Source organism: Rhodnius prolixus, unplaced genomic scaffold, assembly GCF_049639745.1.
Source record: "Rhodnius prolixus isolate KJV_2025 unplaced genomic scaffold, Rpr scaffold_3, whole genome shotgun sequence".
Lineage (NCBI taxonomy): Eukaryota > Metazoa > Arthropoda > Insecta > Hemiptera > Reduviidae > Rhodnius > Rhodnius prolixus.
The window spans coordinates 28,573,164-28,630,024 of record NW_027411603.1 but is presented as its reverse complement, the minus strand read 5'-3'; the positions used below and the strand labels follow the sequence as shown (position 1 = coordinate 28,630,024).

The following is a 56,861-nucleotide window of genomic DNA, read 5'->3' as shown; positions in this document are numbered from 1 at the left end:
TTATGGAGGGTGCTCATATCAGTACCCTAGCTAAATTCAGGCGAACGTGTTAAATTAGTGGTCAAGAGATAGCCTTCCTCGTCGAGGCAATAAAGAAATAATGATTAGAATAATTTTTTTGTTCTATGATTATTTTTTACCTAGTCATTTGTATATGGCGAAAATTCCATAGTTTGCCTACAAATCTGGTACTCCTGGCATTCATTGCATCACCAGAACATTAATTTTTATGAGAATAATAATGAATGTTACTAACCTGTTCATTTTCGGAGCCAATTTAAGGTAAATAACACAATTGAGTAAAACTACACATAAACATTCTCAACTTTATTTTATATACAGCGCAGAAAATTTTAAATACAATTTTTCCAAACAATTCATTCATTTGAGTCCTCCAATTTTTTGACATTTATGGTTTTACCAAGATTTGAAAAGGTTTAGTGAATCACAAAGGAAGCCCACCAAATAGTTAGTAAGCATTACTTTTTTTAATAAGCAGACCTCTTCGGAACATTTTTGGATGTTTCTGCTTTTTCCAGTCACCGTCCAGAACGTCTAGGTTGTACTTAATCCATTTTTCGTCACAAGTAACGATCCTGCACAGAAAAGGTTCATTTTTATTATAAAATTATTATTATAAATTGAAAAGAAATAGAAAAATAGAAGTAGAAACAGAATAATAAATACATGCTATTTATCTAAAAAGAATATAAAAGAAAATATACATACTCAGAAAAAAGAAAAGTGATATACATAAATAGATAGAATATAAAATAAGAAAACAGAAATGTAGCTTATTAAATGGCATGAACGAACAATTAAAGAATTTAATATACCTAATTGATATATTTGAAAGAAATATTCACAAGCCTTGAAGACAATAAGACTGTGATGGTCAAATCATACGTCGTCGATAATGCCAAGCATATCGTGCTTGATAAGCACGATTTGAAGTTACAATCTTTTTCGGAAGAAGCGTTAAGAAAGGGTATCAGTGCTGATACTGGATGTGAGAAGACCATTTTACCTCCTGATTGATTGTCCTACATTAACGGTGCTTCGATCTCAGTGTTCAGGGAAATCTGGCATTATTGGTTATCACATTGTTGATCTCTCTTCTTCAGACTGTAGGAAAAAGGCCAAGGTACCATACCCGCTGTTCACTAAGAGCAGTACACTCGCACAAAAAATCATATAAAGCCTCCCTCACAAAGAGGGCAGTTAGCATCAGGACGGTCAAGCCAAGGCATGAAATTTAAATGTAAGAGCTCACAGCTGAGCCTAAACAACCATTTCTAATCATTCAGATTATGATTGGCACTCAGCCTCAAGACAAAAACGTTTAACATTATAATTAAGTTCTTTGTACACGAGAAACCTATCAGAATCTCTAACAAGCTAACAATGATGTCGTCTAGCCCCCAGAGGAAACCGTGAATAGTACTAAGGCACATAGACAGTTAACAGCTATCGATGTCGACCACGTTCCTTTTTGGTGGGGCACAGGGGAGAGTTTTTAGATTGTGCTATGGTCGCGGCAACAAAGAGACTCTTGCTTTTGGTATTCACAATACGTTAAGGTTGCAACCTGTATTGTCAAATGTAATTTAGTGTTCGTTATTTCATGCGTTTAGCTTTGTATTTTATACGTTATTTTATACCATAAAACCTAGTTTAATAAATATTTTGTATATTTCAATGTGTGTTCGTTACCCAGTTACCACCCAATGTCTCAACAAGTATTTAGTGAAGTTGTCAACTGCCCTTGCCAGAGAGAAACCTGATCCAGAGAACTATGAAACCCACAGGAGTACTTTGCTCCAGTGCCTGAACCAAAAAGCATTCTGATTAATTACCTCGATTGCCAGAATACTTGGTAAATGATGGGAGGGAAGATTAACCTTTAGACTGTTGGTTTGTAATGAATGTGAGCAACACTGTATTAAGAAGGTGTTGGCGCCTTTTATACTTCTTCTATGTGTGTGCTTCTAATGGCGTCTTATGAAAAATATATGACTCCTGGTTTCCACATTTGTGTTTACTTTCATCAACCCTTTTTGTATTCTAACATAGACAATATCTGCAATGTAAATTTAAAGTAACCGCTTTTAGAAGTTTTCAAGTAAATCGTAGTTAGGTGTTGAAACAACTTCAAAAATAAGACCTTCCTTGGAACACTGTCGGATGCTGCTTTAAAGTCAACAAAAAAGGCATATACCTTATTACCTTTTTTAAGGAATTTACGCTTAATAATGTTTAACAAAGCAAACAGGTTATCGATTGTAGAATACCCTTGCCTGAACCCGGCTTGATATTCACTGAACAACTCATTATTTCCATTGCTAAAATAGAAGACCAGTGAAAATCTTAGAAGCAGAGGCGTCTAAACAGAATATGCCTTGTAATTTCGTACAACATCAACATCCCCTCGTTTAAAAAGCGGAAAAATGATGGTACTTGAAACAATATAAGGCTCAGCATATAAAACTGACAACATATCCCAAGAATGGGTAAGCAAACTATGGAAATAAATTAAAAAATCAGAAATATCAACATTATTACCGCAGAATTGAAGAAGTTGATCCTCAGAAGCTGTGTCCTCTTTGCTCCCAGTGTGTCCAAGAAGACCATTTCACCTCCTGATTGATTGTCCTACATTAACGGAGCTTCGATCTCAGTGTTTAGGGAAATCTGGCATTGCTGGTCATCACATTGTTGATCTTTCTTCTTCAGACTGTAGACCCATCATTACCTTTAAACTAGCCTAGAACTATAAATTAAAGCTTTTATTTAGTATACAATATATAGAGGTTATATTGTTTGTTAGAGAAGAATTGGAATTCTTTTGGTGTAACTTATTTTTTATTTTTACTCGATATCTTTTATTTTTTCATTTTATAATTGTTTATTATTTATTTAATTTCCTACAAAGAAACACCTAGCTTTGCTGAGTTCTCCTCAGAAATTAGGAGATAATAGGAAATTATCAAGTTTCAAATTCTTGAGTTTTAAACTATTAACACTAACTAATACATGGCTTTGTGCAAGGTGCCCCACACATCCACCCATCGTAATCTAGTTTTAATAGCAAAAGGTTCTCCTTCCGAAGAATCACCTCCCACGGTTCTAGCACCTGTGGCACATTTATTCCAATCAAAATATCTATTTCTTCGACTAATTATGGTGTGACTGACTGAGGTTTACGCCTCCCGGCATTGTCCTTAGAGTCAACTGGTGTACCTCTTCAGAATTCTTTCGAGTAATTATGTTATTCATAAATTCGCAGTAGTATTTCTTATATGTCAGATCTCTTTCAAATCTACTTTTCAGATTTGTTATTCTTTTCATTTCATTTCTAGATCTGTTCTCTTCAAGACCTTTGGAAACGGGCAGTTCCTCAACCACATATACCCGTGGTAAAGGCTGAGCACAGCTGTGCTCTGACCAGCTGTTAGCCCCAAGATGGCGGACCTCATGCCAGCTGATGACCTGAAACATACCTCTCACATGTAATAATAATTGTCTTTATTAATTATATTTACATTTATATTCATAAACATCACAAAATAAAAAAAAAAAAAAAAAAGAAAATCACCTACAAAAAAAAAATAACTAAATATACACTGGGCCAAAAAAGTCTGTGAACACTAACCTAAATTTTATTACTTTTATTATTATCTTATTAGAAACTTCTTTTATTTTCAAATGAAATATACTATTCGATAGAGAGAAACCAGAGTTTTTCATTTTATATTCAATCTTTTATTTTTGTTCAGCAGGAATATCACAATTAAATGTTTAACAAAACAACACCCCAAACGAATGCAAAAAAAGTCTGTGAACAGCTGTATAAATATGTAAAAACATTGAGATAACAAACAGAAAAACGATTGAATAAAGTTTCAAAGTTCTCTATTGTATTGTAGAAACCACTACAGTCAGTTTTGTGAATATAATTAAAAAGTACGGAAATGTGATTAGTAGGCCACGCAGTGGACGGCCACCAAAACTTAATTCCTTTCATAAACGGCAAATTCTGAAGTCTGTTCGAGAAGAACCCAGGACAAGCGCTCAAAAAATCAGTCAAGAATTATCAAGTGGTTATGTGTAAGCGTAACACCACATACAATTAGAAATAAATTACATGAATACGATTATTGCGGTCGAGTCCCGAGGAAAAAACCTTTAATCAATAAAATAAATAGTAACCGCCGATTGGATTTCGCGAAAGAATATGTTTCTAAGCCTTCTAGTTTCTGGGAAACCGTAATCTTTTCAGATGAGTCGAAATTCAATGTATGTGGGTCTGATTGACGACAAAAAGTGTGGCAAAAAAGAAATGAAGCTATGAAAATGAAAAATATGAAGCCTACTTTTAAGCATGGGGGAGGCAACATTCTGGTGTGGGGTGCATGAGTGCTAAAGGAGTGGGCAAGTTAGATCTAATTAATGGTATGATGGACCAATATGTGTATGTGGATATATTAAGACGCAATTTAAAAGAAAATTCAAAAAAATTAGGGTTGGAGGGAACGTTTGTCTTCCAACAAGACAATGACCCGAAACATACCGCACCAAAAACTCGGGAATGGCTTTTAAATAATACACTCTGGCGCCTAAACACCCCTCCACAAATGCCAGACCTTAACCCAATAGAACATTTGTGGGATGAAATCAGCCGCGAAATAAATAAACGAGGAATAAGAAACCGTGAACAACTAAAAAACGCTATTTTAGAAGAGTGGGATAAAATTCCAACATTGACGACCACAAAATTATTAGGATCGATGAAAGCTCGTTTGTTGGAAGTGATTAGGAACATAGGAGGTCCTACAAGTTTTTAAAATTTATAATTCACGTACAATGTGTAACAATGATTTATTTCTGCAAAGTGTTCACAGACTTTTTTTGCATTCGTTTGGGGTGTTGTTTTGTTAAACATTTAATTGTGATATTCCTGCTGAACAAAAATAAAAGATTGAATATAAAATGAAAAACTCTGGTTTCTCTCTATCGAATAGTATATTTCATTTGAAAATAAAAGAAGTTTCTAATAAGATAATAATAAAAGTAATAAAATTTAGGTTAGTGTTCACAGACTTTTTTGGCCCAGTGTATACTACAATGCATTTTATATTTTAACTGAAGACACACCTCTTGGTCTTTCTTGGAAGGTGATCAAATTTTTTCACCTCTATGGGAGGAGTGGGGAAGGAAATGCAGTTAAAATTGTACCTGTGTCCCAAATTTTTATGTTTACTTTCACGTTCTGGATGAATAGTTACGAGACGGGAGAGTATGGCATACATGAAACACCGATCATCATTATTTTGTACAATGATTACTGCTTTTTTATTAGCAATGTGAAGAGGTAAAGGGATATAACTGTTACCTCCCACGGGCTGGAAACGGTTCACCATTAGGACTCCATCAAACTCTTTCAAGAACCACCCACTCCCCTTTAATGTGGACTCCTCCATCTCAGTTACTAATTTCTTAAAATCTTCTCTTTTAAGTATTTTATGATAATGTTGGCACTCCGTAATTAATAAAATCACACGTAATATAAAATAATAAGTAATGTAAAATAATAATAATACAAATATATACAGGGTGTTTCAGGGTTAAGTGTCCTAACTTAAAATATGAATTTAGGACCTCAAAACAAGAAAAAAAAATCCTCTGGAGGTATGCCCGTAAACGCTTTATGAGATATTCACGTCTAAAGATTTACATTTTATGAATTATTATTAGGTATGTTATAATAATAAAAAATTAATAGTGTCTTCCAACTACTTTATTAATAGAAAATAATGACAATTAAAAGTAAATAAATAAATAATAAAGAAAATGTGGGAATCGGAATCTTTCTTCCACAGCAGCAATAGCCGAACGGCACTGGATTGCTGTAATTGATTCAATTACTCTTCTTCTTAAAGAATGAAGATCATTGACCGGTATTTTATAGCCTTTTCCTTTAATGGCACCCCAAGCAAAAACAATCCATTGGTGTCAGAACTGGAGAGCAAGCAGGCTGAGCCACCGGTCCTGCACTAATAAACTAATAAAGTAGTTGGAAGACACTATTTTTTTTTTTTTTTTTTTGCGCATCAACAGCTGAGGTTATTTAACGCGGTTATTTAATGAAAATTAAAAATTATTTAAAAAAATGAAAAAATAAAAACTAGAATAAGAATAAATTACTAAATAAATAATTATATATATACAACTAATAAAATTAACTATATAAAATACAATGAAATAATAATAATAAAAAAAGACGAATATATATATTTGTAAAACAAAAACAAACAAAAAAACAATTAATTAAAAAAAGTACTCGCTATATAGAAAAACAGGCAGGATGCTGGAAAAGTTGTAGTCACCAAAAACTCAGAACAATTGTACGAGCGCAACAGAATTCAAAAATTAAATGTAATTTTTTTTTTTTTTTTAAAGGAAAAGTAGTGCCTTGTCCACACTTGGATACAAAGTCGAGCGATTTCTGTATATAGACAATGTCTAGATACAATCGAACGACAAATTCATGTCTAAAGACATGTTTTTGGAACAAAATCGCAGAACATTTGTTTCCCATTTGAAATGGGAGACACGAGACAATTGTTAGACAATGTTCGCAATATTTGGTAGTGTGGACGTTTTGCAAGACACGGTCTCCACTTCTCCAGTTATTCTCTGTAAGCCGTAGAGAACGCTTCTCTTTCCATTTGGTTTTAGTTTTGTTTTTTAGTTTGGTTTTTAGTTATCAAGATGTGACCTACAGATAAAGTATTATTGTTAATAGAAGATTTCCACTCGGCTGCTTGTTTGTGGGAAGTGACTAACCCCGATTATAAAAATCGTAGTAAAAAAAGAAAGGTAACTGAAGAGCTGGCCAGAAAATTTGAAGTATCCGTAGGGGATGTGGAAAAAAAATCCACAATTTGAAAACAGCATTTCAGCGGGAACACAAGAAAATTACTCAGTCGAAGAAAAGCGGTACATCTCCTCTCAAGACTTCTTGGTTCGCATATGAACACTTGCTATTTCTGCTGCAAGGATCTGAATCAAGAGGTAGCAGAAGACTGTGATGAGGAACGAAGCAATGAATTAGGAAGCATAGAAGAGACTGTAAGTACTTTTAAAATATTTTTAATTTAACTTGTTTGCATGGATATAGACCAGAAAACAATGTTATTAAAATGGAGAGGACAAATATTATTTATTAAAAATAACAACTTGTGAACAGAAAATATTATCTTAGTATAAATGTGTCTGTTTTACATTTTGTCAGCTATTTGGGCTACAATTCAGTAAAATCGTATCATATCATATTGCCATGAAACCTCTCCTTCAGGAGAAAGGAAATAATCTCTGAACTCATTCCGAATTTCATGTAAGTTTGTTGTTGACTTTTGGGGTAATTTTTGGAGATCGATTAAAATGGTATTTTCAGTCACTTCCTTCCTCCATGATCCCTCAATCAAGTTTCCATCTGGATCATATGAATCAAAAACACCAGCTGGGGTGTAGTTACTTCTTGATACACTGTTTCTGCGCAAAAAAATTATGCAAATAAATGCAAACTAAAACAATGAGCTCTGTTTTATCTGGAGCCAGAACTATTGGTTTCAGTAATATTCTAAATTTTGATGACATGATGCCAAAAACATTTTCAATTATCCTTCGTGCTCTGTAGTTGAAGATCCTTTCTGATGTCGATGATCCTGGCTTGTGACCTGGGTATGGCTTCATCATGTAAGTAGATAATGCGAAAGCATCATCGGCCACAAAAACATACGGGACTGGACAAGTTCTTCCAGGTAACGTTTCAAAACCTGGCACATTTAGGGAATGTTTTCTAGTTTGTGGTAGAGTAAGTTGTATTTGAATACCCCACCATCCGAAATTCGCAATAAGCTGCATGAAATCATTTGCCTCAACCAGAGATAAATACACAATGTTTGTGAACTTATTGCAAACAAGCTGAGGAACTCCAACCGACCAAAATTGGAGATATCTTTGGCTCAGCACAATATACATAGCGTTATACTTAGTTTGGAAATGGGTATGTATGCTGGCCAAGTTCCTAGCTTGCAGCCTACAGCAACGTCCCCTTCGTCCACAATTACAGATGCTATTCCCACAAGATAAACACCTGCGGAGATAAGCTCCCGACAAATAATATATATACTCCTGTAATCACGAGGAAGGGGACACACCCATAGTACTTCTTAGACGTTACACATTGTGGGGGAGCCCCATAATCAGTAACGTCATCTAGGATCTGTATCGAACCTGAGATCGATATATAACCTAGGAGAGGGTTACACTACAAAAACCGCAGTGCAGAGATATATGTATTCTTTAGTGAGTGTAGTTAAGTACACGCCCTTACTTTTTTTCTTATGATTCAGTTTTGTCTAAATGGTACTGTGCTCATTTTATTGTTGATGTTTACTAGCAAGCCTAGTTATTGTGAAATAAGCGTTGACTGAGTAAGTTTATCGCCTTGTTGATAAATCACCTACATTCTCCCACAACATTATACTGTTTTTACTTTAAGTGTTGTAATTGTTTCGCAGTGTATCTTTATAATAAAGTTTGTTTTTAAAAACTTAATTTCGGCCCTCATATTTATAACTGGCACCCGATTGCAGGGACAGCAAAGACTTTTAAGTTTCGACCAATTGTCCAACTTAAGTTGACTGTAGTATCTACAGCAAAACCCATTCAAGTTTCGACCTATTGTCCAGCTGATGTGGACCGCAGTAGTTACTACAAAATTGCTGTCGGACAGTATGGCCAAAAGCCCCGCTAATCATCAAGAAGAGGGACCAACGTGTGACCAATCGTCCCACGGGAAAGAACACTGGATAACTCCAGACAACATCAGAGTAATCCATATACTTACTGGACAGACTCCACCTCCGAAGAGCTTCACATCAAGCCTTCGAGGGAGCGGTCTTCAAGAAGAACGAAGTCAACAGTAAGGTGGAAAGCTACAGCTACATCAACTACAACTGAACAACAAGCAACCAATCCTACTACATCTAAACTACTCAAAAGTTGCTAAGGAATTTATAAATAACATCGAAAATAATTTATTTGTACAATGTTTTGATGTTTATTTCTTATTTTGGTATACAATATTAGTTTATATTAAGAATTAATGCTCTTCTTAGTCGTACAAAGGTTAATTCATTTTGATAAATTTAATGACAAAAAAAACATTGCTAATTTTGTCCTTTAACACATGGGCTGAAAAGTCCCGGGCCTAACACATAGATGGCGCTAGTTTTATTGCATTCACCTCTTTTTCAGTTATTTTCAAAATAACTAACCTTCAAAAGACAGCTGTTAAAATTTCATGATATTCTATTCATTAGTTTGTGAGTTATTGCGCTAAGAGTGACGCTACTTTTGTTATTTTTAAAACGGATCAAAAACAATTTCGTGTTTTAATTTTACACTGCCTCTTGATGGGAAAAAATACCGTTCAGTATTCAGTATTCTAATGCATTTGAAAGTGAATGAACTTTTTTTTTGCTTCTCAATTCTAATTTTTCATCATGCAAAGAAGACCTCTAAGTGATGAAAGGGCAAATTTAATTGTCCAGTTTCATTTACAGGGCCTTTCTCAGCTTGAAATTGTTAATGCTTTGAACATTGCGCCAAGTGTTGTTTGCCGATCATTGCAAAGATACTGTTGGATCCTCGCAGGGAGGTGCGGCCCCCCTTGTGGGAAATTTAGGTTGAGGCAATGGAGGGTTGGCTGCATTGGAGTTCTAGAAGGAGAGAGGGACTGCGTACGTGACCAAGTACAGGCAGTTGTCCTTGACTTCACAAGGAAGTTAGAAGTGTAGATTTCTCAAGTGCAGTTTTTTCAATATAGCGTCATTGCGCCAATCTTGTCTTTTACAAATTTGTCACTGTGTTTTTGGTCTAGCCAGTGTAGTCTGCCTGGAGTTAACATATTCAATACAAGTGTCTGTGGAAAATAACCCCCCTTCTGGCGTTATTGTCATTTCCGTTTTTTCGGCATGTAATTGCCCCTTCAATCTTAAAGGTCTTATAAATCTGTAAGTGTACCTATTTGTACTCCCATTTGGAGAGATTTCCCTTGACACCAGGCAAGAGAATTGTAAATCTGTTCACATTAACGTTCCCTCCGCCAGGAAGGATAAATTGTGTAATTGTCAATTGTATGCTGTCTAGCCCATTAGTATTGTATTGTCAATAAATAATTGTTATTTTCGTAAGGCATTGACGAAGGTATTTTGGGTGGCTGTGGCGTCCACCACATTTTATTTCCCCTACTTTCAATACAACATAATTAGACTGAATTGCTTTCCCATATTTCGTCCTCGCCTTGGACATTTCATTTAGCCCTCTTCGAATATTGTTCAGATACCACGAGTTTGGAACTGCACAAAGACGCTATGGCGGTGAGAATTTTCGAAGAACCACTGAAAGAGAAGGCCGCCTAGTGAGGATGAATGCCCGCAAAAACCCTTTTTTGACCGCCCGACAGTTTCAAAATCGTCTTTTTGAATCCTCTGGGTCTCAAGTATCTGATCAAACGATTAGAAATCGTGTGAGAGTGGTTGGTTTACATTCGTATCGCCCAGTTAGAAGGCCCACTTTGGATACTCGGCACAGAAGAGCAAGATTGGAATGGGTAAACTCTAGGTTGAGGAAGAACCAAAACTGGGAATTTGTATTGTTTAGTGAAGAGTCAAGATATTGTTTATCGAGTGATAGCAGACGTTTGCGAGTATGGAGAAGGCCAAACACTCGTTTTGAGCCACAATTCATCCAACCGGTAACAGCACACGGCGGTGTCATGGTGTGGGGTCTCAACAATCGTACTGAACTGCACATCATTCAGGGCACTTTAAATGGGATGAGATACAGAGACGACATGGAGTTGCTGCTGAGCAGTCATTGTGTGCACATCGAATCTGTGTCTAGCTACGGGCGCCGGGGGAGATGTTTCAACTGTGCACAAGAGCGGCATTTTGCGCGGGAGTGCCCCCGCTTTTGCCGGTCGCCCCCTCGTGGGTGGAAAAGCTCGGGTACTATGGATAAGGTGAGAGAACCACGGGCGAGAGGTGTGCAATGTTATACCTGCGGGGAATTTGGGCACATCTGTAGGATGTGCCCGAAGAGAGCGATACCTGGATCCGTGAGTCCAGACTATGTTAGGGAATTGAACTATTTGGTGACTGCCCCAAAATCCCTCCTCCCGCAGCCAGCAGGAGTTGCTACCTGTCTTTCAAAGAGTGAACATCTATGTCCAGTTAGTTCAGTTTTACTTATGGTTAATTGTGGAGTTTTTCTTTGAAATTTTGCTGAGTTATTGTGGAACTTGTTAGGAACAATTGTGAAAATTTTTTCGAAAATTGATCGAGCGGTTTCCGTGTAATCAATTAAAGTATTAATTGAATTTTATAATAAAATTATATACATTGTGCAAAGGTTATTGTGGTGGGGAGCTTTGTTATTTTGCTTATTTGTGATTTTAAGAGAGGAGAAAGGGAAGAGAATTCAAGCTAAGGTTTTTTTAAATTTTTCCTTAATAAGTAAATATGTTCCTTTAAACTGTATTAAATATAATTTGATGGGTGTATATAGGCGATAAGCTTGAAACCTCTATTTCATTTCAAATTTGTGTACTTTGTGTAAAGTTTTGTAAATAAATAAATATTATTATTATTATTATTAGGGAAGAGAATTTTGCGATATCAGCTGCTCGGACAGTGCCCCCATTACGGACCTTCTCTGACGGGCTTTGTTATACTTTCTCTTTGTGGCTGAGTATATATTAAAAAAAAAAAAAAAAAAAAAAATCTGAAAAATGTCAGAAAGTTTCAATTTGCAAGATATTTTTGACTCTATAAAGCAATTGCAGTCTGAATTTTGCAATGGAAATGAAGTTTTATCTGACAAAATAAAAAGTTTGGATGTAAGTATAAATAAAGTGCTAGCTCAACTTACAGATCAGTCAAATAAAGTTTCTAATTTAGAGAAAATGCATCGTATTTACGAGAACAATTACAAAAGAAACAATTTAATTTTGTTTAATTTTCCTGAGAACCCGAAAGAAAATATATGGGATCTGGAGAAGGAGATAGAACTCTTTTTAAAAAATGTAATTAAAACTACTGTAAACTTGAATGAGATTGATTTTATAAGGAGAATTGGCGTCAAAAAGGGTAACAGACCAATTCTGATAAGATTTATAGCGTACAGGCGTAAAATTGAAGTGTTAAGACTGGCGAAAAACTTAAAAGGTTCAAACTTGGCTTTATCAGAAGATTTTCCAGAGGAAATAAGAAAAATAAGGAAGGCATTGTATCCCTATTGGAAGGCGGCTAGGGAGGAAAATAAAAGAGCCTATATGAGATATGATAAACTGTTGGTTGACAATAAGTTTTGGAGCTTAGAAGAACTTCAACGTGGGAGTATCACTAATGTAAATTACGCTTCAGAGAGTGAAAAAGATGACTCCTCATTAACTGAAACTGAAAATCTCTCCGATGGTACACTTAGAAGGTGGTTGCAAGAAGGAAAACTCATGAAGAAAAAAAAGATAAACAAAAGAAAAGCCGACGGTTCTCCTGGGAAGGGTTCGCCTTTTCGTCGCCCACGATCAAGACAAATTTCCCCTAAACAGGTTGAAGAAAGTAAATGATAGAAGTAGGCAACAAAATATTTTGGTGAATGGTTCTGGACTGTCTGAAAGGTATTTTAGTTTAGTTATATGGAATATGAGAGGTTTTAGTAATTTGATTGATTTAAATTTCATAAAATTTGATATTATTGGGCTGGTGGAAACGCATTTATTAAATATTAACAATATTTCTGATCCTATTCTTAATGATTATATATTAATTCACTCAAATGCTGTCAAAGTTAAGTGTTTTGGCCGAGCTAGTGGGGGCTTATTACTGTTTATAAGAAAACAATATAAAGTAATATTAATAGATAAATGTGAATATTGGATTTTTGTGAGTGTTTCTTTTGAATATTATTCTTTTATTTTGGGTGTAGTTTATTTTAATACCTCATTAGATTTAGATGTAATGTTAGATTTGTTTCATTCGGCTCTCACTAGTATACAGGAGAATTATAGTTCTCTACCTGTGTTTATTGGAGGGGATTTTAAAGCTCGTGTGGCCGACCTTAATCAGTTAGGTTCTGATTTGTTTCATGACACTTTACTCTATCCTGCAAGACATAATCAGGATTTGGTATGTAATTCTAGAGGTAAACGGCTAGTGTCCTTTATGGAGTTATATTCAATGGTACTTATTAATGGCAGATCAGTGAGTGATTCGAGGGGCGATTGTACCTATGTACAAACACTCGGCTCTAGTACTATTGATCTTTTTTGGGCTGATATATGTCATTTAGACTTAATTGCAGATTTATGTGTAGATAATATTGTCACTGCCTCTGATCACTTCCCATTGAATATTTCTCTAAGGTTACCTGGTTCTGTGCCATCCAATAAAAGTAAATTTCAAAAAGTGAGTAAATTGGTTTTTGATCACAATAAATTGCCCTTATACAACAGTATTATGGGTCACTCTTCAAGAATTTCAGTTGATTTTGAACGATCATCTATTGATTATGTTAACGATAATTTGATTTCTGCTGTTTACGATACTAGTGAAAAGTTGGAACTTTGTAAATCTTTTTTTATAGGAGGATCGAATAAAATGGTCTCAAATAAACATTGGTTTGATCATGATTGTGTCGAACAAAAGCATAAGCTCAAATTATTATTAAAAAATTTAAAGTCTTCGGGTAATAGAAATTCAATTAACACTAATTATTTAAAAGAAAAGAAAAAATATTTACAATTGATCAAAAGTAAGAAAAAACTGTACAATGCTGTTTTAGTACAAAGTTTAAGTGACTGTAAGAACAGTCAAACATTTTGGCAAACCATAAATAAATATCGCAAAAAGGCCAATAACCTTGCGCCAGTTATTAAATGTGAACAGTGGCAATCTTATTATAGTGATTTATATCCAAACAGAATATTAGATAATCAGCTATTCATTGATGTACTGAACCCTTTCTTTGATCTTCCTATAAATACAAGCGAATTGTATTGCGCTTTGAATAATTGTAAATTTAATAAGGCACCTGGAGCTGATGATATTTCTAATGAATTTTACAAGTATCTTCCGCAAAATTGGTTATTATATATTGAAACAATGTTCAATAGAATTTTGTTAAATGAGTGTATCCCGTCTTCTTGGTCCAATATTATAGGTTTTAATTTACACAAGAAAGGTGACAGATCTTCATTAGCAAATTACAGATTAATAGCTTTAGCTAATACTTTGTTGAAAATATTTACTTTGATTTTATCAAATAGAATTGTAACTTGGTCAGAAACGGTTGGTGCAATACCTGAATGCCAGAATGGGTTCCGAGCTGGACGAGGCTGTACTGATAATATTTTTATTTTATCCTCATTAATACAAATTAAGCTTTCCCGGCCTGGTGGTGAATTATACGGTGTTTTTGTAGACTTTAGAAGGGCCTTTGATTCTGTGAATCATACCTTACTTTGGTCAAAATTATTCCAGATTGGGATTAGCGGTAAAATTATAAGATTTCTAAAAGTACTTTATGATAATGCAGTCTTGCAAGTTAGGGTTGGTAATCAATTATCGGAACCAATAGAGGTCACTGAGGGTGTTTTGCAGGGGGAGTCGTTGAGTCCGCTCTTATTCAATTTGTTCATTTCCGATATTGAGACTTATTTTAGAAGTAGGGGACTGTTCGGCGTTCCTGTGGGGCATCGCTCTGACATTCTGATGTTGTTATATGCCGATGACTTGATAATCTTTGGGGATTCGTTCACCGATATTCGATCGAAACTGAAATGCTTGGAATCGTACTGCAAAGAAAATTGTTTAAATGTTAATACCAATAAAACCAAAATTATTAGGTTTTCAAAAAGTTTTACGAAAAAAGTCAGAAATTTATACTTTAACAATGTTTTGATAGAACAGGTTTCTAATTACAATTCCTTGGGGGTTTTATTTTCTAATTCCGGGGTTTTTCTAAAAGCGTCTGAAAATGCGGTATCTAAAACAAATGCGGCTATTGGAACTGTGTTAAATACTTGCGCTGCATCGAAATTAATCTGTTGGGATTCCAGGGTTAAACTGAATGAAGCCATTGCGATGAGCGTATTATTGTATGGTGCCCATATATGGGGGCTCAGGTACAGCAACACGTTGGATGCATGTAGTCTAAATTTTTACAAGCGTTTGCTTGGATTACCGCGTTGTACGCCCAACTTTGCCGTGCGTTTGGAATTTGGTGTGGTACACATTAGTTATCTTCTTCTCAAGTTTGCTGGTAACTGGATTTATAAATTAAAAGCTATGTCGCCCGACAGATACCCGTTGCTGTGTTTTCTAAAGCTGTTGGAATTAAGTCGTAATGCAGTAAATACCAAGTATAATTGGGTTTCACAATTAAATTTCTTGTTTCCTTCTTTAAATCTATCAGATATTTTATTCAATGACAATATTTCCAGTTTGAAGAAGCAGTTGAAACAGTTTTTAGTTAGCTATAAAAAGTCGCTTAAAGAATCTGACCTTTGCAAATTGCACAGCTCCAATTTCAGTTTAATCTATTCTGCGTTAGTTTTTAATGATCAGGAGCCACAGAATTATTTGAATTTTCCTATTTCTTTTAAATTTATACGATTGCTCTCTCAGTTGCGTTTGTCCTCTAAATATGTATTGAAGATTAGTATTGGTAAAATTACATATACATTAAATCCAAATGAAAAGTGCACTTTGTGTAACACCGCCCAATTTGAAGATTTGTCCCATATTTTGTTAAATTGCCCAATATATTTACAATTTCGTTTAAAATATTTAGGTTTTTTACAAGATGTTGATCAATTTAATTTTCCAATATTATTTCATAATATCAGTGCCGAAAATATAAAAAAATTATACTATTATGTGGAAAATGTGTTAAAACTGAGGGCATTTATTCTAAATGAATAATACAGTGTTTAACTAATAATATGAATTATTGATTTATATGAATATTTAATAACTCATTTATCGCAAGAGATTTTGATTTCTATTAATTATTACTTAAATTATAACACTGGTATTGTTTTTTTTTGTTTGCTATGTAAGATGTACAAGTTTTTCTTTTTGTTTTTTGTATATGTACTGTTTTTTGTTTTTTGTAGCAACTCCTTTGTATAGGGCTATGCCCATGTAACAAATAAATAATAATAATAATAATAACATCGAATCTGTGTCTAGCTACGGGCGCCGGGGGAGATGTTTCAACTGTGCACAAGAGCGGCATTTTGCGCGGGAGTGCCCCCGCTTTTGCCGGTCGCCCCCTCGTGGGTGGAAAAGCTCGGGTACTATGGATAAGGTGAGAGAACCACGGGCGAGAGGTGTGCAATGTTATACCTGCGGGGAATTTGGGCACATCTGTAGGATGTGCCCGAAGAGAGCGATACCTGGATCCGTGAGTCCAGACTATGTTAGGGAATCGAACTATTTGGTGACTGCCCCAAAATCCCTCCTCCCGCAGCCAGCCTCACCTGCGGGAGGGATGCCACCACGGGGCCAAGATACCGGATTATAAACGTTGCCACTCCCAGCTCCAGGTTCATCAGGATCCCGGTGAAGCTCTCAGGAGAGACCAGAACCTTGCTCGTGGATACGGGGGCGGGTGTTTCCATCTTGTGGCAACCAGTACCGGGGGTTCCGTTGGTAGAGAGCGGGGTGGTAGCACAGGGTGTGACGGGTAGCCCCGTTGGAATCAAGGGAGTACAGCGACTAGACTTGAAGTGGCGGGGTCAAACCATCGCCCAGGAGTTTTTAATAGCGGAAATAGATGTTGAGGGAGATGGCATTTTAGGGATCGATGGTATGGTCGCTTTGAAGATGAGGTTGGATATGCGGACGCTTGAATTAGAAGGAGATGAGGGGGAAGGAGCCTCGGATGGCCGGGAGAAGGTGTTACTCGTAGAGAAGAGTGAACCTCAATCCAGATTTGAGAGAAATGAATTCCTCGAGAACGAGGCAGAGAGAGATGAGTCGGGAGCCACATACCTGGTCGCGGCAGAAAAGATAACGATCCCACCCCGTTGCGAAGTGCTGGTACGCGGTAGAGCCTCTGGGTGGCGCTCAGGCGCCACCGTGCTGGTGGAACCCTACCCAGCCAAGACCAATCGGAACTGGTGTGTAGAGAGCGAATACTACAGAAAAATGATAAGAAACTATGCCAAAATAGCGAAACCCATTACAAAATTATTAAGAAATAACTCTAAAATAGACCCTACTGACAGAGAATATCTTCAAGCTATAAACCAACTGAAGGAAATCCTACAGAACAATTCTATCCTCCAATACCCTGACTTTGACAAAACCTTTACAGTAACTACTGACGCCTCAAATTACGCTATAGGCGCCGCACTATCGCAACAAACAAACGGCAAAGACCTACCAATATCATATGCTTCAAGAACACTTACTGCTCAGGAGGAAAACGCTAGCACTATTAAAAAAGAATTACTCGCTATCATTTGGGCATGTAAATACTTTAGACCTTATATCTACGGTAGAAAATTCATAATCCAAACGGACCACAAACCACTGCAATACCTCCACAATATGAAGGAACCTAATGCAAAAATGTTACGATGGAAATGTCAACTCTCCGACTATGATTTTAAAATAAACTATGTCCAAGGAAAGACTAACCAAGTTGCAGATGCTCTATCAAGGAATCCACCACAAGAAGTAACAGCTAGTGAAAATATTAACGGCGAGGATAGTAACACCGACGATATAATTGACCAATTTTTAAGAGAAGACTTAGACACAGAACAGATCATAAGGCAGCCAACCTCACCTTAATCCCGGTGAGGACCCGGAATAATCCCAATCAAAATCCAAAACTCCTTTATTATTAGGGATTACTTCACCTATGTACACTCAATCAATCTAACTACCCTACAAAAAGAATTAAATGAACTCTACCTTTCCATTTCCCAAAACAAACCTAAAAGAGTTTCCCAAAACTACTCGGAATCCTTAAAACTAAATACCAATGAGATAATTAAAGAAACTCAAAAATCACATTTACTACGACCAAAACAAACGACCACATTTACGTCAACACTAACCCCCAAAGATCGAAACGAGGCCTAATTAACGCCCTAGGTACTGCCATCTCATGGATAACAGGAAATATGGACGCAAACGACAAAGAACGCTATGACCGGATCATTCACAAAATCGAGGCTAATGATTACCATTTAGAACATAACATAGAACAACAAATCGCTATTAATAAGAAACTTATAAATGAATTTAATCAAGATATAAAGATAATCTCCCAAAATAATTCCAAGGTTAAGAAATTACTAACACTAGATAGTAACTTTGTAGAACTCAATCAATACTATATGATTCTATATTCAAACATAATGTTATTAATAAATAAGATAAATGATGTCTCTTTATCTTTAGAATTTAATATAAATAACAATAACAAAAGACACTAACAATAATAAAAAACATAACAAAAGAAGAATTGCCAAAGTTAGGACAACATAATCCCATTCAATTAATTTTCAATTCCTCTGAAATTTTATGGAAAACCAGTCAATTACACTGCTCCATAACATCCACACACCTACATTATCTCCTCAAACTACCCCTTGAAACCCCTGCCATAGAAACATTCTTTTTATTATCATATCCTTACGACAAAGATGAGAAAACCCTAACCATACATGCCAATCCTCCTTTCATCATTAAAACATTCGACCTCCTTACCGGAGATTGTGAACTTATTCTAGAATATTATTATTGCAGGAAAACTACCAAAATAAACAACAAATGCATAGAAAACATAATTAACATCAATAATAATGATGAATGTAAACAAATAAATATAAATAAACCAAACCCTTTTATAAAATACATTGTTTGGTTTCCCGAAAGTTGCGGCCCCCTGACTGCAATTTGCTAAAGGCGCCTTGTGTCGGTTGGTGGAATTGTGTGTGTGGACGGAATGGGAGTAAGGACAGTGCCAGGAGTCCCTGGCCATCTCAGTCGAGTTGGGTTAATACGTCATAGGAGCGGTGTAAAAACGTTGTTGTGCTTTTTGTCGCCATATTGGCTTCCTTTGTAAAACCACCTCGTGTTGAACTTTGTGTTAATTGCAAATCTTTATGCAAATTTATGTAATTGTGTGGTATTCTGGTCATGACCTTAGCTATATTGGCTATCAAATGCTTGTAAGTCAGATACTCATATATTGTAATTGTTAATAGACTTTTTTTTCTTTTTTTAATACGCCCGGTATATTGAATTCAATATTGAGCCAAGTACAGTATCCCGCACTAATATATATGATAGACATTTCCCTTGTTTTGTATATGGTTGCCTGTAATTTAGTAATAAGTGTAATTTAGTAATAATAATTATCCTTACGACAAAGATGAGAAAACCCTAACTATACATGCCAATCCTCCTTTCATCATTAAAACATTTGACCTCCTTACCGGAGATTGTGAACTTATTCTAGAATATTATTATTGCAGGAAAACTACCAAAATAAACAACAAATGCACAGAAAACATAATTAACAACAATAATAACGATGAATGTAAACAAATAAATAAAAATAAACCAAACCCTTTTATAAAATACATTAACAATAACCAATATTTAATTTATAAGAATGAAATTATTTCTATCAAGAATAATAGTTTAAGTAAAATTGTTAAAATAAAATAGCCCTCTCTAGTACAATTAACTCCTGTAGAATCCCTAAATAATTTCAAAACCCCATACCATTACACAGAGTCCGAATCCATACCCATCATCGAATCTATAACATCAGAAAAATACTAACTTAATATAACCTTCAAGGACTTACAAAACATGAACATTCAAATGAAACCACTAGAAGAGATATCTTAGCCTCACCACACTCTTATCCTCTATATAACCATACTAATTATTAGTCTCATACTTCTTATCCACATCCTTAACTCATGTAAAACAACCATTCGCAACTTATGTGTGAAACATCTTCCAAGAAAAGAGACTTCCAACTAAGGCGAATCACAAGCAGAAGAAGAACCTTCAATTGAACCCCTTCCAAGACACCAGTATCTTCAGCTGAATCCAGTGTCGACGTGAGGACACGACGAAACTTAAGGAGGGTTATATCGCCAATATTGCTGATAAGACTACTACCTACGCATTTCCTGTTCATAACCTATATAAATCCTGTTTGATTCTCGAAAGGAGATGCGGCCCCCCCTTGGCTGGAATTTTTCTGTGTGCCTTGTTGTCGGTTGGCGGAACTGGGTGTCTGGAAGGAGGGGAGAGAGTGGAGACGGTGTGTGCTGCGTGGCAGTTGTCCTTGACTGTAAAAGGAAGTTAGATGTCTTTTTTTCTGTGTGCATAATAAGCTATAGCGTCGGTCCGCCATTTTTTGTGAAAATTGTTAGAGCGTCCTTTTGGTCTAGCAAAAAGTGTGAGTCTGCCTGGACTTGTGAAATTAATCCAAAGTGTCACTTGGATGATAATCCCCTTAATGTATTATGGTCATTTCCCCTCTGTATGTCATTTAATTACCACCTTAAGATAATCACTTTGCCAGGAAGTGTATGGTATGAAATTGTAAGTATAAAATATTGTATATACTCATTTATATTCTATTTTGAAGAAGCTTGCTTAGTAGTTGCCAGGCAGGTAATTTGTATCTGTATTCAGAATAAATTACTCCTTGGTCAGGAAGTGTATCTTGTACAATTGTAATTTTAATATAGTGTACATAATTAGTTATATTCCATATTGGAGAAGCCTAATTGTTGTAACCGTCAGGCAGGTTGGTGACGATTTGTACAATAATTTATTGGTAATAAACCACTGTTAATTTGCAAGGGATTTGAGAAGGTATTTTGGGTGGCTGTGGCGTCCACCACAATTTATTCCCCCTAATTGTCCGTCTCCCACATTTTACTTTTTGCTCTCCCAAATCTTGCCCCGTCTTGGAAGGTCAACTTAGCTCGTCAAATTATTTACATGGTGCCGAAACCCGGGAACCACTCAAGATACCTCTCGATCATAAAGGAAAAAAAAAATTTGTTTTCTTTGCTTAAATCATATTCACTTGTTATTAAGTCTCATAAGTCTGTCTTACCACCTGTTGATTTAGCCTTGAAGGTATGCTTATTTTTTAAAAATATCTACACTTATTGTCTTTAGTTTACCCATATGTTATGTCTTGTCTGTGCCTTGTGGCTCTGTAAGTCTGTTTTAAAACTTGTCATTTTAAACTATAAAATTGTGTAATTAGCCTATATATCTACGCATGTGTACTGTGTATGTTTAGTCAACCGTAAGTTGTGGAAAATTAAGTTTGCGTTCTGGATTATATTCAGTAATCATTCCCCACACACACATGTGTACATATGTTTTCTACCCTTTATTAATTTTGAGGTTTGGTCTGGTTCATTTTTGTCAAGTTTCTTGGTCAATTTTATTTTAAAATTTATACTTAAAAAAAAAAAAATATTTTAAACTATATTAAGTTTTGCATTAGGTTATATATATTTATATACATTTATGTGTCTTGCCTATATATTGTCGCATTTTAATTTTGTTCCAAAACTTCTTTGGTAACGATATATTCATTTTGTCATTAATGTCACCAGGTTTTTTCATTGTTTGATTTTGTTATAAAGTTTCAACTTTTAGTTTAAATCACATTTTAATTGAATTAATAGTATTAAGCCTTTGCTTGTATTTATATTTTGTTTCTTTTATGTGCCTGGACGCATATTCTGGCCGTTTTTCTGCCAATGCTTGCTTCAAACGCATCAATTGTTGTCTGTAGAACTCGCCCGTTAAAGTTTGGCCTGGTTTCAGCAGCTCATAGTGGATGACACCCTTCTGATCCCACCAAATACACAGCATTACCTTGGCGCCATGAATATTTGGCTTGGCCGTCGATGTTGTTGCATGTCCGGGCTTACCCCATGATTTTTTGCGCTTCGGGTTGTCGTAGTGAATCCATTTTTCATCACCAGTGACGATACGATGCAAAAACGACTTCTTTTTGTGGCGTTCAAGCAGGATTTCCGACATGCAAAATCGCCTTTCGACGTCTCTCGGCTTCAATTCATGTGGCACCCAATTTCCTTGCTTTTGAATCATTCCCAATTCTTTTAAGCGTCTCGAAATTGTTGCTCGATCAACTTCCAATGATTCTGCGAGATCTGCTTGCGTTTGACACGAGTCTTTATCGAGTAATGCCTCTAATTCATCATCGTCGAATTTTTTTGGTTGGCCTGGACGTTCTTTGTCATCCACATCGAAATCCCCACTTTTAAAGCGTCGAAACCAGTACTCACACGTTTGTTGCGATGGAGCATGTTCACCATAAACTTCACACAGCACAGCGGTGACTTTCAGCTGCTTTTTTCTTCCAATTGAAACAGAAAAGTAAAGCTTCCCGCAAATTGCGTTTTGTTGGTACAAAAGTTGACAGGTTATAAGGTTAAAAAAAAATGTTGTTTACACAACAGCGATATGACATATACTGAAAAATAAAGCGCAACAATGACGCTTCATAATGAAGTTAATTAAACTTTAATCTGATGCAATTCAATACTAGTAACGCCATCTCTTAGAAAATCCTTAAAATTAATGCACACACCTATATTTTATTATTATTATTATTATTATTGTAGTCATGCATTGTATATAAAGCAGCCTTCTTTCAGCTCTTCACTTCATTTTCATTGAGGTCTGTCTGTGAGGACTTCAGCCTTGTCAGAGTGAGTACCTAATCACAATATTTTTTTTATGTAGGTTTACACTTCAATCTTGCTGTATGTAATTGCTAATATTATGTAATACATACTTTTTTTTCACAGATGTCTGATCTAAAATCAGCCTTAAATTCTGTGAAATATGATATCGTTAAAACAAAATCTATAAAAGAACTTCAAATAGATAAAAAATATCCAATCGTTACAATACTTCGAGTAGATGCCAAAGTAGGCAATACAATAGTTGTTAAGTTGAAAGATGACGAATTAAGATGTATTAAATGTTTTCTACCAAGATAAAATAACCGATTTAATGATAACTAATTATAAACCGTTAGAACTGTCTTTAATATACCGAGGAATCGGTGTAAATAATTCTTTTAAATTAGAGTTTGAATAAACATCAATTTTCCATTAATTTAAAAAAACACTTGTAAATTTTAAAAACTCACTTATTTGTTAAGCGGTTATGGATTTTAGCGTGTCCGTACTTTAAAAAAAAAGATAGTTCATAATAATAGTTATTCATGCTTCTTAAATTGCTAAATTCATAATTAGAACACTAAAATTCTTTTACATTAGACTACGCATTTGTCTTCTAACAAGGCGGAAGTTCATATTAGAATTATTTTTTAGCCAATACTAAAAAAAAAGTAAAATAAATAAGCTCTTTTCATCAGCTCTCATCATCATGGTTCATGTAAGTTTTACCATTATTATTATTACTCATGCGTTAACATATCAAAGTCAAAAGTAAAAAACAAAGCTTCTTATCTTTTCAGTGCAAAGAGTGCAATATTAATTTTGAAAACTCCTATCAGTTCAAACTTCATAGAGCTTTAACTCACGATGAGCGTGCAAAATATGGCTGCACTTGCGGAAAAGCGTATTTTTACAAAAAAGATCTTCAAATTCATAAGAAGAAGTGTACAGCCAGAGGACGCTACATGTAAGTAAAAAATAAATGAAGTTGTAATTATTTACGTATTATTAATTTGTTTTCTTCTCAGGTGCAGGCATTGTAACTGTATACAAGCTGATATACACAATGGCCGTTTACATGAAGCTGTCTGTGGAAGTAAAAGATCAAGATTGGGAGAACCTTCCAGAAAGGAGTTCTTGCCATTATCCACAGGGCTAAATAATATAACACCGTATGAGACCGCTTTTCAGGAACGTCTTGCATCATATCATAACGCTCACCAAGTTTTATGGATCTTCCAATATTTCTAGAAAGCCTACGTTCAAAAATTCTAGACATCATTCATCAAAGTTTGGTAACGCCATTCATCCATAAAATTTAATCTGTGGGTGGACTGCACTTTTGAAACTATACATGGAGAGAAAATGGAAAAGGCGTTGAAAACAGCTTTCTAGATATAGCCTTCAGCAAATTAAAAGAACTAGAAGAAGCAACCCTTTAAAGCCGTTTTAGCCGACGAGTCTGTGTGTGAGCTGGCCAGAAGACAATTACAGGAATTGATTACTCCAAAGATACCGGCTTTTGAGAGGGGGGCGGTGCTGACCTAAAACTTCTTTGGTAACGATATATTCATTTTGTCATTAACACTTTCGCTGCGGTACAAGACCCCGGGGTCCTGTACTAGTTTTTTACATCAGCGCGGCCATCGTTCTGAATGAATTATCCCTAAAATGCGGAGCTCATATCCTAGTTATTTTTCGCTAAGAATTTTTTTCTCCGGTTTTAATGGGTTCTTTATGTAATAATAAAAGGATTGTTGATGTTAATTAGGTACAGCACCCCGGGGTACAGTGCCGCACCATTTGAATGCTATTTTAACAGGGTGCTGTACTGTGCCCCGGCGTCCTGTACATTCATGTCTTAGCCTGCTTAAACATGTTCCTACAGTTCTTGATAGGGGGGATGAAAGAAATATATTTTATTAGTATTCAGTAATCCATCTGAATAGAAACAGTGAACGTCAAAATGTCATCTCGCTCGAGGCGTTTGGTGGATTTAGCTCGTAGTATGGCTAATGATTTTTTAATTGACAGTGAAAGTGACGATTTTGACAGTGATGATAGCATTCATGATAAAAAATATCTCCCGTCATCATCCCTGTCTTCTTGTTCTGCTTATGATGAAGAAGCAAGGGATGCGAACGCGAACATTCCAATTTCGGAAACCGAAGAAGAGGAAGAAGAAGTTTCCAGGTGTGACAGTGGAAGTAGTTGGGGTAGTATTAAGTCATCAAATCCAGAGTTCCAAGAATTTAATAACGCAGAGTCTACTTTTAATTTAAATACAACAATTAAAGAAGTTTTGGAGGCATATCAGGTATTTGTGAATGATGAATTAATAGATCTTATTGTCAAAGAAACTAATAGATATGCTCAGCAGCTTATTTTAAAAAAACACTCATCCAAATCCAGAATCTCGTTTTGGAAAAATACAGATAAAAAAGGGAAATTAAAAATTTTTTTGCAGTCGTGTTAACAATGGGATTAGTCCAAATTTCAAATATTAATTTATATTGGTGTAAGGACCCAATATATCACAATTCTTTTATTTCATCATTAATGTCCAGGGACAGATTTTTATTGCTTCTAAAGTGCCTGCATTTTTCCAATAATGAGGATGATACAAATAAACAAAACAGATTACGTAAAATCGAACCCTTGATAGGAATATTGACAAAAAATTTTTCTTCTGTTATCAGTCATGGTAAGGAATTAGTGATAGATGAATCCCTAATTCCGTTCAGGGGGAGACTAATATTTAGGCAGTATATCCCTAATAAAGCCCACAAGTATGGAATTAAAATCTATAAATTATGTACCCCTCAGGGCTATACTTCAAACTTTATAATATATGCAGGAAAAGGGAGTACTGATGCAAATTTAGGACATGCAGAAACCGGGTTCGGAAATTGTTGGAAAAAATAGGAGACGGGGAAGGCAGAACCTTGTATGCTGACAACTTCTATTCTAATTTGCCACTGGCACAGCATCTGTATGAAAAAAAATGTTCTATTGCGGAACGCTAAGGAGCAATAGAAGAGGACTACCCAAGCCCCTAGTAACCAAAAAATTAAAGAAGGGAGAAATAATAGGGCAGGAATATAATAAAATTAAAATTATAAAATGGCAAGACAAGAGGCCAGTTTTGATGCTGACTACAGTGGCATCTCATGATGACTCACTGATAAATAGTGGCAGATGTAATAGAAATGGCGAGCCAATTAGAAAACCTAATTGTGTGCTAGATTATAATAAAGCGAAACAAGGAGTGGACTTAAGTGATCAGATGTCATCGTACAGTACAGTGCTAAGAAAGGGTACAAAGTGGTATAGAAAATTAGCATTTGAACTGCTCTTTGGCACATCTTTAGTTAATGCTTGGGTGCTTTATAACACAATCTCAATTAATACAAAGATTGGGATAACGGAATTTAGAAGAATTCTGACTCATTCCCTTGCAGAGAATAAGTTGGAAGATAAATCTCCCTCGAATAAAAGAGCTCATACGTTTATCAAACCTGAAGGACCTGGAAGAAAGAAGAGAAAAGCATGCGTTGGCTGTTACAAATTGCTTTGCGAAACAATGTCAAGCCGTGAAGCGGACAAGCAAGTGCGCCGAATAATCAGTTTTTGCCAGGAATGTGAAGGACAGCCTGGTTACTGTTTGAATTGCTTCAATTTAAATCATAAATAATATAGAAAATATATAAGCAGGCTAAAATAAAATCATTCATTTTATTGGAAAAACTAAAAAGACAGTACATTCGTTTTTATCTTCTGTTAATAATTAATATTGTTTATTAGTTGCATTGAAAATATGTAAATTAATGTGAAAATAAATTTTTTTAAACGCAATCAATTGAGTTTACTTCATTTCCTGCATTTAAAAATTTCTTTTATGCTGGATGCGGTACTGGACGCCGGAGGTAGGTGCTGCGTAAGACTAACTTAGTTTGAATCCTACAGATTGCAATGTATTAGTAACAATCGAAAAATAATTTTATTATAACCCAAAAGATGGCCTTAGAGTGCTTCAGCTGTTACATGCCCCCGGGGACTTGTAACGCACCATCCAGAAGTTAAGTTACATATCGCCGGCGGTAGGTACAGCACCAGCCGAATCTAAGGATTTTAATAAGCCGCAGTGAAAGTGTTAATGTCACCAGGTTTTTTCATTGTTTGATTTTGTTATAAAGTTTCAACTTTTAGTTTAAATCACATTTTAATTGAATTAAGCCTTTGCTTGTATTTATATTTTGTTTCTTTTATTTAATTCTGATCTATATTTTTACTTGTATTATTTTGTCAAGATTCATTGTCTGTGCTTAGTTTAAAACCTCTTGAGTGCTAACTACTCATATATGCGGTTTGACTTGACGTGCTGGTGGTACTAACACCCCATTAATGCGGTGCCGGCCGACTTTCTCCTGGTACTAACTACCCATTTATCCGGTTGGTGCTTTTTCGTTTGTTTACTATTCCCAGTTAAATGTGGATGAATTTTTAATGCTTCCAGCGACATCTATACATTCTATATAATATTTCTAATGTACTACAATGATAATAGATGGCATTTTGTGTGTGTGTGTGTGTTGTTATTTTTTTAATTCTCCCAACGACATCTATTGACATTTTTTTTGTTATATTTCTATTAGTTTTCAATTCTCCAGCGACATCTATACAATCTATGGTATCGACAATATTTTTAATTTACTGGAATGGCAATAGATAGCAACTTTGTGTTTTTAAATTTTATTGTTTCGTACACAGACTGATTTTTCCACTATCTACTAGAACCCTATTTTTCCTTTTTAGATTTAGTTTTTCTACCTGATCCTTTTTTTTATTGTATTGTTTATGTTTTTACGACTTTGAACACATGTTAAGGGTGGATAACACCCTTGCATACATATTTTTATCACTATTGCGTTTGCTTTCGTTCAAGTACCAACTATTTGCAATTTTTTAGTTACACTTTTTGAATTTTTAGTAGTTATTATTTGCGTTTATTTATTAGTTTCTATTGCGTTATTTTTAGTATTATTGTTTTAATTTTTATTTCTAGTTATTCTTAGAAGTTCGGATAGTTTATTATAGTTTTTACTTTGAATTTATTGACTTTAGTGAGTTTGAATTTCCGATTATTTTATTACAGTTCAGATTTTAGTTTATTTCTTCAGTTTAGAAACTATGGCTGGTAAAATACTAAGTGAAGAAGAAATTTTAAAACTTTTGACAGTAAGTGATAGTGAAGAAGAATTTTCTTCTTCAGAAGAAGAATATGAAGAGCCTAAACCATCTACATCCAAGGAACCGGATGCTCCGCGACCATCAACTTTTGATGATCAGCCTAGACCATCTACATCCAAGGAACCGGATGCTCCGCGACCATCAACTTTTGATGATCAGCCTAGACCATCTACATCCAAGGAACCGGATACTCCGCGACCATCAACTTTCCCTCCGTCTCCGCTTGCAATTTCAACTGATTCCGAGTCTTTTGATGAGACTGATGAGGAAACAGCAGGTAGGCAGACAGATTATGAAAATTATTTTTCGTGGAAAGTAACAGACTTGAACCCAACCATACACAAATTTGATGGCACTAATTCTGGTCCAAAAATTAAGGTAGATAGTGAAACTTCAATTTATAATTATTTCACTACTTTTTTTACTTTAGGATTAATAAAAATCATTTGTATTGAAACAAATAATTATGGTAATTTGTGCATAGAAAAAGTGAGTCGGATCTCATCCAGACTAAAAAGATGGGTTGATACCGATACAGATGAAATGTATTGTTTTTTGGCGATATCAATGCTTATGACTAGAATTAAGAAATTAAAATATTCAGAATATTGGACCAAAGATACTCTTCTAGAGACGCCAATATTTACAAAAATAATGGCAAGAGACAGATAATATGAATTCAAGAAAGCACGTAAATTGGGTCAGAAATATAAAGGGAAACGTAAAGTTTTGGGAAAGTGGAACTATGATGTTGAGAGAGATGAAAGAAAAATAAAAGAAAGGTGTAAATGTAAGAGAGGTGACAAAAAAGCAATTCAATGTTTTTCATTAACCGAGCCCGACAGAAAACAAATTTTTGAAGAATTCTGGAAATTAGAATGGGGAGAGAAAAAGTATTTTGTAAGATCTCTAACAGAGGAGGCTTGCACTAAAAGACAGAGACAGAATAGATGAAACATCATCTAGAGGACAATTTAGTTCTGTACTTTTTGAAGAAGGATGGAACAAAGATTAGGGTGTGTAAAACAATGTTCCTTAAAACTCTGAGCATTGGTGAGTGGACTGTTTTAAATTGGCTAAGGGAAAGGGTGCAAGAAAATGTGGAAGATAAAGGTAAATCAACTACCACTAAATCTTTACGGAAACCAGAGGAAACGAAAATTAATATACAAGATTTTTTTGCAAGTTTGCCTAAAATGGAATCTCATTATTGTAGTTCCACTTCAAAAAAATTATATCTGGAGCCTACATGGACGTCTAAAATGCAACTGTACAATTGCTATAAAGATGATTGGTGCAAAAATAGAAATATTGAACCACTGTCCTCCTGCACATTTTCACAAGTTTTTGAAGACCTCTCCTTAAGTTTGTACAGGCCAAAGAAAGATGAATGTGACACTTGTGCTTCATTCAAAGCAGGAAATTTGTCAGAGTTTGAGTACTAAGTTCATCAGAAAAGGAAAGAAGAAGCCAGAAAAGAAAAAGATGCTGATAAAAAGAATGAAGAATGTGTATATACAATGGATTTACAATCGTTACTTCTGTGTCCAAGATCCAATGTTTCGAGCTTATATTACAAATCAAAACTTGCGGTTCACAATTTTACATTTTTTAATCTTAAAACTAGTGACGGGTTTTGTTTCTTGTGGAATGAGACTGAAGGAGGATTGTCCTGCAATGAATTTTCCACAATAATTACAAGTTTCATTTCCTCTCAGTTGCCTTTGCCTCATAATGCAAATAAATTGATCATTTTGTATAGTGATGGCTGTTGTTACCAAAACAGAAACGTAACACTGTCCAATGCTCTCTTACATTTAGCTGTTTCTGAAAATATTGTCATTGAGCAGAAGTTTCTTGAGAAGGGACACACACAAATGGAGGCCGATTCTATGCACTCTACTATAGAACGCAAACTGAAGAACAAAGAGATCAGTGTGCCAGCGCAATATGTAGATGTTTGCAAAGCTGCTCGAAAGAATCCACGGCCGTACGTGGTCAAATATTTAGATCATACATTCTTCAAAAGGTTTGACCAGCATCATTTTTATGGCTCCATTAGACCTGGGAGAAATACAGGCGATCCTTGTGTCAATAATATAAAGGCAATTAGATATTCTCCAGAAGGCAACATACAGTACAATCTGTGCTTCCTTGATGAATGGTCCCAACTTCCCCACAGAAAAAATAAACACATGTCAGCAGTGTCATTGGATCAGTTCCCTCCATTGCATACTAATAGGCTTCCAGTGAAGAAAACAAAATTTGAACATTTGCAATCGCTAAAATCCACAATGAAAGCAGATTATCACACATTTTATGATAACATTCCTTTTTTCAATTAATTTTTTAAACATCGTCTCATTTGGCTTTAGGCTATGTTAATTTTTTCTAGACATTCGTCTCATGACAGAGCAGTAAGGGTTTTGAAATTATCTCTTTGTATTGTATTATCAGTTTGTATTGTAATTACCACTTTGTATATAAATAGTGTGTTTTTATGTTAATCTTATTTAATTTTGTCGATTAAAACTTATAAAATTAAAGAATATACAAATATTATAAAGAATTGGCAAAACATGTAACTCCAATAAACCCAGGACGAAAACCTCGTAACTCCAAAATTAAAAAGAAAAATAACAAAAGTGGCAATATTACTTCATATGACAGTGCAATGTTATAATTAGAGTAATTTCATTCATCATTATTACTAACTACGACGAATTAGAACAAAAAATGTTCCTCTTAGAAAATTTTACAATTTGGAGTTACGAGGATTGCTAATTAGGCCGACGTTATGTACATTCATGTCCCCGGCGTCCTGTACATCCATGTCTAAGCCTGCTTAAACATGTTCCTACAGTTCTTGATAGGGGGGATGAAAGAAATATATTTTATTAGAGTAGATATAAAGTGGGGATCCTGGCGCAGGGGCAAATGAGCCAGGCCCCCCAGCCGCCTCTGGTTTACAATATCCTTACCCCTCTCCCTAAACATTGTGCAGGTAGTCCTCCTCTACCCCCACCCCCGACCCCCAACTCCTTCATCGCAGAGTAGATATAAAGTGGGGATCCTGGCGCAGGGGCAAATGAGCCAGGCCCCCCAGCCGCCTCTGGTTTACGTTATCCTTACCCCTCTCCCTCAACATTGTGTAGGTAGTCCCCCTCTACCCCCCACCCACCCCGACAGGGCAAATGAGTGAGAAATAAAAAATTATTTTTATCTGGTGTATTCGATCCGACGACTCTGTGCACCAAAAGCCGACGCTTTACCATCCTTGACCATAGTGGTAGTCTTGTGTATGGTAATGAAAGATGTGAATCTTATGTTTCGCGGTTGGCGGCGGTTCTCTGTGGGGGATTCCAGTTTTGTGCCCGGGGATCCGGTTTTGTAAATGTCAAGGTTACGTAGGCGACAGTTGCTGTTGGCAGGGTTATTCCAGCAGTTATAATTTATAGTTTTGTTAACTTCAAAGTCTTAATTCCTTTACCGGCGAGTATAATAAACAGGATATATTTTGGTTAAGATGATAATTGAAGGAGAGGGGGTCGTTGAAACTGCTTCGTGGATAGCATAGTAATCTAAAATCTTACCTATATGAGATTCGGTTTTGTAAATGTCAAGGTTACGTAGGCAACAGTGTTATTGCAGGTGTGCGCGCTGCTGGAACATGTTCGTGCACCGGTGGTGTTGAGATCCGGTTTTTAAATGTTAAGGTTACGTAGGCGACAGTGGCTGTTGGAAGGGTTTTTCCCACCAGTTATAATTTATAGTTTTGTTTACTCCAAACTCTTAATTCCTTTACCGGCGAGTATAATAAACAGGATATAATTATTGTATCTTAAAGAAACATATTTATTATAGTATGGTAGAAACTCTTAGCAATAAATTTGAATCTTACGGCCGTCATGTGGCGATTAGAATTTAAATTGGAAATCGTTGTTACACAGTTTTTTTTAAGTGGTTTGCACATCCAACTCTAGAAATGTTGCTCCGGTTGGTTTTTTACTTTTATTCTTAGAGAGGGGGTTCTCCGGTGTGTATAAATAGGCCGGGTTTAGATGGAAGACATTGCACAACACCTGACCACCATACCGGACCATAATGTAAGTAGAAATAATTTTCTTGTTTTTTGTTTTTTTTGGTTTAATTGTTCAGACATGTATAAAGTTCAATAGTATTTTGTTTTGTTTTTTGTGGCTAGGGATCTTTGTCAAGCACTCAATTCTGCGAGCACTAAAGGTGCAGTCTACATAAAACCAGCAGATTTAATAACAGGAAGGAAGTATAGGATCAAAGAGATAGGAGTGCTGGACACCAGGTACGGGAAGTCATTGAGAGTGACTATAGCATACGACCAAGGGATCGCACATCTCTTCCTGCCCAAGAGGATTCTTCAGGCAATCGATGAACAGCTAATTAACAGTTATAAAGGTAATCTTAACCTCATTTATCTGGGCGAAAAAGGAGGGTCCCAATTATACAAATTTGTAACTGTGGCTGATAAAGAAACGCAGTCGGGTTGGGAAGAAGAGGAAGAGGAAGAAGAAGAATAATAATTAAAACGTAATAAGACATGTCTATTGTAGGTGCGTCAAGACACAGAATAGATGTCAAATATAGACGCGTTTAGGAGTGACTCTTTAAGACATGTTTTTATAATATACGCGTTTTAGGTGAAGGGTTTTTTTATTCTTGTAAAAATATATATTTCATTCTAGACGCGATTAGGTGAAGGGTTTTTCTTTTTATTCTTATTTACTCTTGTAAAACAATTATGAATTCAGAGAACTTATTAGAAGTAGATAATTATGTATGTGTTAGGTATAGTGTGTACATAACTAAAAAAGACGGAAACATATGTGAAGATTGCGCAGAATCCTATGATGTTTGTGACCTCTTAGACCTAAAAAGTACTCACATTTTACGTAAACGTTCGAAAAAAAGGGAAAATATAAAATGCTCCTTATGTAAGTCCTTGTTGGCGACAATTCAGTCTGTCCAGTCTTGTGCTTTTTGTGATAAGCAATTAGACAAAATGATTTTTGACCGTGCCTCTAAAGAAGGGTGGGTTATTGTTTGTAAACAATAAAATAAAGTAAAAAAGGTTTTGACCGTCAGTCCGTGGTAAAACATGGAACTTGCAGCAGCAGCAGCTCAATGTGAAGTATGTAAAAAGTCTTTTAGTAGTGGGAAAAATTTAACCCGGCATAGACTAACTTGTTCAAAATCCTATACTTGTAAATATTGTAGGAAAAAATTTCTCAGCCATGCAAATGGTATAAGACATGAAACAACTTGTCCTGAGGAACCTAAGAAGAAGAAGAAGTTCCACCTATGGGAACCGAAAAAAGATGAATTATATTCTGATCAACGGGAAGAGATTGAGTATGAAACGGCGTTTAAACATAGATTGAAATCTTGGTTCTTTAGCTGCGTTACGTGTCAAGATCTGCATGAATTTCTCTCAAACATTAGAGGTAAAACTATAGACAAAATTAAAAAACTACTTGAAAGTTATACTGCAATTAAAGTTAACATCATGGTGGAGTGTGTTTTCGTAAATACTCTCGATGAGGAAACTGATAGATCGTTTAAGACGAAAAACAAGCCAGTGTTTCAAGCTACAGATGTAGCAGAGTTTATCGATGAGGAATTTGCCTCAATCATTGTGGAAAAGGAGGAAGCTCAAATGAAGAAAAGCGGATGGTCATTGAAAAAGGTTAATGGCCTGCGGCTACGAATTAACAAGTATTCACCGCTCTCCTTCAAGGGCAGTTCCTACATAGCATTACCGGAAGTGATTGAGAGGAAAAAGGCTTGCATCAATGTTAAAAATAATGACTTTGAGTGTTTTAGATATGCCATACTGGCAAAACTTGTGACCAAGGATGCTGCACGCATGAGTAAATACAAAAATCTAGTGCATGGCTATAATTTTGATTGCATAACATTTCCAACTCCGCTCTCTAGCATACCGATATTTGAAAAAATGAATAATATCTCCATAAATGTATTCGGTCTTGAAGAGAATAATAGTTTATTCCCTTTAAAGGTTGTGAAAGAGGAACTGGCTGATCATAGGGATTTACTTTTGCTTAGCGACGATGAAGGTAGAACTCATTATGTGTATGTGAAGAATTTTGACAAATTGATACGTTTGCAGAAAACTAGACGGAAATGTGGGATAAAAGTGTGTAAACGGTGTTTCACACATTATCAGACTCTAAATGGAGAGTCGGCTGAGGAAAAACTAAATGAACATTCCAGATTCTGCACTGAACACCAGGTTGCAAGAATCGAGATGCCTGTGAAAAAGCCCTACCTTCAATTTGAACATGTGGAGCGAGTGCTGCGGGTGCCGTACGTCATTTATGCAGATTTTGAGGCAATATTACAACCTGTGATTGGGTGTGATCCTAATCCTCAAGATACGTATACAAACATTTATAGTAAACATATTCCTATGAGTTTTTGTATTTATGTGAAGGAATCTGCGCAAGTGTGTGACGTACCCTCATCATTACCCAAAAAACCATACATCTATAGAGGTGGAAATGCAGCAGCACATTTTGTTGAATGTTTAAAGAGAATAGCTGAAGAGATATTAAGATTGTATTCACTTCCAAATACTGCCATGGATATAAGTGAAGAAGAGGAATTGTCTTTTCAAAGCGCACACACCTGTCACCTATGCAATCAGCAAATAGAGGAAAGGCAAACAAAGGTGAGGGATCATTGTCATATAACTTGTAAATATAGAGGTGCTGCGCATAATTGTAATTTAAGGATTCAAAATCCCACTTTTATACCCGTCCTGCTGCATAATTTAAGCGGTTATGATAGTCACTTTATTGTTAAAGAGTTGGTCTTTGACGAGGAGACTATTGACTTGATACCAAGTAGTAGTGAAAAGTATATTTCCTTCTCTAAAAGTATCAACGGTGGTAGAATAAAACTGCGATTTTTGGACACTTTCCGCTTCATGCCATCCAGTCTAGATTCTCTAGTGAGAAATCTCTCAGAGTTGGAAGAAGTGAATAGATTTTTCCCCACAAAACATGCAGATTTACTGACTAGAAAAGGTATATTTCCCTATGAATACATAACCGATTGGAACAAACTTGAAGAGACCTCACTTCCGCCTAAAGAAAGTTTCTATAGCAGGCCTAATCAAAGTGGCATTAGCCAAGAGGATTATGAACATGCAGTTAATGTGTGGAATACATTCCAGTTTAAAACTTTGGGACAATATGCAGATCATTACCTTCTCCTAGACACTCTTCAATTATGTTCTGTGTTTGAAAATTTTCGCACAATCACAAACTGGATCCATGTCATTACTATACAGCTCCTGGATTAACATTTGATGCAATGCTAAAATTTACAAACGTTCGTCTACAACTGTTGACCGACTACGATATGATACTGCTACTCGAGAGAGGGATCAGAGGTGGTATCTGTCAGGTATCACATAGGTACGCTCGCGCCAACAACCATTACATGACTGATTATGATGCGAATAAGGAGAGTACATTTATATCTTACCAAGACTGTACGAATTTGTATGGATAAGCTATGACAATGTCTCTACCGTACGGAGGATTTCAATGGGCGCCCCCAGAGACTTTTTCCTTAGAGTCTACACAAGATGATGATGATGTTGGATGTATCCTGGACGTTGATCTGGAATATCCAAGCCAACTACACAAGTTACACAACGATCTACCCTTTCTACCAGAAACTATTACAATTAATAAACACAAGAAGCTAGTTCCACATTTAGGTACGCGTAGTAATTATGTTGTTCATTACGTTACTCTACGACAAGCGTTAGAGCATGGTTTGAAATTGGTGAAAATTAATCGTGTACTAAAGTTTAATCAATCTAAATGGTTAAGTCCGTATGTGGAATTTAATGCCGAGCTTAGAAAGGTGGCTAGAAATGATTTTGAAAAAGACTTTTTCAAATTGATGAATAATGCAATTTTTGGTAAAACAATGGAGAACATACGTAAACGGGTGAACATTCAATTGGTGTCTAGTGCGAGGAAAATTGAACGTTTAGTAGCTAGACCGGATTTCATTGATCGTACAATAATAGGTGAGAACTTGGCCGCAATTCACATGGCTAAAAAGTGTATTGTATTCAACAAACCAATTTATGTGGGAATGAGCATTTTAGACCTATCAAAAACTGTAATGTATAATTATCACTATAACATAATGTTACCTAAATACGGTGTAGAGAAATTAAAACTCTGCTATGTCGATACCGACTCTTTCACATACTTCCTAAAAACCCAGGATTTTTATAAAGATATGTCAAATTTATTAGATTATATGGACACATCTGATTATCCCGCCAACCATCCCTGTTATTCCATCAAAAATAGAAAAGTTATGGGGACATTTAAAGATGAAGTGGCGGGTAAGATAATTAGAGGTTTTGTAGGGCTTAGAGCCAAAATGTATTCCATCGATGTAGAGGGGGAAAAAAATATTAAAAAAGTGAAAGGAATTAAAAGTAGTTCTGTGCAAAAACCATATGTTTCCAAGATTATGTAGACTGTTTGTTCTCTAAAAATGAACATAAAACTTTGATGAGTGTAATACAGTCAAAGAAACATGTAGTGCATACTAGTGAAATAAACAAGGTATCTTTATCACCATTTGATGATAAAAGAGAGATCCTTGCAGACAATGTTCAAACATTGGCCATAGGTTATAAGGCATCTATGTAATAATCACCATAATTATTTGTAAAAAATAAAAAATATTTTATAAGGCATCTATGTAATCACCATAATTATTTGTAAAATAAAATATTTTTTTTAAAAAAATGTGTTTTTCTTTCTCCTCCAAAAAAAAGACAAGTTTTCAAATAATCATTTTTTATTTTTTTTTAAAAACATATTTACATATTAAAAAAATATTTACATAAAAAAAAAAAAATATAAACAGGTCTTCTTCCACTCGCAGTCTTGCGAATGGCTGCAGCACAGGCACATCCTCCTTCTCCCCCTCTTGATGTTGACTTCACAGCCACAAAAGAAGCATGTAACTGTTTTCCTATAGTGATAATATCCGTGGATGGCGAGTAGATTTCCATCCAGTTCACCATCATAATTGCTGAAGGTTTTAATTCTTGCATCCATTTGCTCCAAGTTCACCTTGTCCAGATTTGCATTTATCCAAAAAGCCAACTGTTTTGCTTGCTTTAGCGAGCAATACTGCGTTCTATAGGAATGAGTATCCTCGCATATTTCAAACAATGTAGCCCCTGGCAGTTTCTGTAAGGACGGACATCCAAATTCGCCCAAGTCTAGAACATCTCTTCCCAGGATATTCCCCAAGTGTTTACACTTGTCGTAGCCTTTTGCGAATATTGCTCTGAAATCTTGGCTAACTTGTTGGAGTAATGTAGTAAATTCTTCATATCTCACGTCCCCTTTGGCCCATTCTATGGCATGGAGATTGCTCTCCAGCCATTTGTTTGGGTAGCTTCTGCCCTCTTCCAACTTCTCCTCTGGCGGTTTGAGTAGCCAATGCGCAATAACTGTGTAATTAAGGAGATCGATAAGGGTGACCTCCTTAACTATAAACTTTTTCTTGAAAAGAAAAGCTTGGAAATCTATCACAACACCGTTCATTGCTGTAACTGATGAACTGACTGACTGACTCTCTCTGGAAAACAGCCGCATTATATATCCAGCAATACCCCACAAAAAAAACAAAAAAAAAACTGGTTTTAGATACGTCTGACTAGTCCTTGTAGAGGGGAGTATTCCACCAATGTGTCGTGCAAAATTAATGCGTATGCTGTGGTGTTGGCCTTGAAGGCTTCACTACATTCCATCTCAATTCTTATATTAACTGAGGATGAGCGAATAGCTTCAGATTGACGTGAACAATCAATCACAATAATGGGTGCAAGATCCTTAAACATATGTTTGCACAATAGAGGATTGTTTTCTCTTCCATAGTAACTATTTTGGAAATCCTGGTACATGTAATATATGGAACTGTAGTAGTTTTTGTTATAGTTTACATTTAGGTCGTGATAGGGATATGCTTGCGAATTTAAAAATAGTTTCACATTTGTAATGTTGCACTGATCAAAGATTGTAGGATCTGCAGTGAAATTATGTTTCCTGTTTGTTTGAAATCCTACAATAACATAGCGTGGTTTTTCCAAATTTGTGCTAGTTTTCAAAGCCCATGTATGTTTAGTAGATGCAGGTAGGGTTGGATATTCAATAAGGTCCCAAGATCTAAATGCCATGGGAATGGTCTTTCCCCTATTGACAACGTTTAGAAACTTTAATTTCTGTTGATCAGACACTTTCACATACGGTACCCTCCATTGGATAGACTTGATCTCTATATTAGCCTTTGTAGTCGCATGAGCGGCAAGCATTGAGTCATTATCACTTTTACTTCTATGCAGAATAAGTTCATGTCTACCCTGTAGAATTATTCTATTGTAATCTTCAAAGAAGCCCATGACGGTATCCAGTGGAATGCAACAATCGAAATTTCCCTCTTCGTCAGTTAGATTTACATCTATACTTGGAGGTTTCCATCCTGCAATCTCCAATGTTTCCACCTTGTCTCTGGTAAAAGATACATAACCTTTAAGAGTGGTGGTAATTCCAGGGTTACGGACATGGTCAATCAAAAGTCCATTCAACTGATATTTGATTTCATCAAAGAGAAACAAGAAGGCATTTCTCACTAATTTAACATCTTGATCAGCTTCTTTTTTCACCTGCCCTTGAATGTAGAGAAAACTCTTTGAAGGAACGGTGAATATGTCCTGTTGTTGAATGGAGATGATGATCTCTTCAGAATTGTTCATTGAACCATTAATGGGCATATGATTATGCCATTGGTAGTCGGTGATGCGATCGTCGAAAACTACTTCATCATTCACGTTTAATATCTCTTCCATTGCGCCGCTGCCGCCGCCGCTTTACCACCAATCCTATTCTCTGTAGAAATTTGATATTTGCAGGTGTTAACCTCGTCCTGCGGGTAGCAGTACTGTATGGTTTACTCCTAACGCTACCGCTTTTTATACTTTTTCTCCTTTGGTAATCAAAGCCCATTCTGTTTTAAATGTAAACGTATGGTAATCACTTCTTTACGAAAATCCACTATATTGTTATCTTGATCCGTGAGAGTTAGCGTAATATTGTCAATTCTCTCTCCAGTGACTGGGAAATAAATGACCGGACTGGGCTCTTGTACTAGCTTATAACCTGGAGGAACTGTTATTTTATAATACGGTGTTGGTGCTCGGAAGACTTCCCGTCTCCTTAAGCACCTCACGAACGATTTTTATCCCCAAGTCGAATGTACCCAACTCACCTGGAGGCTACAGACCGATTTCGGTCGTATCTGTAGTGGTACGTCAATTTCATAAAATCCTAGCGGCCAGACTAAGTGATCTCAATCTTTTTGATTCACGCCAAAGAGCGTTCATCACTGCGGACGGAGTGGCGGAAAACTTAGTTATCCTAGACTCCTTACTTTCCGAAGTGAAGTCGCCCTTGCGTCAGATCCACCTAGTCTCCCTAGATATTATGAAGGCTTTCGACAGCATTGATCATGGGGCGATCGTGAGATTGTTGGGAAAACGTGGTTTTCCGCAATCCTTCACCGATTATATCACGAGCTATTACAGGGACGCGACGACCAAGTTTGTTGTGGGTGGCAGACCCGGAAAAGTTGTTCGCCTTGGACGGGATGTCAGACAGGGGGACCCGTTATCGCCTTTGATTTTTAATCTGGCGATAGACGAGGTTCTGTCTGCGATCCCGGAAGAGGTAGGCTTCTCCTTGGGGGGAGAGCGAGTGTCCTGCCTTGGCTTTGCTGACGACCTTGTCGTTGTAGCAGAATCAAGGCCGGGCATGCAGCTCGCCCTTGATGGGATTGAAGCAGCCGCAGCTGGACTAGGACTCCAACTAAACCCCGACAAATGCCATGCACTCTCCTTCATTCCTGATGGCCACAACAAGAAATTAAAGGTCGTAACCGACCCCCAATTTAAAATTGGAGGTGAAATGGTACGCCAAAATTCCGCTGTCTCACAGTGGAGATACCTCGGTGTGGAATTCGAGCCGAAGGGGTCGAAGACGCTAGAGCTGGACGTTTCTGGTGCACTAGAAAATCTTTCTAAAGCACCCCTTAAACCCCAGCAGCGTATTGAGATCCTCAGGACATTTTTCATCCCGAGATTCGTACACGGCCTTGTTCTTGGTAACATCACTGATGGCAGACTGCTCCAGCTCGATCGGCAAATCCGGCGCAATGTACGAGGGTGGCTTCGGCTCCCTAAGGATGTTGCCCTGGGCTTCTTCCATGCACCTATAAAAGATGGTGGGCTAGGAATCCCCTCATTGAGGACCATGATTCCTGAGCTCACAATTAAAAGACTTAATAATCTGCAAACATCTAATTACCCGCTTGCGCGTGTGGCCTGGGCCACTCGCAGAGTCCAACATAAGATCAACTGGGCTTCAAAGATGTTGGAACGTCTAAGGATCCCCGCCGATGGACCTAGGTCTAATCGAAAGGGCTACTGGACGCGAAAACTTCATGATTCAGTCGACGGGTACGAGTTAAGAGAATGTTCGCATTCTACTAGCTCCACTAGATGGATTGCAGCAGGTACGCATGGAATACCAGGGCGGGATTACATCCAACACGTACATGTCCGGATTAACAGCTTACCTAGCCGAATAAGAACATCTCGAGGAGCTAGGAGGAATGCACAAACGGTCACTTGCAGAGCAGGTTGTCCTGAAGACGAAACGGCTGCTCATGTAGTTCAGCGTTGTTTCCGCACCCACGGTGGTAGGGTGTTACGACACAACGCTGTCTGCAATACACTTGCTTCCGCGCTGCGGAACAGGGGATGGCAGGTCGAGCAAGAGCCGCATTTGCGAACTGTAGTCGGACTCAGGAAACCTGATATCATAGCACACAGCCCATCAGGTGCGCTGGTAGTGGACACTCAGATCGTCGGCGGAACAAGACCTTTGGACCTAGCCCATAAAGCGAAAGTCCAATATTACGCCGACAACCCGAACCTGGCAGAAGTGGTGGCGGCCAGGTTAGGGAAAAGCCCCCAGGAAGTCGCATTTACATCAGCGACCATTTCCTGGCGTGGAGTTTGGTCCCCCAGATCACACGCTGATCTTATTTCATTTGGAATCCCCCCCGGAATTTTAAATGGAATGGTGACGCGTGTGCTTCAGGGTTCACACACGAACTGGACCCGCTTTAACCAGATGACTTTGGCGCGGCGGATGGTCTAGTGTTTGCGTTCGAGTGCGAACCAGCAGTCAGGTGAGAGCGACCACCTTTTCGGCCCGACTTCGGTCATTTCTAAATTGTGGTTGCTGGAGGTTGACAGGCAGCCTCCAGCATCCACCAGTCGCAAATATGAAAAAAAAAAAAAAATAGTCCCAGAGTTCCTGCTTTCGGAGAAGCTGAGTTTTGAGGTGAGTGTAAAAGTGGTTTTTGTCGCACGTAGATAGGGTGCGCGGCTCAAAAGTTATAAGCAGTTGAAAGTATGGACAAGGTATTAGCGGACGGGTGGTATAAAAGACGTCAGGTGTACAAGCCCCGACAAGAGGATTGGTGCTGCGGCTAGTGGGTGATTGATTGGGCTGTGCCTAGGGTCTTTGGCGGCAGCTGATTCATTTTGAAGTCGGGCCCTAGAGACCGGGACACCGTGAATTGGGTTTTGGAGGCATCCCCAGACATGCGAGATCTGTTGAAAGCACAGGTTAGGGTGTTCGTGGACTGGAATGCATGTCGGGTTGACGATTACCTCACGGTTACGCGGTGCTATAAATGCCAAAGTCTGGGGCACCCTGCGAAGTTTTGTAAGGCGACTCAGTTTGTCTGCGGCCACTGCTCGCAGCCGGGGCATGAGAGAGCAGAATGCCCGACACGGGAATCCTCGCCCGAGTGTAGGGCCTGTAAGGGAATGGGGAGGCCGGCGGATCACTTAATCAATGGGGCTAAGTGCGCAATGTATATGCGGGCGATGGGTCAAAAGGCCGCATTAATAGATTATGGAGACCGGAACTAACTGTTGTAATCATTGCGGGCGTACCTTTACAACATTTTCGGGACTAAGGCTCCACATGAGGCGGACCCACTTCGCTGAATTTAATGCGACTGTGAACGTTGAACGGGTCAAGCGGAGATGGACACAAGAAGAAATGTTAGTCTTGGCAACTCTTGAGAGGGACTTATTGGCCTTGAGATTACGGGTTCCCTTGCAGAGGGCGTTGGCTGAACGGTTTCCCACGAGGTCACTCGATGCTATTAAGGGGATTCGTAGAACCGATGAATATCGTAGGATATTAGCAGAAATTTCCGAGCCGTTGCCTAGGAGACCGTCGCCCCTCCCACGTCAGGGGGATCTAACCGGTGATATACTGGGGCAACTAATGGATGATATAGACGAGCTTAGGACCATGGGTTGTGCATACGGTGCAGATAAACTTGTGCAAGTGGTCGCGAGTGTTGGGGACGGTGCCGATTGGGGGGAATTGTTGGTGGAGTGGAGCAGAGCGGCATTCCCGGAAACTTCGGAAGCTGGACGGCCTTCCGCTCAGGTTGCGACGGGCCCATCAATGGGCACTAGGGGTACTAGAAGGCGCGAGTACGCCCGAGTTCAGCGGCTGTGGTCTGTTGATCGGAGAGCGTTGGCAAGGGAGTTGTTGGATGATCGGGGCTCATGGGTTTCCTGAATTGGAACCCTATTGGAGGACCTTCTTCGAGGTCCCGTCTGTATCGTGGGAGGGAGCGACTAATCAGCACGTGCCGGTGACCGGAGCGGAGGAGGTTTGGAGGCCCTGTGATGACGAGGAGGTTAGGGCTAATTATCCAAGGAGAGCCGCGGCGGCTGGTCCTGATGGAATATCGCCGTCCCAGTGGAGGCAGGCACCGACGCTGGTGTTGCGGACTGTTTTCAACCTGATCCTTTATAGGGGGGCAATGCCGGAATATTTTCTTGGGGCGCGCACCACCCTTATCCCGAAGACCTTGGAGCCGGCTACCCCGGCTGACTACAGGCCCATTACGGTGGCTTCGGTATTGGTGAGAAACCTACATAAAATGACGTGCGCTCATACTGTGAACATCGTTTTGTACTCTGTATTCTTTCTCAAATTTATATTAGTTCTGGTTAACTTTTCGTGGAAATAATATGTGTCCATTAATCAGCTGAACCAGGGCAATAAGTTGTGAGCAGTTGAAGTTCGTGGGACTTCCGGTTTTCCGGATATTGATACCGAGCGAACCACGGGTGGTAGCCTGTTGAGAGACGCATCAGTTTGTAGATCCTGAAAGTGCGAGAAAAGTGTTTTTTACCGCATCGTGATAGACCAAGTGGTTCCAGAGATATAGCCGTTTGAAGAGAGACGCGTGGAGGCGTTGAAGTTGGTTTCCTCTTGTGACGTCTGGTGACGGTACCACACGTGGAGGCGTTGTCGTGTCTTTCATCATTATGGTAACTTCTTTCACTTTTTTTAATTAGTTGGCGGCAAAGTGGGAAGAAACTTTTTTGACTCACGACAAGAGAGCTTATTGGAGTAAATTTTTACCCAACGCGAGGGGCTCTGCCCCTGCTTGGTGTATTGAGGGTCTAGTCTAGCTTGTGTATTTTAAGGGGCGAGGAGACAGAAACGCGTCTGTGGACTGGTGGCCCTCCCTAGGTGAATTTTTGGTGTATACTCGAGGCTCTGCCCCGGGCTGGTGCCCCGGGGGCCCCTATGACTGTTGGTAATTTCTGCTCTCATTGATTTTCGTTTATAGAACAGCTTCTTGGGAACTTTAGTGAGGGAGTGTATCTGGGGGTAGAGGGCAGTTATGGCCACCCCCAGGCCTGTCTCTGGGAGGCCGCGAGCGTCCCTTGTTGGTGATGAGATGGAGTTTTGTGCTGGGGAGGAAAATTTTGGCTTAACGTCGCATGCCCTCATTGAACTTGTACAGGAGGCCAAAGTGATTGAAATCGAGGTTAATGTTTACTGCACACCTTCCTCTAAGCGTCTGGGAGAAGGCACGATCAAGGTTTTCCGAGAAAAAGTAGGAGGACTTATGGACATAATTGGGAAGCTAGCAGGCCACTTGGTGGGGCTGGAGCGAACTAACGCTGCTCTGCAGCAGACTGGGGGTCCACGGATCGCTAGGGCGGTCGAGCTGTTGGAAGATTTGGTGGTGGAGACGGAGGAATTGCTTCAAGCCCAAAGGAGGACCGAAGAGGCAATTGCAACTATGCAGAGAACACTGGCGAGATCTCCTCCCGCACCACTTGTGGCTGGAATGATGGAGCGTGGTGCTTCCTTTGCGGCGGTTGTTGCTCGGCAGGCTGAGGTTGCCCCACCTAGGCAGCAGTTGGTTATCACGACCAGGGAAGGAGTCACCCCAAAAACGGCGGATGAAGTAAAAGCAGCCATTAAGGCTGCAGTTAAGCCAGTAGAGGATGGCTGGCAGGTGGCAGGCATGAAGAGGAGGGGTCCACACTCGATCCTGATTGAGACCTCTTCTGCGGCACAAGCTAAAAGTATAACTCAGTGTCCTAACCTGGCAGGCGCTGACTTGGTGGTGAGGCCCCTGGGTAAGTTGAGGCCGAGGGTCATAGTGTATGGGGTTCCTCGTGCGCTCTCGGAGGCGGAGGTTTTGGCCGCGTTAAAGGGGCAAAATTTCCCTAATATTACTGAGGAATGCTTCAGAGAGGGCATCAAGTTGGTTTTTAAGACCGGGCCTAGAGACAGGGATACGGTTAATTGGGTGTTGGAGGTATCTCCCAAGATGAGAGACTTATTTAAGGCGCAAGGGAGGTTGTATGTACAATGGAATTCGTGTCGAGTCGATGACCATCTCACTATTACTCGCTGTTATAAGTGTCAGGCTCTTGGGCATGTGGCGAAAATGTGCAAAGCATCTCAGGTAGTATGTGGTCATTGTTCTCGCCCGGGACATGAGTGGGCTTGTTGCCCGAATGGGGCCTCCGCGCCCGTTTGTGCGGGATGTAGTGGGATGGGCAGACCCTCGGACCATTTAATAAACGGAATCAAATGCGCAATGTACCAGCGGGCTTTGGGACAGAAAGCAGCTATGATTGACTATGGCGAGTGCGCATAATATTTGTGATCACTGCGCACGCGGATTTACGACGTATTCTGGCCTTAGGTTACACGTTAGGCGGGCGCACCTCGTCCAATTCAATGCTTCAGTGGGGGTCCAGAGAGACAGGCGTAGGTGGACGGAGGAAGAGGTGTTTATATTGGCGGGATTAGAAAGAGACTTGTTGGCCTCACAATTACGGGTCCCTTTGCAGCGTGCTTTAGCGGAAAGGTTTCCGTCTAGAACGGTGGACGCTATTAAGGGGATTAGAAGGACTCCTGCTTATCAACGGGTATTGGCGGAGATTTCCGTGCTCGCGATGAGGGCGGTTCCTTTGGATACTCATCGGGAGGATGTCCGGGGGCTTATTTTGGACCAGTTGGAGGGAGAGAGGGAAGAGCTACGTGTTTTGGGGGGAGCCATGCGAGCTGACCAACTTTTGACAGTCATAAATGGATTGTGCGATGGGGGTGATTATGGGGAAGCACTAGAGCGGTGGGGTGCCGAAGCGTTCCCGGCGGTGACGTTCCTTCGGTCCACTCCGAGTAGTGAGCGGGGGTCTCCTGTTATAGGGGCGAGGCAGCGACGGAGGCATGATTATGCGAGATGTCAGAGATTGTGGGCGGTAGATAAGAGGGCATTGGCTCGTGAAGTGTTGGATGGTAGAGGGCCTCTTGCTGCGATTCACGCGCTTGGGGATCTGGAACTATACTGGAGAGCGTTATTTGAGGCTCCATCTGCGCCGTGGGATGAGGTGCCATGTGTGGATAGGGCCGTGCATGGCGTTGAAGCTTTATGGCGCCCGTGTATTGATGCCGAAATACGTGCCTCCTTTCCGAGGAGATCGGCGGCCCCTGGACCGGATGGCATTTCACCTGCTTGGTGGCGCCACACGCCTTTGGTAATAATTAGAACGGTTTTCAATCTCATTCTTTATAGGGGTAGCATGCCCGAGTGGTTTCTAAGAGCACGTACGGTGCTTGTACCAAAGATTAATGAGCCTGTTACCTCCGCAGACTATAGGCCCATCACGGTTGCCTCAGTGATAGTGAGGCATTTTCACAAGATATTGGCTGCTAGGCTCAATGGTCTTGCGCTCCATGCGCCTGAGCAGAGAGGTTTCGTTGCTGGGGTCGATGGAATGGCCACTAATATTGTCAAGGTTAATTCTTTGATTAAGGCGGCCTGGTCGCGGCGCAGATCATTATATATGCTCAAGCTTGATGTGAGAAAGGCGTTTGACTCTGTGAGTCATTACGCCATCTTGGGTCTACTGGCAGACAGGGGTTTTCCCCAGCCTTTTATTGATTATGTGGCGGCTGCTTTTAGGGATTCTAGTATGAGATTGGTCGTGGGGGGTAGGGAGTCTGCCCCCATTGTGCCGAGAAGAGGGGTGCGGCAGGGTGACCCCCTGTCGTCCTTCCTATTTAATCTGGCTATGGATGTGGTATTGTTGGCTCTTCCCTCGAGGGTTGGTTTTTGGACGGGTTCTCCTGCAACGAGGGTCAGAGCGGTGGCATATGCGGATGACCTCCTTTTATTTGCTGGATCGATGGAGGGTATAACATGCTTGGCTCGGGTAGCGGAGGCCGAACTCGGGCGCTGTGGTCTAGCGATTAATGCTGATAAATCGGAGCTACTTGCTTTGGCCCATTCGGGCAGGCAGAAGCTGATCAAAGTTGACACGCAGGTGTCTCTCGTTCTGGAAGTGGGGCCAGTTCGTGTTCTGAGCATAATTGATCAGTGGGAGTATGTTGGAGTTTACTTTGATAGTAAAGGTGTAGTTGCGAGATTACCCGCGCTTTCTCAGCAGATGGGGAGACTAGATCGGGCTCCCTTGAAACCGCAACAGAAATTGGGTATACTTAGGGATTTCCTCTTGCCTTCGCTATTGCATCAGTTGGTTTTTGGGTTTCCGGGGAGGGGTAGACTGCACAGTCTTGACGTTATTGTGCGCTCCTTTGTGAGGAAGTGGCTACATTTGCCACGCGATTGTCCGAACGCGTTTATTCATGCGTCGACCAGAGAAGCCGGACTGGGGATAACGTCACTGGAGCGCATGATTCCGGCATACCGGGTTGCCCGGCTGAATAGATTAAGTCCAGGTATTTTTGAGGAGATGGGGGCGTCTGTTCATGGGGCTGAAGGGTGGGCAGATGAGGCTGCCTTGGAGGCTGTTGGGGAGGCGCGGAGAACAGTTGTTGAGGGTTGGCACTCTTCAATCGATGGGATCGATTTGGGTGAGGCTTCGGCTGTTTCTGCCTCAACTGATTCGACCCCGAGATAGAGGGGTGGAAGGTGGTGGGCCTCCGGAAGCGGGGGTCTCGCTCCGTAGTTCTCGAAACGGAAGTCAGTAGTAGGGGACAAGTTTCGTTGAAGGATGGTCGGTGGGATGCACTGGGGGTGACCATTAGGGAGGTGGGAAAGGATCTGCCCCGGATTATTGTTTACGATGTGCCGCGCGGTGTAGGAGAGAGCGAGCTTGTCGAACGGATATTTAGCCAGAATATGGAAGTTGGGTCTGTAGATGACTTTAAAAGGGACTGTAGGGTGGTTTTCAAGAAGGGCAGCAGAAACGCGGATGTGGTAAATCTGATTTTGGAGGTGACCCCTAAGGTTAGGAGAGATCTGCTAGGAAAAGGCCGTTTGTATATGGGTTGGGCCTCGTGCCGGGTCGAGGACTATCTGGGTATCTCGAGATGTTTTAGATGCCAGGGCCTGGGGCATATCGCTAAGTACTGTAGGCATCGCGAGGACGTCTGCGGGCATTGCTCGCAAACGGGACATCGGATGAGGGATTGCCCGGGGAGGGACGCCCCCCCGGAATGTGAAGGGTGGGCAGATGAGGCTGCCTTGGAGGCTGTTGGGTAAGTACACACTTTATGTTTATATACGTATTGACAATGCTACATTGTATTATTAGACTATGTACTCATGCAGTGTATATTTATAGATATGTCGACATCCGATCATATTGACGAAGTTCATACCAGCAACTGTCAGTGTGACACATGTATGCCCAACTCTCAGATGAAGGATCCAGCGATTCTGGAGGCTCTGGAACCGCCGGTCAAACGTATGAAAACATCTCCCAAACGCAAAATATCGATAAAACCAATATGGACACTCATACGAACATACATCCGCCTTCAGCTTCTGACGCATCTTCAAATGCCACAACTGTTAAAGACCATTTCATTGAAGGTATTGAAGACTTATCCGACACTTCAAACTCTATGGAACCAGATGTTGGAGATTTATTCGTCCAATACCAATCTGGATTCCACAGATGCTCAAAGTTACTTTTCCGACGAACCAGACGATTCATCGTTCATGATGTCTGGTTCCCTGGACGAGCTCAATCTTTTGACTCAATGTGTAACGACGTCGTTACAGCAGTACTTAGGTTCATCCGACCAGATGGATTCTGGTACTGCTTTAAACATAACTCCGACACCCCACACATCCACTTCGTCCATGACTGTGCATACTCCAACAAAAGCTGTCGTTGCGGACCGATCGCTTCAATTCAACACCAATATAAAAGAGGGCGCAAACAACACTATAACAGACGAGTCGTCAGACGAGGAACCTTCGAACGTCTATCCCATTACATCAGGAATCTACAACATTATACAACGTTGGAAGGGCGCCAACGGCTCGCAACGTCGGTCGATGGCCACGCCTGGGTCGAGTCTTGTACAAATACGAATTATGCCGTACCAACAAGCGAAAACGATGGATCCAACACAACGCTACAAATGTACGAAGAAATATGCTCAGGTAGTTCTAAATCCTCTCCAACATACTCCTCAAATCCGTTTACTACGTCAGTTGTTTCGAGAAATGGAAAAAGTAACCGACACGGGATCTGGTCTCGAAAGCAATATGCCATTGAGGCGATTTTCCGGTGGTTACAAAGCCATGTAATCGTTCCTGATCATGACGTAACCTCCTCTGCTATTTGGTTAGACAGCGAATATCAATTTATTACAGAGCGTGATCCTGTATTTCAAAGTGCTCTTAAGATTCATCGCACTACATTATCTACCAAGACATTAATAGATCTAATGGAATATATTGACTCTGTTCAATATATTCAGTATTACTCACACCCACATACATTATTATCCATTACAGACTCCGCTACATTTATATATACCATTCTAACACTTCAAATGTCTACTCATGATACTGCTATATTTCTTTCTTTTTTATTTTCGTTGTTAAAACATGAATCACAGAAGTGCAATTGCTTATTAATTAGTGGTCCTCCTAGTGTTGGTAAAACTTGGTTCGCCAACATTGTAGGAAAACTAATGATTAATACAGGATATATAGGCAACAGCAATCGGTTTTCTCAATTTCCTTTTCAAGATTGCCCACGTCGTAATTTACTGATATTTGATGAACCCAACGTTGAGCCAATGGCGTTAGAAAACTTTAAATTATTATTTGCTGGTACACCAACACCAGCAAATATTAAATACGAATCCCAAAACCTCATTAATCGTACTCCTGTTATTGTTACCTGTAACCGAGATCCATTCCCTAAGACACCTGAATTTCAAACGCGCATTCGTAGGTTTTATTGGACCCATCGTATCGATAACAATATTAAACAATTAACAGCTGAAATACATCCATTAGGTTTATTTCAGCTGTTAACAAATACATCAACTGCCATTACACCACCTAATGCAGATGATGATATTATGGATTATGACTTTGGCTCCGATTATACATATATGCATGCCAATTTAGAGGAAGATCATACACAAACAGCAGCAGATGTTATCAATAATTTTAATTTAGATTTATTATAAAATATATAATTACATACTGTATCATTTATAAAATATATAATACATACTGTATCATAATGATCAATAAATGGATATGTGTACATATATGACTTTAATTTAAACTTGGTGCAAACCCTAAAATACTATTATTATACATCATACCAATACCAAATGGTTTACTACCAAATGGAGTCCTATTAGGACCATATAAGGAATTATGAATATAATCCTGATTATAATCGGTAACTAACTCAATTCTGGTTTTTACCTCCCATGTAGCACAAGCAGTAACATATTCCTGTAATTCCTTATCTGGAGCATTACTTTGAATTGGTAAAATACCAATATGTAATGATGGTTGAGCATGGCCTGAATTTGGAGGCGTATGATCTAATATGGTTACAGAATGACATTGCTCTACACATTCCTTTATATAATTATCATAACTATTTTCTGTACGTTTAATACTATTCAATTTATTTATTTTTGTAATAGTAACTGCCTCTTTATCCACCTTTCCTTTATATAATGAAATATCCTCACCACCCATAATACATTCATGATGCGCAGCATCATCAATATCTATCTGCGTTTGCTTAGCCTTCAATACATTTGTTTTAATATCATAATGATAATGAACAACAGGAATATCTATATGATCTAAATAATTATACATTTTTAAATGCTTATTTAATTCAGGCCACCCAGCAGATACTTGTTTATTTTTATCAGTATCTTTATATGGCTGCAAGATACCAGCATATAATTTTAATGCACGCGAAATACCCATACATGTTGGAATAGACACATCGTAATTATCATCATACATATGATGTCCCCATAACCGTTCACTAATATCATGTGTTTTAGGAACATTAAAATTATCAATGACCATAGGTGCGGTTGTATTACGCTCAATTTCATAATTGCGTATCATTAATTTATTATTCAAACCAACGGCACATTGACCAAATACACCTTGTGTATTATTAGCAGACGATGTAATGGACGTACCTGTATCAAAACTAGTTTTAAACCCTTTAGGTGTAACAATACATTCTACACGTACAATACGTGTACCATCGGGTAAATTCTTATATTCTGCATAAGACATCCAAAAACAAACTGCAGATACTGGTAAACATGCTAAACTAGTTAACATAACCTTTGTTTTAAACTCTGTCCCTGGAGTAGCTACTTTATAGGCATTTCCCCATGTATTAATTAAATGTACATGTTCAAATGCAAAATGCGCCATACCTGCCTTAGCAGCAGAAATATAACGAATATCATTATTTATACCACCTGTCGCAGATGATCCACTTATAGCAGTTGTCTGATTGCCTGCAGTCGTTTCTCGGCGTATACGGGATGCAGGTAATTCTTCATGAGATTGATTCACTGTCATTTCTTCAATTTCTTGATCACTTGGTTGTTGCGCCGATAGGAATTCTTCAAAATGTGATTCTCCTGTTGCTGGTTTGCGTGACGGTCCCTCTTCCGGTTCTTCTTCCCTACTTTCTTGAATTCGTTCAAAGCGTCTTTGCCTTCTACGTCTTTGCGTTTCTTGTGCACGTCTTTGTGCTTGTCTGTAGTAGACTTTATAACCCCACCGATAATTGCCTTCGTTGAATGGTTTACCGTCTTTTCTGAGTTTATTTTCCGCTGTAAATTAGGATATATATTTTTATGTAATATACCTTCAACTACATATTTACTACCAATCCCAGCGAAACCAACTAACGAATGCCAATTACCAGTTGTTATAAAATCTTTACCAAATTGTTTTATTGCTTTCGCATCACTTACATGAATATCATCAAATGAACGTGCACGTTCATATAATAAATCATGTTCCATAGCAATACGATCATCAGCATCAATTGGCCGTTGTGTGTAATCGCTAGGACCAGGACCGAAAAAATTATGACGTGTCCCGGGTGGAAGAGGTCAGTTGAGGCGAGAGTCAAGTCAATCGACTATGGCCACTGACCCGATGCATTCGACCGCGGAATTCGATCGAGATATAAATGTGGACCGGGTAAGGCGGCGTTGGTCGGTGGAAGAGTTGCAGGTATTGGCCGGGTGGGAGGCTAGATTAGTGCGGGAGGGAGGTGGCGAGGGACTGGTCCAGCGCTTGGTGTGTTGTATGCGTGATCGGACGGTAGATAGCATCAAAGGGGTTAGAAAGAGGGAGGATTACCGTCGGATGGTTTGTATGCTGTTGAGCGCGGATGCTGCAGAGGGGCGGATTGGCGCGGAGAGGTGCAATAGGGAGGTGGTTGGGGCGGGAGAAAGGCAGAGAAGGTATTGGCTGTACAAGAGGTGTTAGTGGCGCGGGACCCGACGGTACAAATTCTGGAATGGTGGTAGAGTCTAGCGTCGCTGAGAGGGTTGGTGTGGCGCAGAGCGGTACCCATTCATCGCGACGATTAAGGCGGCGGCAGTATGCGCCGGTCCAGGAGCTGTGGAAGCGTGACCGCAGGACAGCGATTAATCGGGTGCTGGGGGGCGGTAGGGATCTTGGTGGCCACACGTTGCAAGAAATCACGGACTATTGGGGGCCAGTGTTTGAGGCTCCGTCGACGCCTTGGAGTGGGGATGTAGGGAGGACTGATGAGGGATGGACAGCGGCGGAAATATTTGCTCCGGTGGATAACGTAGAGTTGGAGACCACGCTGATCCCTAAGGTGCCGCGGCCGCCCGTACCTGGTGATTATAGGCCATTAACGATCACTTCGGTGATTGTTAGGCATTTTCATAAATTGTTGGCGGGTAGGCTGAGTGCCCTATGTAAGCATGAGCCGGCGCAGCGGGGTTTTGTGTCCGGAGTGGATGGAGTTGGGGATTCCATGGTCAGATTGAATGCGATCATGCGGAAGGTTTGGCAGTCGAGGCGTGCGTTGAGTATGGTGAGCCTTGATGTGGCCAAGGCTTTTGACAGTGTCAGCCACGTGGCCATTGTGAGGTTGTTGGGTATGAGGGGGGCCCCTCCGGTGTTTGTGAGATACGTCGAATCCTGTTTGGCGCGATCCTCGTTGCGGATAAGATGGCGTGGTCAAAGATCTCGGGTAATCAGGGTAATGAGGGGTGTTAGACAGGGTGACCCGTTGTCTCCGTTTCTTTTCAATCTGGTCATGGACCGCGTGCTGAGTGGGCTGCCTGAGAGGGTTGGCTTTCGAATTGGTACGCCTGGGCGTAGAATTAACGCGATGGCATACGCGGATGATATGTTACTATTTGCCTCAACGGAGGTCGGTATGAGGCTATTATTGATGACGGCGGAGGCTAGTCTGGCGGACTGTGGGCTGGGGGTCAATTCGGCAAAATCGTGGTCTCTCAGTCTGATTCCATCAGGCAGGCAGAAGCTGATCAAGGTGGATACTAGCGCGGTGTTCCGGTTGGGGGGCTTAGAGCTCCCTGCTATCGGGGTGGCAGATAGTTTCGGATACCTGGGGGTTCGGTTTGGGCCGTCTGGGGTGCTTGAGGCGGAGCCGTGTTTGCTCGAGAAGCTGGATTGCATACAGCGGGCCCCATTGAAGCCTCAGCAGAAGATGGAAGCGTTACGAGATTTTGTCCTGCCGGGGGTGTTCCAGGAATTGGTGCTGGGGCGTTTGAAAAAAACAAGCTTGTCCAGGTGGGACGTGAGTGTGCGGGGGCATGTGCGGCGTTGGTTGCATCTGCCTCATGATGTCCCGAACACGTATATCCACGCCCCGTTTAAGTATGGTGGGCTTGGGGTGGCTGAGCTGTCAAAGCTAGTGCCGGTTTGGAGGAGGATTCGGCGTGAGAGAGTAATGGCTGGATGGGGGGAGGATGAGGCGGAGGAGCTGGGCGATGGGGTTAGGGAGTTTGGAGGCTTCGAGTCGGTGGAAGCGGTTCGGCAGGCGCAGAAGGAGGAACTATGCGGTAAGGTGGATGGTAGTGATCTGAAGGAGTCCGAGGCGGTAAGGGCTTCGTATAGTTGGAAAGGACTGCGTGCGGCGGCTCTATCGGGACGAGAATATGTCCAATTTGTCCGTCTACACGCGGGTTGCCTGCCGAGCGCGACTCGGACGGCTAGGGGTAGGTGTGATCAGGGCGGTTCCCCATGTTGGGTGGGGTGTCAGCTGCCGGAGACGGTGGCTCATGTTATTCAGCTATGCCCGCTTACGAAGGGGGGGCGTATTTTGCGCCATCACGCGGTGGTTCGGCTGCTGGCGGGCTCTTTTGAGCGGCGGTGGTTCGGGGTCTACCGCGAGGTGGTGATGGGGCTCGATGGTGCGTGTGTCCGCCCGGATTTAATAGTGACGAGAGGCAGTAGGGCATGGATTGTTGACGTTCAGATAGTTTCGCCGGGGGATTGTATGGGGACTATTAATCAGGCCAAAATAAGGAAATATGATACGCCTCCGATCCATGAGGCTGCGAGGGCGCTTACGGGCAAGCTGGACATTGGTGTGGTGGCTGTCACTGTGACGTGGAAGGGAATTTGGTGCAGCAGGTCGGCGAGGGATTTGCGTGAGATGGGTGTTACTAAGTTGGTGTTGGAGTGGATAACAGAGAGGGTCCTCAGAGGTTCACATATGAACTAGACGCGATGGAATGCTTTGAGGCGCGGGTCGGTCAGCTGAGGTGGGTAAGGGAGGGTATGGGCGTATTCTCTGGGAGCCGGGTGATGGATGCGGCTAGGGAGCACTCCACTTTCCACATCGGAGAGTGTCAGGTTGATCCGCTTGCGGATCCGTCTTTGTCGGCCATATAAGGCCTTGTTGGGCGTAGAGCCGCCCGTGTGTGCGAGGTCGCACTTATTGCGTTTCCGAATGGCTTAATTTGGGGTCTGATTCCCTGCATGGGTGGATTCTTTATTATCTCATTCTGTAAATAGTTTGAACAAGTGCTTGAGCCGTTCAAGGGCTATGTGTCTATGACCATCACCGTATGTTTTTTTTTTCTTTTGTTAAGTATTGGTTACTTTTGGTTGTATAATTTAAAGGCCAAATTGGTCCTCAAAGTAATTGTTCACTTTTGTTTATCTCTTGCTGGAAATGATTTGTATTTACTAAATTAAGCTATTAGAATGTTATGTACAGATTGTAATATGAATTAGCTCAAATAAATTTTGTCAATAGCCAAATGCCTCGTCATCTAATTAGTGACGCGCATGAATGGATTAACGATGCTGTAACCTTCTGATGATAGATCAATGGGAGGAAATATGTCATTACTAAGCACACTGGATGTACCAGTCAGCGTGAAGGTGAACGACATGACTAACCTCTCTACACCAGATTAGGCATTATTATAGAGAAAGTTTAAACATAAATGTCCACAATAAGGCGTATTCCACTCCTGATACCTCTGACGATTGTAGGTAATTTTACAGTTTTTGAAATAGCGTAAAAGCTCTAATGGAGGTCTAAGATTTCCAAATGGGTCAAAATAGGTGATTTCATTACCTTTTTTACTATACGCAACCCAATGAGTACCGCTGTTTCTAATTGAATCTAAATTCACAATGGCGCATTCATCCGCTTTAATATCCTTTGGTAGGGTGTCGCGCATGTATACACCTCTAAAATGAGGAATGTCTTTGGCAAATTTTAACAAATCTATATTTGTGAGTGCTCTGTCAGGAGGAGGAGGATGTAGTCATTCTGCTTTCTTAACTAAATCATAACCAGTTTTATAGGGTTTGAGAAAAAATCCACTGCCAACATGCTGCTCTTCCATTTTTCTATTATGTCTTCTCATTTCCTCCAAACGATCTCTCGCCTCTTGAGTATTCTTGACTGCTTTAGCTATTGCCGTAGCGCCTCCAGCTAAACTTCCTAGCGCAGAAAGTCCTGCAAATAAAGGCACTAAAAATGGTAGAATACCACCGGTTCTAGGCACTGGTAACACTCTTGGAATTTTCCTTATTTTAGTTTTATTTTTAATGTAACGTTTAGCCTTTCTCAGCGCTTTCTTTGAACCATCACTAATGGACAATAGCGGTGAAGTTATACGAGCTGCATTTATCACATCTTTAACGGAAACACCTTTACGACGTTTCCCACCACCACCCAATTTCACTTTAGCTTTCATAACGTTTGTAACAGCCCAGGCTGCTGCTTTCTCGCCCAAAGATGCGTCACTAGCACTTGTTCTTTGCCAAGCCTTTTCCGCAAGTATACGATCAGCCGTATGTCTTACCTCTAGATCCTTATTTTCAGAATACGCAATATCGTGTTCTCTGCAAGCTTCGTCTAAAGGATTGATTCCTCTATCACCTCGTGATAATCTCTTTTTAAGTTTAGTTCCGGGACCACAATAATTATAGCCGGGAATGTGTGCTTCAAATGGTAGTTTGTCAATCACTGAGTTTATAAGTCCTCTCCCGACGGTTTTCTTTCTCATTATGATTAGAGTGTTTGCTACGTGAGCGTTTATATATATGTAGAGCTAGTCATGCGTCTAGAGAAACAAAGTGAACGATTACCAATTTATAATCTACTACCTGATGTTGAGAACTTGGCCAGTCGTCATGGTGTCCTCTTGCCGAATAGTATAAGAGCATTGATCTGTGGAACATCTGGTTCGGGTAAAACCAACCTAATCACCTGCTTAATTCTACATCCAAATGGATTGAAATTTGAAAATATTTACGTATGTAGCAGATCGTTACAACAGGAAAAGTATTTATACTTGGAAGAGGTTTGTAAACGGGTGCCGGAAGTGGGGTTTTCCACAGTAAACGATACTAACCAGGTGCCCACGCCTGAAGAGGCTAAAACAAACTCCATTATTATTTTCGATGACATTGCTATGATGTAAGGACC

General features: G+C 39.5%; 4 protein-coding genes across 4 annotated transcripts; 2 read left to right on the top strand and 2 right to left on the bottom strand.

Moving 5' to 3' along the window:
- Positions 1–300: 300 nt before the first annotated feature.
- On the bottom strand, positions 301–39,059 carry LOC141452313 (uncharacterized). Its single transcript, XM_074124313.1, has 2 exons — positions 2,563–39,059; positions 301–596 (listed from the first exon to the last, which is right to left on the bottom strand). Exon 1 carries the CDS (start codon positions 39,057–39,059, stop codon positions 37,857–37,859), a length of 1,203 nt encoding a protein of 400 aa, XP_073980414.1. The 3' UTR covers positions 301–596; positions 2,563–37,856.
- On the top strand, positions 35,684–40,740 carry LOC141452320 (uncharacterized). The gene has a single exon (XM_074124336.1). It carries the CDS (start codon positions 35,684–35,686, stop codon positions 36,671–36,673), a length of 990 nt encoding a protein of 329 aa, XP_073980437.1. The 3' UTR covers positions 36,674–40,740.
- Positions 40,741–43,999: 3,259 nt separating this feature from the next.
- On the top strand, positions 44,000–45,274 carry LOC141452311 (uncharacterized). The gene has a single exon (XM_074124311.1). The coding sequence runs from the start codon at positions 44,000–44,002 to the stop codon at positions 45,272–45,274; it is 1,275 nt and encodes a 424-aa protein (XP_073980412.1).
- A 6,318-nt stretch (positions 45,275–51,592) lies between these two features.
- On the bottom strand, positions 51,593–56,439 carry LOC141452326 (uncharacterized). The gene has a single exon (XM_074124349.1). It carries the CDS (start codon positions 56,437–56,439, stop codon positions 55,693–55,695), a length of 747 nt encoding a protein of 248 aa, XP_073980450.1. The 3' UTR covers positions 51,593–55,692.
- Positions 56,440–56,861: the final 422 nt, after the last annotated feature.

Coding starts and splice junctions, on each gene's coding strand:
- LOC141452320 (XM_074124336.1), top strand. CDS start 35,684: ATGACAATGTCTCTACCGTACGGAGGATTTCAATGGGCGCCCCCAGAG.
- LOC141452313 (XM_074124313.1), bottom strand. CDS start 39,059: ATGGAAGAGATATTAAACGTGAATGATGAAGTAGTTTTCGACGATCGC.
- LOC141452311 (XM_074124311.1), top strand. CDS start 44,000: ATGGCCACCCCCAGGCCTGTCTCTGGGAGGCCGCGAGCGTCCCTTGTT.
- LOC141452326 (XM_074124349.1), bottom strand. CDS start 56,439: ATGAGAAAGAAAACCGTCGGGAGAGGACTTATAAACTCAGTGATTGAC.